At 39.2% G+C, this 64,661-nt stretch overlaps 3 protein-coding genes across 6 annotated transcripts; 1 reads left to right on the top strand and 2 right to left on the bottom strand.

The window, feature by feature from the left end:
- Window positions 1-19,346: 19,346 nt before the first annotated feature.
- Window positions 19,347-24,384, bottom strand: LOC115774776 (uncharacterized). 2 transcript variants are annotated; one of them, XM_030722183.1, is made up of 7 exons: window positions 24,262-24,384; window positions 21,233-21,571; window positions 20,837-21,118; window positions 20,615-20,698; window positions 20,154-20,249; window positions 20,046-20,074; window positions 19,347-19,514 (listed from the first exon to the last, which is right to left on the bottom strand). In XM_030722183.1, the coding sequence occupies exons 1-7, from the start codon at window positions 24,320-24,322 to the stop codon at window positions 19,434-19,436; spliced, it is 972 nt and encodes a 323-aa protein (XP_030578043.1). In that variant the 5' UTR covers window positions 24,323-24,384; the 3' UTR covers window positions 19,347-19,433. The 2 variants fall into 2 exon arrangements, with proteins under 2 accessions (XP_030578043.1, XP_030578044.1); XM_030722184.1 differs by having other exon boundaries at window positions 21,233-21,499; window positions 24,262-24,352.
- Window positions 24,385-32,297: 7,913 nt separating this feature from the next.
- Window positions 32,298-36,553, bottom strand: LOC115774713 (uncharacterized). Of its 2 annotated transcripts, none has more exons than XM_030722101.1 (9): window positions 36,352-36,553; window positions 35,815-36,147; window positions 35,392-35,676; window positions 35,142-35,240; window positions 34,425-34,511; window positions 34,315-34,343; window positions 34,123-34,179; window positions 33,513-33,575; window positions 32,298-33,054 (listed from the first exon to the last, which is right to left on the bottom strand). In XM_030722101.1, the coding sequence occupies exons 1-9, from the start codon at window positions 36,410-36,412 to the stop codon at window positions 32,932-32,934; spliced, it is 1,137 nt and encodes a 378-aa protein (XP_030577961.1). In that variant the 5' UTR covers window positions 36,413-36,553; the 3' UTR covers window positions 32,298-32,931. The 2 variants fall into 2 exon arrangements, with proteins under 2 accessions (XP_030577961.1, XP_030577962.1); XM_030722102.1 differs by having other exon boundaries at window positions 35,815-36,075.
- A 1,351-nt stretch (window positions 36,554-37,904) lies between these two features.
- dnajc5ga (DnaJ (Hsp40) homolog, subfamily C, member 5 gamma a) lies at window positions 37,905-64,322 on the top strand. Of its 2 annotated transcripts, XM_030721848.1 has the most exons (7): window positions 37,910-38,188; window positions 49,973-50,100; window positions 52,770-52,983; window positions 54,194-54,350; window positions 56,155-56,333; window positions 57,161-57,204; window positions 59,202-64,322. In XM_030721848.1, exons 2-5 carry the CDS (start codon window positions 49,982-49,984, stop codon window positions 56,328-56,330), a joined length of 666 nt encoding a protein of 221 aa, XP_030577708.1. In that variant the 5' UTR covers window positions 37,910-38,188; window positions 49,973-49,981; the 3' UTR covers window positions 56,331-56,333; window positions 57,161-57,204; window positions 59,202-64,322. The 2 variants fall into 2 exon arrangements, with proteins under 2 accessions (XP_030577709.1, XP_030577708.1); XM_030721849.1 differs by lacking the exon at window positions 56,155-56,333 and having other exon boundaries at window positions 37,905-38,188.
- Window positions 64,323-64,661: the final 339 nt, after the last annotated feature.

The raw sequence follows: 64,661 nt of genomic DNA, 5'->3' as shown, positions 1-64,661 counted from the left end.
TAGAGAGGGTGTCTGTCTCCTGAATCCAAACTCAGAGCTGGTTCCACAGAAGAGGCGCCTGAAAGCTGAAGGCTCTGCCTCCCATTCTACTCTTAAGTATCCTAGGAACCACAAGTAAGCCTGGAGTCTGAGAGAGAAGTGCTCTGTTGGGGTGATATGGTACTATGAGGTCTTTGAGATAAGATGGGGCCTGATTATTCAAGACCTTGTAGGTGAGGAGAAGGATTTTAAATTCTATTCTAGATTTAACAGGGAGCCAATGAAGAGAAGCCAGTATGGGAGAAATCTGCTCTCTCTTTCTAGTCCCTGTCAGTACTCTAGCTGCAGCATTTTGGATCAGCTGAAGGCTTTTCAGGGAGCTTTTAGGACAGCCTGATAATAATGAATTACAATAGTCCAGCCTAGAAGTACCGTATTTTCCGGAGTATAAGTCGCACTTTTTTTCATAGTTTGGCTGGGGGTGCGACCTATACTCCGGAGCGACGTATATGTGACATTTATAACACATAAACCAAAATACTCCAGCCACTTGACAGCTCCGTGAACTGCAGCTTTAAGGCAGTCTTGCGTAACCTGTGGGCGCAGTGGATGATGGATGGAGAGCACAGCTTAACGGCAACTGGGAGAATGCGCCACCCAACTTTCCTGGAAGTCATTGGATGGATCAAGAAAACATGGGCTTCAGTGACAAACCATCCTGTTGGGATTCAGAAAGGCTGGAATAATTGGAACTGCAGCTGACGACGAGTCTGACTAACGCGACACAGAAGAGGAAGCGGCGCTTCGTCTACGGAGTGTACGGAGTTGTTTAGAAGTGACACCGAGGATGAAGAATTCAATGGATTGATGGTTTGGTTAACTTGTTAGTATGTTCTTTATGCTATGGTTATCTGAATAACTTAATGTTACGTTAACATACCGAACACGTGTTTGTTGTGCGTCATGTAGCTGAATGTGCTACGTTAGCATAACGTAGGCGTAACCGTGTTCGTCCTGTTCTTTAATCCATTATTACTTTAAATTGCCGTTCAAGATGGAATTTCTGCTCTGGGTCTCGGATTCTATCAAACCCCCCCCCAAAAAAGTGCGACTTATAGTCCAGTGCGACCTATATATGTTTTTTTCTTCTTTATTATGCATTTTTTGGCTGGTGCGACCTATACTCCGGAGCGACGTATAGTCCGAAAAATACGGTAATAAATGCATGAATTAGCTTTTCAGAAAGGATGTTTCTAATTTTAGAAATATTGCACAAATGCAAAACAGCGGTCCTACATATTTGCTTAATATGTGCATTGAAGGACATATCCTGATCAAAAATGACTCCAAGGTTTCTCACAGTGTTACTGGAGGCCAAAGTAATGCCCTGTGGAACTCCATAATTAACCTCAGTGTCTGAAGAAGACGTCCCATAAAATGTTATGGTCAACAGTATCAAAAGCTGCACTGAGGTCCAACAGGACAAGAACAGAGATGAGTCCACTGTCAGAGGCTCTAAGAAGATCATTGGTAACCTTCACTAATGCTGTTTCTGTACTGTGATGAATTCTGAAACCTGACTGAAACTCTTCAAATAAACCGTTCCTCTGCAGATGATCAGTTAGCTGTTTTACAACTACTCTTTCAAGAATCTTTGAGAGAAAAGGAAGGTTGGAGATTGGCCTATAATTAGCTAAGACAGCTGGGTCAGTGATGGCTTTTTAAGTAGAGGTTTAATTACAGCCACCTTGAAGGTCTGTGGTACATAGCCAACTAATAAAGACTGATTGATCATTTTTAAGATTGAAGCATCAATAATTGGAAAGACTTCTTTGAACAGTCTAGTAGGAATGGGATCTAATAAACATGTTGCTGGTTTGGAGGAAGTAACTATTGAAGTTAACTCTGAAAGATCAACTGGAGCGAAAGAGTCTAAACAAATACCAGCAGTGCTGAAAGCAGCCGAACATGAAGATAAATCTTTGAGATGTTATGAATAATTTTTCTCTAATGGTTAAAATTTTATTTGTGAAGAAGTTAATGAAGTCATTACTAGTTAAAGTGAAAGGAATACTCGGCTCTACAGAGCTCTGACTCTTTGTCACCCTGGCTACAATGCTGAAAACAAACCTGGGGTTGTTCTTATTTTCTTCAATTAATGCTGAGTAGTAAGATGTCCTAGCTTTACGGAGGGCTTTTTTATAGAGCAACAAACTCTTTTCCCAAGTTAAATCAGCACGCCATTCCCTCTCCAGCTTACAGGTTATCTGCTTTAAGCTGTGTGTTTGTTATACCATGGAGTCAGGCACTTCTGATTTGAGGCTTTTCTTTTCAGAGGAGCCACAGTATCTGAAGTCAGTGTCGATGTAAAACTGTTGATGAGATAATCTACCTCACTGCGAGCAGAGTTTAGGTAGCTACTCTGCACTGCGTTGGCACAACTGACATGGTGTTCGTACTTGGGCAGCTTCAGGAAAAGTGTCGTGAGCAGAACAAGGGCCTATATGTGACCTTTGTGGATTTGACCAAAGCCTTTAACACTGTGAGTAGGCAGGGACTCTGGAAAATTATGGACCATCTAGGCTGCCCCCCAAAATTCCTGAGGATGATCACGCAGCTCCACGAGGGACAGAAGGGACAAGTGAGGAACAATGGTGACCTCTCCAAGCCCTTTCCCATCCCAGGCCTCTGGTAGAGGACCTGAACTTGGGTAAGCTGGGATTTTTTTTTTTTTTTTTAATACAGTACCTTGTTCCTCTCCTTCAGGGAGCAGAAGTTATAGACAAAAGACATTGTTTTTCTTGGTAAATGTGTACATCACTGTGATATGAATATGTTTATCTTTAAAATTTTATGCCTGTTTAAACTTGCAATTTAAGTTTTGAGTTTAATTTTCAATGAAATAATTTTCAGTATTTTATATCAACACAATGTTTAAAAGTTTGTATACCACATTAAACATTTTCAACTTTTTCTCCTTATGTAGCCCTTATTTATGAGTAACTGTAAGGGAGCAAAGGCAATAAAAATGTGAAAAAACAAAATAAAAGCAAAAAAACCACAAATTAAAGAAAATGTAAATAGACATTACAATGTGTTTTAAAATTTGAAAAAGGATTCTTGAGTTACCATCATTTGAGTTTCCTGAAATATCGTTGAGTGCTGTCGTGGTTGTCTGGCTTTCATTTTCCGTACTTGGCTTCTTTGTTGGATTTGTGTCACCTGTGTCAAGACATAAGCAAAGATTTTTTTCTTTTGCTCTATAAATAAATTAAAATGCCTTCTTTTATATCCAAATACACATATTTTTTTGGTGATTTCAGTACGCTGAATCAACATATTTTCATTTATTTTTGAAGGATTGTTGGTTGTTATTGTGGTTATAAGTGCTTTTGTGCTGCTTTCAGTTTTTCCGGTTGTTTTTTTTTTCTTTTGTGTTTTTGTGTCCTTGAATAAATGAAATAACACAACCAAGAAAAAAAAGTCAGGTTTTTCATTAGATGTCATTTCAAGAAAAATCATTTATGCTTAAAAATAAATTTGACCAAATAAATGTTTAGGATGCTTTTAGTCATCTTAAACTGTTGATCATCATGTCACCTGTTTCCTCACCTGAGGGCTGATGCCTGAAGATAAACTGTTGCACACTTCCTGTGTTAGTATCAGTCACTTCACATGTCATTATGTTATGTCTTGATGGATAAATATAATAAGACTCCATAAAAAACACAGTGGTAGAGCAGTCAGTCTGTGAAGTTGCTTTTTGATTATCTTTGTCCACATGTTGACCTTTAACCAGCCACTTCACTATGTGATGACACTCTCGATATGTCAACACAGAGCAGTTTAATGTCACCTCATTAGTGTCCTTGTGTTCAGTTACTGGAAAACATAATGTAATAATGTGAGACCAAGACAGCACAAATTAGTCAAGTTATCTTAATCATTTTCAGTTTGATTATTTTAAGTTTTTTGTTTTGTTTTGCTTTTTTTTTGTTTTCCTTAAAGAATTTGAGCTAAAACTATTTTAATGTAAATACTCACAGGTAATAACAGAGAGATCAACCAATGACTCGTGTTCCCAAGTGTCTTGAACTTGCAGTTCTTTTGATTTGTATTGTAGACAGTAGTAAAGCCCAACATCCTCAACTGTGAGCTTCTTTATATCCAGAGAACAGTTCCCTGTAACATTCAGTCTGTCTGATTTAGATTTGGCTTTTTCACCAATCTGTCCAAGTGTGATCAGCTCGACTGCTGGTGTGGTTCTTGAACCAAAGACCCACGTAGTACCATCACAGTTATTCTGGTCATCTATCACATTTGGACAAGGCAGAGTGACGTCATCTCCAACTTTCATAAAAATGGATGTTTCATCTTCAGATACTGTTGAGAATATTGAAGAGAAATATGAAAAATAAATTAGAATACAACACTTTTTACAATCAGAGTGAAGGTCATTTTAGACACAAGTTTATAAAACATGTCCCATGCTGCCATAAAACAACAGGTCTGATCTGAGGTTAGAGGGTTGATGAGAGAATTAAATATCCCAAATAAAACTTGAGGCCTATGGCTATTAGCAGCAATGTGATTAGATAAAAACTCAGATGTTCCCTTTTTTTTGCCTTCTCACGCTGATAAATGAACAATGTATCCCAAAAATTTTCATAAGAGACTTGGAGTTTGTCCCTTTTCCATCTTCTCTGTGCTTGTCTGCAGTTAAGTCTGAGAGCACGAATATCCTCATTCAGCCAAGGTTCAGAACAAGCTTTAGAGCGTTTTGTTTCTCAGAGGAGCAACACAATCAAGGATCTCCTGCAAAGTGCAGTCAAGCATAGTGGATAATTCCTTAACACTGTATTCACAGTGATCCAGGGCATACAAACGTGTCCTTAAAAGCAGCAGAAAACCTGGAGGCAGTTGAAGAGTGAAGTGTGCGTTGCCAGCGTGCAGGAGGAAGTAAAATCTCAGAGCAGGTGATAGTGAGGAAAAGTAAGTTTCTCTGTATTTGCATTTGTAAACATTACGTAGACGCACTGCCTCGTTATTAGAACTGTTTGTGAGGTATAATTATTTAGTATACCGATAGTGTTTAGCAATTCAATAGAATTCTGTTCATCGGTGCAAAGTAATAATGTATAAATGTTTATACAGCATAATGCAGTTAAGATAGTATTTGTGGTTACTTACTGCCCTCTACTGGAGGAATTGAGATGATCGTCTATACTGTGTGTCAAGTAACAGTTCCTTTTTGATCTGCATTCTGTATTTCTTGCAGACCGCACTCAGCTTTATTAAAGGAGAATTTGGACCTTAAATGTCTCCCTTCATCCTTGACTGGATCCTCAAAGTAAAATTGTGAAGACTTTGTATATTTCACCATCCACAGTGTCGAATATCATGAACAGATTCAAAGAATCTGGAGAAATCTCTGTGCACAAGGTTCAGTGTTGGGTGTCTGCAATCTTCAGGCCTTCAAGCAGCGCAGCATTAAAAACCTTCGTGACTCTGCATGAGCTCAAGAACACTTCCAGAAATCATTGTGTCTGAACACAGTTCCCTGTGTCATCCACAAATACAGATTAAAGCATTTGTGGAAGCCATATGTGAACATGATCCAGAAATTCTGCCATCTAGAGCAAAACACACTTAAAATGGACTGAAGTAAAGTGAAAAACTGTACTGCAGTCAGAAAAATCAAAATTTGAAATTATTATTTGAAAACATGGACACTGTATCCACTGGACTAAAGTGGACAGGGACCATCCAGCTTGTTATCAACATTCAGTTCAAAAGCCTTCATCTCTGATATATGGGGTGCATCAGTGCCTATTGAACTGGCAGCCTGCACATCTGGAAAGGGACCATCAAGCTCTCCTCTCTGCTCTCTGACAGGGACGGCTGCATTCTACCTCTCTCCTGCCTCCCTGCCTTCCCTATCTCTCCTGCTTGCTGCTTGCTATAAGAGCATCTCTTACACACTGACCGAATAAGAATAAGATTAAGAAGCAACATGGATCTGGCAAACTGGGCCCTGAACACCACTGATCAAAGTTTCTCCACCATGAGATCGGGGAAAGGGGAGCCTGCGTGTCCGAGTGGAACAGACCCCGTCGGCTATGTCATCGATTCTTGGAGCTCGTGGAGACCTGTGTGGTTCTCAGCTCTCAAGGTTGAGGATGTGGAAGACGTATACATATTTGGCTACTTGGTAATGGGATCTCTTCTGTTTCGGCTTGGAGGATACCTGATTTGCCGGAAAATTAAGAAAATCTGGGCAGCAGTTCGACATCTGCTGAGGCTGCAGACCCAGGTGGATGGGCTGTGCAGAGCCGTACAGACTCAAAGCCTGTTGGACCTGAGCCGTAAAGCGGACAGGTAGTCCATCTGAGAACGTGCTCGCAGGTGAGAGGGATTAGATCTGGAGATAAAGTTTGGTTCCTGCATGATGAGGACGGTAACTAATGAATTTTGAGTTTGAGTAGTACTGCAAAATTGGACCAGGTCCCACTTGATCCTTATCTCAGGCCAGTGGTAAATAACCTTGGTGTGAAAATAGACTGTGATCTAAAGCTGGAGAAGCATAAACTGGTGGTGAGATCAGGCTTTTACCAAATGAGGCTCCTTTCTAAGGTCAAGCCCTTCTTATCTTTCAATAATTTTGAAAGCTTTATACATGCTTTTATTTCTACTAGACTTGACTACTGTAATGTCCCGTACGTTGGTATAGACCAGTCCTCTCTTTCATGCCTTCAATTGGTCCAGAATGCAGCCGCTCATCTTCTTACTAGAGTGCCTAAAACTGAGCATATCTCTCTTGTTCTAGCCTCCCTTCACTGGCTTCCTGTGCATTTTAGGATTGATTTTAAGATTTTAATGTGTTTTAAAATCTCTTAACGGGCTCACTGAACTTCTAACACCTTACGTTCCCTCTAGGTCACTGAGATCTGCTGAGCAGCTACTTCTCAGTGTTCCTAAAAATAGCCTTAAGAGCAGGGAGGACCAAGCCCCTAAACTATGGAACGAGTTGCCCCCCTATGTTAGGTCAGCGTCCACTCTGCATGTTTTTAAAGTGCATCTTAAAACTTATTTTTATTCTTGGGCCTTCAAATTGGAGAGAGAGCCATTTTTTGGGCTGTTGTATTATTTTATAATTTTGTGATTTCTTAGATATATTTTTGATGTGTGTGTGTGTGTGTGTGTGTGTGTGTGTGTGTGTGTGTGTGTGTGTGTGTGTGTGTGTGTGTGTGTGTGTGTGTGTGTTTGGTGTTTTATTTTCCCTATGTACAGTACTTTGGTCAACCCTGTTGTTTTAAGTGTGCTTTACAAATAAATGGGATTGGATTGTAGGGAAGGCCCTGCACATTCCAGGAAGAGTGTATCTGTTACAACAGCATGACTTCATAGAAGGAGAGTCCAGGTGATTCTCTGTCTCACTTCTTTCTGAATTTCAGTTGTTACAGTCTGTCTACTGGTGACTCTTTAACACTATTTGTACTTACTGTCATTAGTGGCACTTCCTCATCACAACTTTAGCAGTATACAGTTCTTTTTCTTGTCTGTTGACATTAATATTTCATACATGGAGCATATCAGTTTTTCACATTTCTGAAATTGATGAAGGCATTTATTTTAAAGGTAAATTACTGTAATTTCCACAGTGCATTTGTGACAATGACGTGTTTGACACCCTAAAAAGAAGCTGACTGAAGAAGATGAATGTTACTTAAAATAAATGTTTCCATTAATGCAGCTCCTCTTTCTGGTAATATTAGAAAACAGACAGCAGGAGCAAAGATCAAACTGCTCATCCACCACAATTTGACTCTTGATGTCTAAAAGATGAATTGAATATGCAGCTGCAGCTATAGCAAATACAGCAGATAAGATATATTAGTGGACCCTCCTTTTCCTCATTGTTAATCTGAAGTACTTCCTTTCTGAGAAGTGGGGAGGAAGTGTTTTGGTGAGAATGTGGTCACAACAGCAGCAGCGCTCTAGAGGTGTGAGTCTATAATAACGACCAGATAACATCAAAAACACAAATGGTTAACACCTTGATTAAATTATCTCTAACAGTCTATGTCTGAGCTTCTTGATCCACTAGTGCTCTGTACTTCTGCGAATTACTAATACATTAAACCACTGCAGAACTGTCAGAGTGTTTCTGTAGTTGGCATAACCCAGACTTGTACTGAAAGTCTGAGGTGTACAGGGTGAACAGGAATGATGACACAGTCTCACATATTGCAGCCTATCTGTCAGGTCATCTGTCATTCATGAGATGGTGGATATGTTTACTGACATTTCCTGCAGCTTCTCTCTCAGTTAGCAGCAGGTGATTTGGGTTTAATGCACTCATGAAATCAAATGAAGTGATCCTCCCTGTGCTGCCATTACTATGTAAGTGGGGGTGAGGTCTCTGCAGCATGTAGATGATTGCATCATCCACTCCCAGCCTTGGGCTTTATGCAAACTACAGGCCAAAAACCTGTCTCTCCCGTACCTTCATTACATGTGGTGTGAGGGAAACTGCTTGATAATTGTTAAGGGGTCATTCACAATTATCAACATTTTCCAAAGTGTACAAAGAGCACCCCCCCCCCCCCCCCCAAAAAAAAAAAAAAAAGCAAATCTTGATCTTTTTCATGACATTTAATTTCACCTGGTTTTGGTATTTTAATTTAATAAGAAGTATTAAAAACATCCTGTGGTTGAAAAATGCTGGAAATCTTGGTATCAAATATACTCTTTCCTATCTATTAAAACACTGTATTGGTTCACTAATAAACAGATACACCTATATCTTAGAATTTATAGGGTGCAATAAACTGATGTGAATTTAAATTTGAATGTGTACTGCACTGCATGTATGCAAAATGTACATGCTGCCACACTACACAGTGGCAGTGGAGCAATTTGTCATCTCAATAGCTGGTCTTGTGCCAAAAAGTGATTTCCTGTATTTGCCAAAAAAATTATTGCTGGTATTTATATTGTTGTAAATGACTTGTTGACCCATCATCTGTCAAGCATATCTCAAACTTTATCTCTCATGAATGATATCAATTCATTTTGAGTGATTTAGCGACTTTTTCTGGTGGCGTTGGCGACCTTCGAGAGTTTTGGAGATGTGCCAGAAGCCTGAAAACTCAGCTGTCACCATGTTTTGTGTACATACAGCACTCATACTGTGTCCCTATGTACGCTGTGGCATTGCCCAGACCTCACATCAGCACCGAGAGAGACACGCCCGTCCCACTCCCCTGGACCTCAATTTGTCCTTTAGTGACTTCTAGTGACAGACAACAGCGAGTTTTCTTACACAAAAGCTGGACACAGTGCCGGCCACCAATCATCAGATTACGCACAAATATACGGGCCAGCATAGATGAAAACACGCCAGGAACATGTAGAATTAATGTACATACAGTTTCCATTTTTGATTTGGTTTTTTGGAATAATACTTCCAGTCCCTTGTTGAATTTATCTCCGGCGGCTTTAGCTGCGCTGCACTCACAGCTTGTTCCCATCTAATATCGTCAGTACAGTCTTTTTGTGAATCGATGATGGCCTATTTTAGAGAATTCAATGAGGCCTTTGAATTGATCCACCAGACCAGAGGCCACATTGCTGCAGACCATGCTATAGTGCAGTGGTGCACAAGTGAACAAGAGTGGATGCCTCGGGCATTGGCGGTCGGATGGCAGTGCTTAATTGGGGTGGCTGTAGCTCAGTAGGTAGAGCAGGTCACCTACTGATCGGAAGGTCAGTGGTTCGATTCCTGGCTACTCCGGGCTACATGCCAATGTATCCTTGGGCAAGATACTTAACCCCAAGTTGCTCTCCGACCGTCCCGTCCGAGTATGAATGTGTGTGAATGTTAGCTAATTAAAAGCACTTAGCTTAGTAAAACATGGAAGTGCTTGTATGAATGGGAGTGCATGGGTGAATGTAAAACGTGTTGTATAAGTGCTTTGAGTGCTCATACTGAGTAGAAAAGCGCTATATAAGAACTAGTCCATTTACCATTCAAATTATGTTGATCTGACCCGCATTTTCTAACTCACTGAAAAGCGTACGCTGGGTGTTAACCCCCTACCCCTGTTGTATGGTTTGTACAGTTTGTACGCTTTGGAAAATGTTGATAATTCTGAATAATCCCTAAATCAAATGCCACTAAAATTTGAGTAAAAAGGATAGCTGATACATGATGTAAGGATACATTTTTGAGTGACTACCTTGTGAAGTGTCCTTCATTGTTGTTGTGGTTGGTTTCATTGTTGATTTTACGTGACCTGAATAAAAGAAAAACACACAAAAATATAATTTTTGTTTTTCATCTCTTTAAATGAATGAAAAAGATTCTTCTTGAACACTTGAAATGCATCAAATAAACATTTTAGGGGATTTTTAGTCATCTTAAACAGTTGATGATGATATCACCTGTGTCCTCGCCTGAGGTCTGAGGGCTGAAGCTAAACAGCTGCACTCTTCCTGTGTTAGTATCAGTCACTTCACACTTCACTGTGTTATAGCTTGATGAGTATAAATAGTGAGAATCCAGGAAGGTCACAGTGGTGAAGCAGTCAGTCTGTGAGGTCACCATTTGTTTATTTTTGGACACATCTGGACCTTTAATGAGCCACTTCACTGTGTGATGACACTCTTCAAGTGCCAACACAGAGCAGCTTAAATTCACCTCATGATTGTCCTTGTGTTCAGTCACTGGTGAACATAATGTGATAATGTGAGACAAAGACAGCACAAATAAGGCAATTATTGTAAAAAGAGTTTGAGCTGAAATCATTTTGATGTAAATACTCACAGATAATAACAGAGAGAAGAACCACAGACTGATGAACCGGAGTGTAATGAGTTTGTGTTTCTCCTACTTTGTATTGTAAACAGTGATAACGACCAACATCCTCAACTGTGAGCTTCTTTATAACCAGAGAACAGTTCGCTGTAACACTCAGTCTGTCTGATTGATTTTTGGCTTCTTCACCAATCTGTCCAAGTCTGATCAGCTCTACTGTTGGTTTGTTTCTTGAACCAAAGATCCACGTAGTACCATCACAGTTATTCTGGTCATCTATCACATTTAGACAAGGCAGAGTGACGTCATCTCCAACTTTCATAAAAATGGATGTTTCAGTTATAGATACTGTTGAAGATTGGAGAGAAATATGAAAATTAAATTAGAATACAGCACTTTTTATGATTTTAGACTCAAGTTTATAAACATGTCCCATACCACCCTAAAACCTCAGAGCATGCTCAGCTGTCTTATTTACTGTAAAGGTTACTGATTAAATATTATCAATATTATTACAGTTTTCCTGCTATTAAAATGTTTCCTGTATCCTTACCTGCAATCGGAATCATCAGCATGAGACATAAAAACATTTGAATCCATCTGAATTCATCCATCGTGCTTCTCTGTCTCACTTCTTTCTTGTTCCTGATCTCGACTGTCACAGTCTCTGAACTGACTGATTGTACTTCCTGTCATTATTGACACTTCCTCACCACAATTCTTTTTCTTTTTTGTTACTCTTAGTATTTTGTAGGTGGAGTCTCTTAGATTTTCACATCTCTGAAATTCATGAAGGCATTTTTTTATAAAGGGAAATTATTGAAAAGAGAAATTATACACTGCTCAAAAAAATAAAGGGAGCACTCAAATAACACATCCTAGATCTGAATGAATGAAATATTCTCATTGAATACTTGGTTCTGTACAAAGTTGAATGTGCTGACAACAAAATCACACAAAAATCATCAATGGAAATCAAATTTATTAACCAATGGAGGCCTGGAATTGGAGTCACACACAAAATTAAAGTGGAAAAACACACTACAGGCTGATCCAACTTTGATGTAATGTCCTTAAAACAAGTCAAAATGAGGCTCAGTATTGTGTGTGGCCTCCACGTGCCTGTATGACCTCCCTACAATGCCTGGGCATGCTCCTGATGAGGTGGCGGATGGTCTCCTGAGGGATCTCCTCCCAGACCTGGACTAAAGCATCCGCCAATTCCTGGACAGTCTGTAGTGCAACGTGACGTTGGTGGATGGAGCGAGACATGATGTCCCAGATGTGCTCAATCGGATTCAGGTCTGGGGAACGGGCGGGCCAGTCCTTAGCTTCAATGCCTTCATCTTGCAGGAACTGCTGACACACTCCAGCCACATGAGGTCTAGCATTGTCCTGCATTAGGAGGAACCCAGGGCCAACCGCACCAGCATATGGTCTCACAAGCGGTCTGAGGATCTCATCTCGGTACCTAATGGCAGTCATGCTACCACTGGCGAGCACATGGAGGGCTGTGTGGCCCTCCAAAGAAATGCCACCCCACACCATTACTGACCCACTGCCAAACCGGTCATGCTGAAGAATGTTGCAGGCAGCAGATTGCTCTCCACAGCATCTCCAGACTCTGTTACGTCTGTCACATGTGCTCAGTGTTAACCTGCTTTCATCTGTGAAGAGCACAGGGCGCCAGTGGCAAATTTGCCAATCCTGGTGTTCTCTGGCAAATGCCAAGCGTCCTGCACGGTGTTGGGCTGTGAGCACAACCCCAATCTGTGGCCCTCATACCATCCTCATGGAGTTGGTTTCTAACCATTTGTGCAGACACATGCACATTTGTGGCCTGCTGGAGGTCATTTTGCAGGGCTCTGGCAGTGCTCCTCCTGTTCCTCCTTGCACAAAGGCGGAGGTAGCGGTCCTGCTGCTGGGTTGTTGCCCTCCTACGGCCTCCTCCACGTCTCCTGGTGTACTGGCCTGTCTCCTGGTAGCGCCTCCAGCCTCTGGACACTACGCTGACAGACACTGCAAACCTTCTTGCCACAGCTCACATTGATGTGCCATCCTGGATGAGCTGCACTACCTGAGCCACTTGTGTGGGTTGTACTGTAGAGTCCGTCTCATGCTACCACGAGTGTGAAAGCACCACCAACATTCAAAAGTGACCAAAACATCAGCCAGAAAGCATAGGTACTGAGAAGTGGTCTGTGGTCCCCATCTGCAGAATCACTCCTTTACTGAGAGTGTCTTGCTAATCCAATAATTTCCACCTGTTGTCTATTCCATTTGCACAACAGCATGTGAAACTGATTGTCAATCAGTGTTGCTTCCTAAGTGGACAGTTTGATTTCACAGAAGTTTGATTTACTTGGAGTTATATTGTGTTGTTTAAGTGTTCCCTTTATTTTTTTGAGCAGTGTAATAAGGCTCAGCAGGTGTCCTTCCCATGGTATATTTCTGACAATAACATGTTTGGCACTATGAAAAATGATAATCAATGAAGCTGAATGAGTGATAACAATGTGAGACTGCTGCTAATGTTGTGGAGCACAATTACTGGTGTCCACGCACGATACTTACCCAAAATATTTAAGTTGTTCTGGAAGTTTGTTGAACCATCAGCTTCTAGGATAATTTACTGGACCAGGGCGTCCTCTCTGCAAGCTACTCCTCATTGATGAATGTTTCTTGTGACTTTGCCGCATTGCTGCTGGACTCAAGGAACAAGCTTTGACATCAATGTTCAGGCCCAATTTGTCAACTGTTAGCTGCATCCTCAAAACATGGACCAGTTACTTTTACCTTACTCTGACTTAAGCAATTTGGACTTTTGCTTGAGCTTGAGTACTGAGGACTTCACTAACTGTTTTATATCTATTTGCACTGCTGTACTGGACTGTATTGCCCCTTTTACAACCAAATGCACCAGAGGGTTGGTGAGACAACCCGCGCTCTCAGATGTGCTGAGAGAAGGTGGAAAAAGGATAAGCTCCATGTCTCCTTAGAGATCCTGCGTAACTGTTTGTTGAAATGTCAGAAAGCAGTCAAATATGCAAAGTCTGCTTACTTCTCTAACATTGTTTCAAGTAACAGTCACAGGCCTCATTTTCTTTTCAGTGTTTTTAATTCACTAGCTGATCCCCACTGTGATGGAAACCAAGCAAAGGTCTCTCCTGCACTGTGCGAAAACTTTAAGAAATTTTTTGTGGAAAAAATTTCTGCCCTCAGACCTTCATCACCTCAGGCTGAAACAGACTCATCTGCACCTCCTCCCAGCAGAGGTGTCTTTGAGCAGTTTGAGCCTGTCAGACTCTCCACACTAAAGGAGGTGATACATAATATGAGACCTGTAAACTCTCCCACAGACTGTGTTCCCTCTCGTCTTTTTATAAGGCTTTTGATTCAGTGGGACCAACTATCCTCACTCTGATTAACAGTTCTCTTGCATCTGGTTGTGTTCCAGCTGCCTTTAAACATGCAGTTGTATAGCCTCTAATCAAGAAGAAGAACCTTGACCCTGATGTTCTTTCAAACTACAGCCCAATATCTAAATTACCATTTTTATCCAAGGTTCTTGAAAAAGTTGTTTTTAGTAACTTCAGGCATTTTTAAGTGAACATGGAATGTGGGAAAAGTTTCAGTCAGGTTTTACAATGCGTCACAGCACAGAGACGGCTCTTTTTAACTATCTGCGTTTAACTGTTGACTCTGGTAGCCCCGCAGTTTTAGTACTTTTAGACCTGTCAGCTGCCTTTGACACTGTGGACCACGAGATCCTTCTATCCCGCCTAGAACATGAAATCGGCATTAAAGGCACGGTTCTGACTTGGTTCAGATCTTATCTTACTGATAGAAGTTTCTCTGTCCATCTAGGAGACTGTTTTTCTACTGCAGCAAAGCTTTCTTGTGGAGTGCCTCAAGGGTCCATTCTGGGCCCAATTCAATATTTCTTTTCACTGTTTTGCTGATGACATCCAGGTGTATATGCCCATCAAACTGAACAGCAGACGTCCATGGGAACCCCTGCTGAACTGTCTAAGTGACATTAAGTCCTGGATGAGAAACAATTTCCTAAATCTTAATTAAAGCAAAACCGAGGTCATATACTTAGGTAAATTTGACCCCTCAAGCAACTCCTCTGGCATTCCGGGTCATTTGGCTCCTCACTGTCGTGATGCTGTGAAAAGTCTGGGTGTCATTTTAGATAGCAGTTTTAACACGGAGAAGCAAATAAGTGCTGTTACCAAAATCAGTTTTTACCAACTCAGAGTCATTGCCGAGGTAAAACCTTATCTCCCGCAGCAGGACCTGGAAAAAGTTATTCATGCTTTTATTACTTCCCGCCTGGACTACTGTAATTCTCAGTATTTTGGCATAGATCAATCATCTGTGCGCTGCCTGCAGGTAGTCCAGAATGCGGCAGCTCATCTTTTACTGGTATAAAAAAGCATGAACACATTACCCCGGTCCTGTCATCCCTTCACTGGCTCCTTGTCCGTTTAAGAATCGATTTTAAGATTTTATTGCTTACTTTTAAAGCCTTAAACGGACTGGAACTTTTGTATCTGTCTGAGCTGCTTCACAGTCACACCCCTGTAAGAGCTTTGAGGTCATCTAACCAGCTGCTCTTACAGAGGCCTAAAACCAGACTAAAACAGAGAGGTGATCGAACCTTTGCAGCAGCAGCACCAAAGCTATGGAATGATCTACCTCTCCATATAAGTACAGCTCAGACGATACACACATTTAAATCTTTACTAAAAACACATTTCTTTTCCTTGGCATTTGGCTGCAGTGCTACCTCCTTTTAGACGATTGCTTTTTAAGGTATTTTTATTTTGTTTTAAATGTTTTTATTTATTTTGTTATTTATTGTCTTTTAGTGTTTTTATTTATTCATTTTTATTTGTATTTATTTTATTTTTTTAATTTGAGTATAGTCCTTGGGGTTATAGATCTTGCACAGCACTTTGGTCAACGTCGTTGTTTTAAATGTGCTATATAAATAAACTTGACTTGACTTGACTTTACCTTGTTTTGGGCTCTCAACTTTCATGGATAACTCAACAGCAGGTGGAAGCTACTATGCTACTATGCCTCCTGCCCAGAGGTACATGTGCTGACTGACTGCACAGAGGTCCTCTGTAAGACAACAACATCACTCACCCTACAATCTGAAAGTTTCTCAAATTATAAAAAATCACAAAACTTTCAAAAGACTGATTGGGGTTGCTCCCTGTGATGTCATCACATTTGTTTCAAAGCGTTACACTGGATTCATCTCAGATCAGGAGATAATTCAGAGGTCTAACTCCTTTCAAGAAGTCTGCTCAATTCAGCAAGGAAGATGCCGAGAAGACACGAGCGATAACACGTCTAAAAGTGCTGGTGGAGGGCAACCCACAGAGTGAAAGAGCACCACATCTGGGATGGGGTTGTTCCGCTTTCCCTCACAGGCTCTGTCAACCGACTTTGGACTATTGCTTGATGTCAAATTGCCAGGGTTCCATGAAGAAACATCTATTGTAATTATATAGGTGTAATTAATCATTTTCAGTTTTTATAAATTATCCGTTCAGATACATGAATTTTAATCACGTCGGTGCCAAAATCTACATAAAATATTTAATCTAACCTGCCACTTTTCTTACTCCAGCTACTATAGTTTCCTTCTAGTCATATGTTTTTGTATGCTGATGTTACTTGTGTCACATGATACAGAATATGAATTGAATGCTACGTGAATGAAACTTAGTATCAATATTGTCCTTTCACTGAATTGAAATAATTCTAATCCAACTACTCTTTAGTGAATGTTTATAACTATAATGAATCTAATATGTTTTTAACCAATGCATCCTTGGTGATTATTGATTAATACCAGCCATTCCCAAAGTCCAGGAGTGGTGTGGCCCACTTAAAAACCAGAAAATCCCACGGGGCCCACCCAATTTTAAATTTGCACTCTAATCAAAATACAAGAGGAAGTGATGTATTTCCTTGAAATTTTGATTGAAAACAACATAAACAGTACAGGCTGTTGGCAATAAATTGCTCATGCTAATGTAAAGTGCTAATGCCAATATGTGACCCACCTGCCACTGGGACACAAACTTCAATACAACTGAATACAAGAGCATCAAATTTACCAGCTTTAATTCCCTTTCTTTATAAATAAATACATTTATATAAATATGTAACTGCACATACTTGTGTAATTCTAAACTGAATTTCTGTTATTACTGCAGCCCACCTGCACTATCTTTGCAGCCCACCAGGGGGCCCCAGCCCACACCTTGGGAATCACTGCTGTAAACAAATGCCCAAAAAGCTGAAAAATACTTTCCCAGTGTTTGCTCATGTGCTTCTTTAAAAAGAAAAGAAAAGAAAGAAAGAAAAAAATGGCAAAATTTAAGCTAAGAATAAAAATTTAATCAGACAGGTCAATTGCCAACAAACAAAACAACATAATAAAGCAACAGCAAACAAAACCAATGATTTTCAATCAAATCTTAATTTACTGTCTATAAATTGTAGGTCTAGAATTTTTTCTTTTAGGGTTAGGGTTCAGGGAGACATCCATGTAGACATGATAATAAAATGTGTCAACCTTGTCTCTTGTGGATTTTATAAGTCTTTGAGCCGTCCATATCCTCTCAGTGGTGACATCAGACTGAGTATCCGAGACATCATTCAAGACCAGTAATGGCAAGCTGCCAGTAGTACTTGTGAGTGGTTTTCACCATAGCCTCATCTCCAACTACTTTAAGGTGTTTTATAGGGATTATTTTTTAACTCAATGAATAAAAGGACAAATGTTTAAAAGTAAACTCCAGTAAGTTCAATAATAAACAATGGATCAACCAAATAATAAACAATTAAATAATTAGACAGAGAGCAACAGATAGAAAGTGCCTGACTAAACTTCTCAGTCTCAGTGCATCTTATCTTGGAGATTCGGCCACAGTACGCACAATTAAAACATCACCAATGTCACCATGTTCTGTTATTAATCTGGACAAGATTGCACTGTATGACAAATTAAAACATCAGGAAGTGTCGTGGTCCTGGGCCAGTGGCCCAATGCGCCTTGTTTCTTTGAGTTATGTTTGCAGTTCTGGGTTAGGATTTTAGGTTACTATGATTGTCTGTTATAGTGTGTCTGTTTTGTTCTCATGTCTTAGTCCTTTGTATCTTGTCGTGTGTAGATTCCCTGTGTCAGGTTTTCTGTGTTAGGTTTGCGTGTGTGTTAGGTTGGGTCGCTTCCTGTTTTATTTTGGCAATCTTGTGTTCCTTGTGTTTTGTATCTAGGTTTACTTCCCCTTGAGTTGTCAGTGTATTGTGTTCAGCTGTGCTCTCACCTGTTCCCCATTCCCTCATTATCCCTTTGTGTATATATTGTCTGTGTTTTCACTCATTTGCTGTTGTGTTCTTGTCTCTGTATGGTCAGTGTTGTTGTCACTGCCCTGCTGTGATGCTTCATGATTCATGCCATGTTATGTTCTTAGCTATGTTGAAGTTTAGTTGAAGTGTACTGCTGGCACCTGACCAGCACCGCTTTGGTTCATCGTTATGAATAAAGTTTAAGCTTAAGTATAAGCTCTGCCTCCGAGTCCTGCTTTGGGGTCCTCTGCTTTGCCTGCACCAGCAGAACGTGACAGGAAGAAGCTGTGCTTTATGTCTTTATCGTTGATGAGAGGAATCTGGGTCATGAAAAACCAGCTTGGACAAGACCCAATGACCAAGGCTGACTCACAGCACCCAGAATCTATCTCGATCAGAGAACAGGTACGCAGAGGAAAGCTGATCAGAAAACTGGAAACCTTTCTCATTTCTTCCATCTTAGTCCCTCCAAAGATGTGAGTGGGGGAGGTGAGCAAGAAACATAAGGAGAGAGGAATCAAGGCAACAGGTGTTTGACAAAATGAGACATCCTTCCTTTGGAGCCTCATTTTAAAATAATTAAAAAGTACATTTGACACAACTGCATCATAAATTGTTTTGTTATACACCTACTGGTGCATTTTATGCTCACTGATTTAACAGTGATCAATTTTTACTGCAACTTTTTGATGACATTCAAAACATGGTGTCACTTGACAGAATATATAATTATATATTCCAGCCTTGTGTGTCACTGGAAGTAAAAACTTCTGCAAAAAGGACGCTTGTCCAACCACTGATTGGAGCTCCTGCAGCAAACCTCCTCTCTCCTCTGTCCTAAAGACTGTTTTTTCAGAATTATGATATCCCTCATCATGGTGTACTGAGATTAATTTCTGTGTCACAGACAGGAGGATTGAGGAGATGAGGAGGCACAAATTAGAGAAATCAGAGAAGAACAGGTGACTGAGGCCCTCTGGTGGATAGATGGGGTAACACTGAATAGGAAAGTTTTATTTTTAGGTTAACAGAGAGATACTGATACAGATTCTGTTTAAAGATCCCTAAAGATATGTTATAAATCTCATATTGTGCTTTCTTAATACAGTTCAGACTAAACAGAAAATAACTTGAAATAAAACCAGTTATATTAAAATGACCATATAATCTTTTTGTCTAAAAGATTTAACACATAAAACTAAATGAGATTATACAAATGACATAACAGCAGTTTTCTCTGCTGAGTGGATGTGGCTAATCAGTGGAGTCTGACAGAAGCTGCAGAGTATCCAATGTTTTCATAGTTTATTGAAACATCATCATCTTCATCATATTGTACCTGTGGGAAACACAAACCAAAACGTCACCTTACAATCATTTATTTTGTTCGTTTTCTCTTCTCTTTGTTTCTTCCTTTTCCTTTTCTCAGTCTGTTCCCCAAATCTTACTCTTTGTGCTTTACTGGATTTTGTTGATCTTTGTTTTGTGTCTGTGTTTCTGACTTTTCTGCTTCCACTGTGCAGCCATTTTTCTTTCTTTGTAATTTCTAGTTCAAATTCTTTTGCTCTGCCACCTGCAGGTCTGCTTCAACTGTGTCACTGTTGGGCCCAGCTTAACAACTCTACCGCAAGTGTGACATCAATATAACTTCAGTGATAATTTAAAGAAGAGCATCAGTCGTCCACTTTCCCAAAGCAAACTCTCACATGTGGGTTTTCAGGGGTTCAAACTAACAACCTTCCAGTTACAAACTTCTGACTCTGTCCTCTGCTCAACCACATTTAGCTCAAGAAATCCAAAATAATCTCATGAACATCAGAAACCTGACTTTCAGATTTTTGAATGTTGGATTACTGAGTTTTGTACTTACTGTGGTTTTATCCATCTGTGCTTTGTTCCCTAAAATGAGAGAAGAAAGTCAATTTCAGTTTGAAATGAAAATTCAAAAATCATTCAACCTTGTCATGATTAAATTTACCTTTAGCTCTTGTCCATATGTTGACTGTCACAGCAGTTATTAGAAGTGCTGCTAAACCCACAGAGACAATAATGAACCTCAAAGACACAAAAAAATCTGTGAAAAGAATAAAAACTTCTAATTAATAAAATTCTTTGGTTACAGTTTTCTTAACTTTTGAATCTTCAGATGCTGTTGTCTGTCAGACAGTTTTTATTGATAAATGTGTGCATTACTGTGATATGAATATGTTTGTCCTTAAATGTAAAGCTCTTGATAAATTTAATCACCTGAACTTTGAGGTTGTGTAATATTTAATAATTTATGAAATGAAACATTTTTCACTTTTTCTCCTTATGGAGTCATTATTTAGGTTCTCCATTTCTCCAGTCTGACACATTTAAATCCAAAGTGCCAGTTTTAGTTATAAGTAAAAAAGGATTACTGGTACATGATTCAAGAATACATTTTTGAGTGAATACCTTGCAAAGCATATTTTATTGTTGTTTCTGATTTTGTGCTGCTTTCTGTTTTTCTGGTTGGTTTCTTTGATGATTTTGTGTCACCTGGATGATGAAGACACACAACCAGAAACTTGTTCATGCTTTTCATCTGTTGTATATGATAGAAACACTTCTTAAAAATGTGAAATCTATTTTTCCAGGAATTTTATTTTTCTCTTAAACAGTTGATGGTGATCTCACCTGTTTCTTGGAATGAAGGCTGAGGGCTGAAGGTAAACAGCTGGACATTTTCTGTGTCAGTATCAGTCACTTCACACTTCAGTATGTTATATCTTGATGGGTATAAATAGTGAGACTCTGGGAAAGACATGCTGATGGAGCAGGGAGTCTGTGAAGTCACTATTTGATTGTTATCTTGCTCAATCTGGCTTTTTAGCCCCCATCTCAATGTGTGATGACACACGTCATAGGTCAACACAGAGCAGTTTAAAACCACCTTATCGTTGTCCTTATGTTCAGTCACTGGAAAACACGATGTAATAATGTGAGACATAGTGCAGTTTAGTCAAGTTGTCTTGATTACTGTAACTATAATTGTTTAAAGTTCTTGTTCTAAAAAGAGTTTGAAATACTCACAGGTAATAACAGAGAGATGAACCACAGACTGATGAACCCGAGTGCGCTGAGCTTGTGCATCTAATAATTTGTATTGTTGACAGTAATAAAGACCAGCATCCTCAGCTGTGAGCTGCTTTATATCCAGAGAACAGTTCGCTGTGACACTCAGTCTGTCTGATTCAGTTTTGTCTTCTTCACCAATCCGTCCAAATCTGATCAGCTCGACTGTCGGTTTGCTTCTTGAACCAAAGATCCACGTAGTACCATCACAGTTATTCTGGTCATCTGTCACATTTAGACAAGGCAGAGTGACGTCATCTCCAACCTTCATAAAAATGGACGTTTCATTTACTGATGCTGTTGAGAAGATTGGAGAGAAATATGAAAAATAAATTAGAATACAGCACTTTTTACAGAGTGAAGATAAACATGTCCCATGCTGTCCTAAAACCACAGAGCATGCTCAGATGTCTTATTTACTGTAAAGGTTACTGATTGTAATAATATTGATAACATTTAGTTTTCCTGCTATTAGACTGTTTCCAGCCCATAATAATGACCAAATAACACCAGAAACACCCTGAGATGACTAAATTATCTCTAACAGTCTTAAAACTGAGCAGCAAGTATCACCAATAACTGTGAACATGTTTTATTCTTGTTAAATGTTTTTAGGAACAACTTTTCAAATGAATTGTTATGTTTTTAGCCATGAAGCTGGACCAAAAAGCAACAAACATGCATGTGTGGGACCACAGTGGGTAGATGTGGGTGAACTGTGGGGTTGTGTGGGCAGGAGGAACCCACACTCATGCCACAAGAGGCCTAAGTGGGTGTGCCCAAACAGGTCCCACAACATTTTTTAACTTTAGGAATTCTCCAGGAACCTCCCAGTGGGCTTCCCCACAGAATACCCATGGGGCCCACAGACGTTTTGGCCTTTTGTGCCTGTAAGGTGAAATTCTGTGGGTAGCCCACTGTGGGCTCCCCATAGAAAATGCCATTGGCCCAGTGTGAGTTAGGCCATGCAGCCCCCACAGTAGTTTTACCCCTTGTGGTCCCTGTGGCGATATTTTTTTTTTTTCAACTGCACCAAAAAATAAAACAATTAAATGTGGATTATTAAACATTAGGTCTCTCTCTTCCAAGTCCCTATTAGTAAATGATTTAATAATTGATCAACATATTGATTTATTCTACCTTACAGAAACCTGGTTACAGCAGGATGAATATGTTAGTTTAAATGAATCAACACCCCCGAGTCACAGTAACTGTCAGAATGCTCGAAGCACAGGTCGAGGAGGAGGATTAGCTGCAATCTTCAATTCCAGCTTATTAATTAATCAAAGACCCAGACAAAGTTTTCATTCTTTTGAAAGCCTGACTCTTAGTCTTGTCCATCCTAATTGGGAAAATCAAAACCTGTTTTATTTGTTATTATCTATCGTCCACCTGGTCCTTACTCAGAGTTTCTGTCTGATTTCTCAGACTTTTTATCTGATTTAGTGCTCAGTTCAGATAAAATAATTATAGTGGGTGATTTTAACATCCATGTAGACGCTGAGAATGACAGCCTCAACACTGCATTTAATCTATTGTTAGATTCAATTGGCTTCTCTCAAAATGTAAAGGAGCCCACCCACCACTGTCGTGTATTTTTATCTTGATGACATCAGTATTTTCTATCAATATTTTTATATCATGTATTGTTATATATATTAATCACACACTCTAATTAATGGTCACATTATATATTATTTGTCACCTATATTGTCACTCACACACTGAAGCTCTGCATGCTGTAGACAGGTAAAAATGCTGAGGCCTACTCTGCGACCTGGGATTTTTCCATTAAGTAATGCTAGCCCCCACCTTTGTGAGGAGCTTCACCTTTTACACAGTGCACTTTTGACCCAGTTTCTCCCGAGGGGAGGGCGAGTAGCCGGAGTGTGTCCTGGAAGGGAGGGGTAGAGGCGCAGCTGGACTCCTTCCGTGGGAAAGTTGGGTGTCTTGCTAGCCCCCGAGAACAATTCATAGAACTGTTGCCTAAAGAGCATCTTAATATGTCCCCTCCGCCTGATAACAGCTGGAGGAGGTGTGAGGTTGGTCTATAAAAGGCAGAGGCGAAGTTGGGAGGGAGCGCTCTTTCTTGCCCTTCCTCGCTTCTGTGTTTGCAGCGTCTGCAGGCTCTCACTCCCGAGAGGGCTTCTGTTTTTTTATACTGTGTTAAACTCTGGACGTTTATTTCTTTGCTTTTCTACCACCTTGTAACAGCACCAAGGCACTCACTCTCGGGAGGCTTTTTGCTTTCTTGCATTTTGTTTAACTTTTTGCTATCTTGTACTTTGTTTAACTTTGTGCTTCAATAAATCCTGGAAACGAAACCTGCTCATCTCCAGTGAGTTTCTGTGAAGTGTGGAGCTTTTCTCAAGGTGCATTTGCTCCCATTGGTCTCCCCTCCGCCTGGTAAGAGCAACAGGGGGAGAGAGCCGCAAAAAAACCCGACACCACTTTAATCATACTCTGGATCTTGTCCTGACATATGGCATAGAAACTGAAGACTTAACAGTATTCCCTGAAAGCCCCCTCCTGTCTGATCATTTCTTAGTAACATTTACATTTACTTTAATGGATTACACAGCAGTGGGGAATAAGTTTTATTACAGTAGAAGTCTTTCTGAAAGTGCTGTAACTAAGTTTAAGGATCTAATTCCTTCATTATTATGCTCTTCAGTGCCATGTGCCAACACCAGTTGGTTGAATTGTGTTTTGTTGTTCAGAGGAGGTTATGGAATTGTATTGGTGTGCTGAACTGTAGCCTAAAGTTTATATTGTTATCTGGTAATTATGTGACACTGCATTTCAGGATATTTTATGGAGCAACGAGAATGGTAAGTAATGAGTTACTCTCTCCAGCAAGTAGTTAAATAATGCACTGCAATGAGTAATGTGTAATAGACTACTTTTTTGGGTAACAACCCCAACACTGGTAATAATATTGATAACGTTTAGTTTTCCTGCTATTAAAATGTTTCCTGTATCCTTACCTGCAGTCGGAATGATGAGCATCAGACATAAAAACATTTGAATCCATCTGAATTCATCCATCGTGTTTCTCCGTCTCACTTCTTTCTTTGTTCTCGATCCGAGCTGTCACAGTCTCTGAGCTGATGACTCTTTAAACGTGTGTTTCCTGGTAACGCTGAGATGTCACTTCCTCACGATAACTTGGGCAATTTTCAGTTCCTGTTTTTTCCTGATGTTAACATGTCATAGATGCAGTATGTCGCCTTTTCTTCAAAATTAATGGATACATTTTGTACAAAGGGAAATTATTGTAAGGAGAAATTGTATTAAGATTCAGATGCACACTGTGCCCATTCCCACAGTGCATTTGTGACAATGACGTCTTTGACACTGAAATAAAAAAGATGACTGAGGAAGTGGAATGTGCCAAGATTGGTTGTTAAGATAAATATTTCCACTGATACGTTCCTCTTTGTTTTGGATGTTTGGAGAAAACAGACGGCACTTCTGAGCAGACAGTTGAAGGATCGAACTCCTCACCCACCACAGTTTGACTCTTGATGTCTAACAGATACAGCTGGAAATACAGCAGATATTTTAGTGGTTTTAATAATGTTCCTCATTATTAATTTGAAATCATTTCTTTTTTGGAAACTGACCTTTTGGGAACTAAATCATTGATGGGATGAATCATGTCTAACAGAAGTATCACCAATAACTCTGTGTTTATTCTAATGTTTTTAGGAGCAGCAACTTTTCAGAAGAATATAAATTTATGCCATAAAACTAGAAGAGTATTATTCTGGTGAGTGATTCCTGTCACTGCTTCTGCAGGTTTGTTCTGCTATATTCACACTGCAGACATGATCAGGTGGTTGTTGAATGCTGTCTGAGATACATCTGTATTTAGATTAGAGTCATATTCACAACATATATAACAATAACATTATTTTGTCACCTACAGTAGGTGCTTATTTCTGCTTGGGTGCTGTGGGTGTGACTTTCTCCTCATGATGTTTTACAGCATCTACAGTAGTGGTCCAAAGAGTGCTGTGGCCCACTTAAAAACAGAAAATCTCATCCCAACACAGGCTGTTGGCTATAAATTGCTAACATTACCCAGTCATATGTAATATGCTAATGCCAATATGTGATCCACTTGCCATTGGGACACAAACTTCAATACAAGAACATTAAATTTAACTCAGAGTAAGGAGTAATATCACAAACTAACCACCGCCTATTACCAGTTTTAATTCAATTTTTTATATAAATAAATACATTTATATAAATATGTGACTAAGCATACTTGTGAGCAGGGGCGTAGGAATGAGTTTCCTATTGGGGGGACACATATCGGAAACCTGACAGATCCATAAATACTCTGAGAAAAGCATTTAAAAAATGCTATTTGATCTTTCTTATTTTTCAAATGTTTCTTGGAAAAATAGTGTTGTGTACACTTATATGATTGCATGTATAATTTACATATGTATATGTTTTATAATTGTAGGACGTGGGCAAACTGGCTTGATCACAGATAAATGTTACCAGTGCACTGATAATTGTTACCAGTGCATAGATAAATAATGGTACCAGTGCACAGATAAATGTTAAAATATAAAAAAGATGAATCGTCCCCTTAGAATTATACGGTTCTGACATTTTTGACGAAACTGAGTTATTGTCATATACTTATTTGCTGACCACTTATGAACAATATGTAAGAGATTTTTTTCAAATATATATATATTTTTGGGCGTTTTATTCACAAAATAATAAGGTTCTATCCGCAAAATCAAGCTTTAACTTGGTACTATAAGGTTCTATCTGTGAACCAATAGGCACTTGAAATGTTCACAAGAGAGCCAATCAGGCTGCTTCTTTTTTGTAATGTTGGTGCCCAATATCAAGCAAAGGAGCAGAGGTGATGCTAGAGAAAATGTTTCATGGTAAGCTGGGGCTGTTTACAAGACATCTAAAGCTTGAGGACTTCAAAGATGAGTTGACAACAGACAGAAGTACTAATGACAGGAAAATTCTTAACTTTTGATTTCTTTTTTTTTAGATTGCACTGAGCTGTTTCTTTGCACTGTTAGCTACAAAGCTAGCGAGCTAACACTAGTTTTGTATTGTTTGTCTGTGGTCAGTGCTAACATAAAAAACAAACAATGTAGTTGGTAATATTGAGAATAGTCAAAGGTCATAATATAAGTTACCTCACGTATAAAATATTATTGATTGAAGAATGACATCAGATTTTAATATATTCTATGACCTAGCAGTGGTACCATGCTAATGAGCTCTGTCTATTTTTTATTTCTGTCATCAAACTCCAGAAGAGCAAGTAAAAGAAAAAAACACCAGAAAAGGGACAGCAAAGAAATTGTTACATTTTTCCTGAATAAATACAACCGAAAGAAAACAGTTCATTGTCAGTGACATTTTCATAGCAGAATGATTTTAATTAAAGATCCAAGTTTTAAAAATCTACCTTTTAAGTGGGATGAGTTTTTATTTGGATTTTTGTACTCAGTGGACATGGACTCAGAATCTAAATGTTTATTCAGAATTTTAAAGAATGCTTTTTCAGGTAGATTGCAGCTTGTAAAATTTAAAAAGATCTAGGCTAAATGGGAAAAAAAAAACAAAAAAAACATTGTGGTAAATTATCCAGAATTTGTTTGACTCTCTGTACAAATTTCATTGAAATTTGAGTTTGTTTATATGTCAAAGTATACGCCTCCTAAATTTATATCAAATGTTTATTTTGTTCTATTTATTTATTATAAATGTTATTTTTACTTGTTGGTTTTCATATAATTATATGTTGAGTTATCTTAAGAACACTTTGAAAAATAAAGGATGGGAAAAAAGAGGGCTCAGTCTGCCAACATGAGTTTAATGAAAAGTTTGATTTTTTTTTTTTTTTTTTTAATTGTACAATTTTAAAATTGTGTAATAGATGTTGTGCAGCAAGGCGGCATGGTGGTTACACTACTGCCTCACAGCTAGATTGCCATCTAGGTCTGGGTTCAATTCCACCTTGGCCCGGGTCTCTCTGTGTGGAGTTTGCATGTTTTCCCCGTGTCTGTGTGGGTTACCTTCCACAGTCCAAAGCCACGCAGTTACTGGGGTTAGGTTATTTGGTCACTCTAAATTGCCCATAGGTGTGAATGGTTGTCTGTCTCTCTGTGTTAGCCCTGTGACAGGCTGGTGACCTATACAGGGTGTACAGTGCTTCTCACCCTATGTGAGCTGTGATAGGCTCCAGACCCCCCCCCCCCCCCCCCCCCCCCCGCCCCCCCCTCACGACCCTGAACAGAATAAGTGGAAGAGAATAGATGGATGGAGATGTTGTAGCATTGAAACAAATTTTTAAAAATTCATTTAATTTGATTTAACCATACTTGTGGACACTCTATTATATCTATAATTTTATGGTTTAAAACTTACTATAAGTTAACTATTTTTCATTCCTTGAAAATCAGTAGTAGTTATCACATTTTGCAGATAGAACCTTATAATTCTAAACAAAAAAGGAGTTTTCAGAATTAGAAGGTTCTATCTGCATTATACTTGTTCAAAAAAACAACAAAAAACAAAATAAAAAAAAACCCCATTTGCACATTTAATAGGATTTTGATATTTCTGATTTAGAATACATATAGGGTGTGTTTCATAATCATGTGTGAACAAGACTTATTCCATGTGTAATTTTTGCTATACAGAGTGCAAAAACTTTAAAGCTCAATATCTCAAAACTGGTCAGAACGTAGATAGAACCTTATAATTCTAAGGGGACAAAATGTTACCAGTGCACAAATAAATGTTACCAATGCACAGATAAATGTTACCAGTGCATAGACAAATGTTACCAGTGCACTAGCATAAAGTTTCATTACAAATGTATGTGAGCTTGGGGACCCCCTGGTGGTGGTAGCCGCATATGTCGCCTATGCCTCAGTCCGGCTCTGTTCATGGCAACGATCCCGACAGACTCTTTTACCTCATTCAAGAGTTTCTGACTCCTTCGCTGTCTCCCACCTCCCAAACACTCAGAGCCATTCAGAGGAAGGGGGGGGGAGCGCATGTTGTGCCTTCAAAATAAAAGCACGCGAGTTAAAGATTTCAAAATCAAGAATTTTTCTCCTCTGCTGTGTCATTGTTGGTTGGGACAAATGCGCCTGTCTCCAATATTGGGGGGGACACATCCCCTCCATCCCCCGAGTTCCTACGCCTATGCTTGTGAGTAATTTCAAACTGAATTTCTATAATCACTGTGGTCCACCTGCAAGACCTTCACAGCCCACTAGGGGGCCCGCAGGCCTCACTTTGGGAACCACTGGTCTACAGCATACAGACAGCATAGCACAGTTCTGCTCTGTGGTCTGATGCCACTGTGTGTGTTATTTTCAACCACAACTGAGATAACGGCTTTATCTTCACAAAGTAACTATCACCTGCTACATTGCATATTTTAATTTGTTGCGGAGTTTCCCTCAGTCCACCTTTATGAGTTTTATTTTTGTGATGACAACATCCTGTCTTCCTAATCTTACAATCTGGCCCTCCAACATCCTCTGAGATCCTTCTGCCTTTTCAGTGCTGAATATTCTGCTTTTGTCTTTCTATGGCCAACGTCCAGTGCAAGTGGATTGGTAGCTCCCATTAAGGGCACTAGCATTTCATAGTCCTCATTGGCTGGGAGACTGAATCTTACTCTGGTCCATCATAAGGCACCTCTATTCCATGTGTAGCAGATAAATCCAGTACAGCATCATCAAGGAGCTCCTGCACTTTTTTGTCCTACTAGTTTAGCTGTCTTCTCCTGCTTCCTTGAGAGTGGGGCTTCACTCATTAGTGTTGTAACCTCCATCTTACAAGTGCTGGTTTTAGCATCTTTTCTTTTCCACTAGCCCAGTGAGAGATTTTGAAGGGCTTCTATTGGGTTGAGCTTTTGGGTGTGCTTTTTGTTTTTCTTTGACCCAGTAACCTGCTCAGTTTCACTGAACCATGGCCACTTTCTCTCACTTTTGCGCACTTTAGGCTGCACTAATGTTCTTGAGCAGAACTTCAGCTGACACAGCTGGATTCTTCAGGTAAGGCTTGATATCCGCACACACAGCATCATCTTGTAATCCTGTTAATGACTGCTGCAACTGAGTCTGTATGAGTTCAGGGTTATATTTCAGTCCATATTTTGCTCTCTCAGATGCAAACACAGTGTGTTTGTTGCTCTTGAACAGCACAGGTAAGTGAATGGTACAGTTCTGCAGCATCTTTCTCAGTGAAATGTGTCTTAACAACTTGTCCTAAAGAGGTAAGTGTGAGATTCTGTCTGCCTTCCAAATGGCTTTTTGGGTTGACTTCAGGTGCGATGGACTGGATGACTGCCTCTATAATTTCACCTTCATCATAGCCTTTCAGGTGAAATTTACTTTATCCTTTTGTCCTACTTTCTCCAGTTTGTCCAAATATTCTGAATTCTTTTCTGTACCTGGGGATGCCTCTCTCTCTCTCTCTCTCTCTCTCTCTCCTCTCTCTCTCTCTCTCTCTCTCTCTCTCTCTCTCTCTCTCTCTCTCTCTCTCTCTCTCTCTCTCTGAGGAGGTTACTGTGACTGTTCAGTCTCCATTGTGAAGAAGTTGGTTTGGATGTAATACTGTTTTCCGTCAACAGGGGAACTCCGCGACTGTGCCTGTCCTCATTTGCCATGCCCACTATCATTATCCATCTCTTTATTTAAATTATAAATTAAGTCACAGGTAATCTTAAATATGATCAATCTATATTTATTTGTTGGCTATGTACCACAGGCTTTTAAGGCGGCAGTAATTAAACCATTACTTAAAAAGCCATCACTTGACCCAGCTGTCTTAGTTTATTATAGGCCAATCTCTATCCTTCCTTTTCTCTCAAAAATTCTTGAAAGAGCAGTTGTAAACAGCTAATTTAAAATCCTTCTCCTCTTGAATAATCAGGCCCCATCTTATCTCAAAGACCTCATAGTACCATATCACCCCAACAGAGCACTTAACTCTCAGACTGCTGGCTTACTTGTGGTTCCTAGGATACTTAAGAGTAGAATGGGAGGCAGAGCCTTCAGCTTTCAGGCCCCTCTTCTGTGGAACCAGCTCCCAGCTTGGATTCAGGAGACAGACACCCTCTCTATTTTTAAGCTTAGGCTTATAGTTAGGGCTGGATCAGGTGACCCTTAACCCTCCCTTATGTTATGCTGCTATAGGCCTAGGCTGCTGGGGGGGTGCACTGATGCACTGAGTGTTTCTTTTCATTCACTTCTTTTTACTCTATTTACCACTCTGTATTTAATCAATAGTTACTGTTAATCTCTGACTCTCTTCCAGAGCATGTCTTTTGTCCTGTCTCTTTCCCCTCAGCCCCAATTTGTGCTGGAGGTTTCTTTGTGTTAAAAGGGAGTTTTTCTTTCCCATTGTCACCAAGTGCTTGCTCATAGGGGGTTGATTTGACTGTCGGGTTGTAATGATCCTGAGTCTGTTGACCCAGCATTTTGGTTTTGAGCCTTGGCTCCTATTTCTGTTAAGTTGTTATTTATGGTGGTTTCACAAATTTGGGTTTGTTTTCCTGTAAGAGATTATTTTACTGTAATTCTCATTCTGTGCACCTGCCTTCCCCAGTTGTTCCCACTTGTCTTTTTACCCATGTGTATTTATTGTCTGCATTTTGCCTTTGTCCCTTGTTGCATTGTCCTTTGTCTCATCCCGCTGCTTGTGTTCAATTGTGTTTGGTGTTGTTGTGCTGGCTCCCCTCCAGCTTTGTTAATGTATTGTCCTCAAGCTAATAAAGCTGAAGACCAATTTTAGTCCCTGCCTCTGGAGTCCTGCTTCACGGTCCTCTGCTTGCCTGCCACAGCAGTTACATGACCTGGGTTTTCTCTGTAATTATTTTAGAGTCTTTACCTTACAATATAAAGCTCCTTGAGGCAACTGTTTTTTTGTGATTTGGCGCTATTTAAATTAAATATAATTGTTCCAGCTTCCTTCACAAAAAAATGTTCCCAACTGAAAAGTTGCTTGAACCAAGCAGAAATGCCAAAAATTATGTTGCACCCCCCAAAAATAATGACTGTCAGTAGACTAATTATTTTTAAGTGAACATTTAGTTAAAAAAAAAAAAAAGTGCCCGTCTTTTTTCTGCTCATGCAGCTTCTGTAAGTCTCTTAAAGTGACCACACCCTCTTAAAGAAAATTGTTCATCTGCACGGAAAGCAGGACCATTGAGTATATTATAATTTGGCACAGACATAAAATGAACACAAAAAGAACACAGTTTCAGTCTGTTACACCTGTATCCTTACCTGCAATCTGAATAATCATAAAAACATCTGAATTCATTCTCTCTGCTTCTGTCTCACTTCTTTCTTGTTCTCCATCTCAAGACCACTTAACCCGAGACCAAGGCAAGACCAAATCCAGAGTGTATCAAGACTGGGACAAGACCAAGAATTTTAGGGTCCAAGACCGAGTCAAGAGGAAGAACAGTGCCCCACTCTATATGACACAATAAAATGTGAAACATGATCAAAATCATTTCTCAAATTGATCTGAAAGATCCACATTCCCATAAAAACACCTAGATATTAAACACTCAGCGCTGAAATAAATTTAACCATCTTTATTTAATACTCCTGGGTGATTTCCATCATTTATCACAGAATGTAAAACAGTTCATCACAATAGTTGTTACTTTTCTCTGCTTTTCATAAACAATGCATAAAGTTATATACAAGTGAATGCTGCGCCCGCTTGTTGATTGAGTCACGGGGCCTACCTATGTAACCAGAAAGCACCACTGAAGCCTAATCACAGTCTTTGTGGACCTAGAAGTAATAAATGCCTGAACTGACATTTCAGCATCACTCTGAGACAGGATGTTTCTAATTTTAGAAATGTTGCACAAGTTCAAAAAAGCGGTCCTACATATTTGTTTAATATGTGCATTGAAGGACATATTCTGGTCAAAAATGACTCCAAGATTTCTCACAGTGTTACTGGAGGCCAAAGTAATGCCATCCAGAGTAAGTATCTGGTTTGACACCATGTTTCTAAGATTTGTGGGGCCATCAGAGCCTCTGAACTGATCACTCTGTCTGTTCCTGCCGTTACTGTGATGTCACTTCCTTGCTGTTGACCTAAGATAGATGCCGTGCATCACATTTTATCTCTCTGCAATCAAGAAAATAATTTTTAACAGGTCAAGAGAAATTATATTAAGAGGTGGCAGGTGCACACTGTGTCCATTCACGCAGTGTGTTTGTGACACTGACGTGTTTCACACCATGAAAAGAAAAACATGATTAAGGAAGTTAAAAAAGATTGTTACTTGAGATAAATGTTGCGTTAATGCTCTTTCTTTTAATATTAGAAAACAGACATCACAACAGAATTATCAGTCTTCTTACTAGGCACAGAAGAGGATGTTTTGATGAGAATGTGGCCTTTTATATATAAAATTTGATTAAATCTCTTGGACCCATTAAGCTTAACATCAACACCTCAGAACCACATTAACACGACCCTGCAAGGCAATCTAACCGAGAACAGCAATTATATAAATTTATTAGCATGTTGCTATCAGTCTGCTCCATGTAAGGGCAAAACAAAAATTGTCTGTCCAATAAATTCAAGCCCTGTTTGCCCTTTTGCTTGAACTATGTGACTGGAAAACTAACAGCAGAGTAGAGGTTGTTGGGATCAGTGGTGGCTGCAGCAGAAGTGGCAGGAGCCTTTACAGTGCTGTAAGTCACTGTATCACCGTCATCATCATCCCGAACCTGGAAAAAAAAAAAGGAAGCTGTCTGACACGTGAATTAACCGCGCACACACACACACACGCACACACACACACACACACACACACACACACACACACACACACACACACACACACACACACACACACACACACACACAAAAAACATAAAATAGTTTTTTGTTTTAAAGAACACAACCTGAATCCACACCAAAATATAACAGGTTCTTTATTTGCCCATGCTCCACCCACCCAGCAAGTTTCATTTAACTTTGCTGACAAACAAACACACAAACCAAGAAGTCTGCCAACGATGCTGTTAATCCTATCATCCAAACTGATGCACATAAACAGTCCCAAATGTATTTGGTTAGCATTAGACACAACAACAGCTTAGTTATTAGGGAAAAGGATAAAATATAACTTTTTAAAATGCTGAACACGCGTTAGAAAGCTACATTTTCCATATAGACATCTTACCCGGATTTTACTGTTTGTGTTCTTGGTGTAGCTGATGGTGGCGTAGGAAACTTCAGGATCCACCTACACAGTGAAGACAAACACATAGTGACTCCTCAGTAACATGTGACATTGTCATGTAACAAAAATAACTCTTCACACATTCAACACTTGAAATTCTTTAACTAGTATCAGAGTCACAGTATGTCTCATAAATTATGTGATTGATGTTTTTGTTTTAAGTGTTGTTTTTGTGTTTTGACCTTTGGTGATTGGAGTTGTTCTCATATAGCACTTTTCTACTCACCGTGCTTGTATTCACCGATTCATACAAACACCTTTTTCTACATCTAAGTGCTTCCTGTCTACCATTCACACACATTCACACTCCGATGAATACATCAGGAGCAACTCAGGGTTCAGTATCTTGTAATTAGTTAGTAATTAGTAGATGACCTGCTACAGTCACCCTAAATTTTACAACTCATGGTCAGTTCTGGTGTTGTTCAGTTGCATAATTGAACTTCCTTCCTTTTGAACGTTTTTTGTGAGTAACATCCGTTTACATTTAGAGAGCACAGAAAAGAGGAAGTGGTTTTAACTGAGCTCCGGGTGGACTGTGTAATCTCACCAAGTCCTGACTGGCTTGAGGAGCAGACTGAGTCTCTGCAGGGTTTAAAGTCAGTCCCTGAAAAACAGACACAGTTCAGTTACATCTGGTGGAAAACTGTCTCCAATAGGAGCTGATTTATTGTTATTGAATGCCATGTTTAATGCCAGTACAGACATTATACAAATATTTAATTATTTTATTAAAACTCACAGCATTTTTATCCCTCTGTGTTTTGTTTCCTGAAAAGACAAAAACAGTGAACTTTAACACTCACTGTAAAACTCTCTGACCTTCTAGATTTTATCTGTAAATGTTCTCACCTTTGGTTTTCTTCCACCTGATGACAATAACAACTGTTATCAACAGTAAGACTAAAACAGCAGCTCCAGTGACGTACCCCAAAATAACTGAAACAAGTGGGAAAACCAAAAACATTTTTGGATGAACATTTGTCCAAATGTTTGAAACATATAAAAACATTTTCATGTAAATTGAAATGTGCTTATATGACACAAAATATGGTTAAAATGGCAAACACTTTATGCACAATAACTTCATATGATGTAGTAGTTACAGGAGCGCTATAAACACACAACATGAGAACCGACTCAGTGTTTTCCAACTCTAAAGAAAAAGAAAATCCTGTGAACAGCAAGAAGGTTGGAGTTCAGGCGAGTGATTTTACTGACTCAAACTGACTGAATGTATAAATATATCCCCACCTACAGCCATGATATTCAGACAGAGATAAGTTAATTACACATAAATGTATTTTCCTACCAGAAAAACATCTACATATTAAAACATTCCATTTTATATTTGCTGGAAGTGACTGATTTTGTCAAAGAATGGAAAACATAAAATAAAATAAATAAAGGCCTCCTTAAGACTCCAAATAAACATGTTTTTTTATTAATTTAATCAGTTTAATCATCATAATCTCACCTGTTTCTGAAAGGATTGCTGATTGTTGCATTATCAATATAAAAACATCACAGATACATAACTACAAGATACATTATTAGGTAACTGTGTACCTCGCCAGTCTGAAGGATCATTGGCTGTCATTAGGGTTGGAACCGATGTTGTGCTGCTTTCAGTTTTTCTGCTTTGTTTCTTTGTTGTTTTTGTATTGCCTGAATAAATTAAATAAAACAAACAAAAATGTTTTCATCTTTTTCATCTGTTGTAAATTAAAGAAAAAATATTCTGCATCAAAGCTTGAAATCCATCAAATAAACATTTTTGGAGATTTTAGTCATTATAAACAGTTGATGATGATCTCACCTGTTTCCTCGCCTGAGGGCTGAGGGCTGAAGGTAAACAGCTGCACTCTTCCTGTGTTAGTATCAGTCACTTCATACTTCACTGTGTTATCTCTTGATGAGTATAAATAGTGAGAATCCGGGAAAGTCACAGTGGTGGAGCAGTCAGTCTGTGAGATCTTCATTTGATTGTTATCTTTGTCCACATCTTGACCTTTAATCATCCACTTCACTGTGTGATGACACGTTTCATATGCCAGCACAGAGCAGTTTAATATCACCTTATTATTATCCTTATGTTCAGTCACTGGTGAACATAATGTAATAATGTGAGACAAAGACAGCACAAATTATTCAGGTTATCTTAATCATTTTATGTATGATTATTGTCATTTTTTGTTCTAAAAACAATTTGAACTAAAAACATTTTGATATAAATACTCACAGGCAATAACAGAAAGATGAACCAGAGACTGATGAACCTGAGTGTGTGGAGTTTGTCCTACTTTGTATTGTTGACAGTAATAACGACCAACATCCTCAACTCTGAGCTTCTTTATATCCAGAGAACAGTTCGCTGTAACACTCAGTCTGTCTGATTGATTTTTGGCTCCTTCACCAATCTGTCCAAGTGTGATCAGCTCTACTGTTGGTTTGTTTCTTGAACCAAAGATCCACGTAGTACCATCACAGTTATTCTGGTCATCTATCACATTTAGACAAGGCAGAGTGACGTCATCTCCAAGTTTCATAAAAATGGACGTTTCATTTACAGATACTGTTGAAGATTGAAGAGAAATATGAAAAATAAATTAGAATACAGCACTTTTTATGATTTTAGACACAAGTTTATAAACATGTCCATACTGCCCTAAAACCACAGAGCATGCTCAGCTGTCTTATTTACTGTAAAGGTTACTGATTGTAACAATATTGATAACCTTTAGTTTTCCTGCTATTAAAATGTTTCCTGTATCCTTACCTGCAATCTGAATCATCAGCATCAGACATAAAAACATTTGAATCCATCTGAATTCATCCATCGTGCTTCTCTGTCTCACTTCTTCCTTGTTCCTGATCTCGACTGTCACAGTCTCTGAACTGACGACTCTTTAAGATGATCGTACTTCCTGTCATTATTGACACTTCCTCACCATAACTTTAGCAATTTTTAGTTCCCTTTTAATTCATGTTTACATTACATAGATGCAGTATCTCACAATGTCTTTTTATAAAGGGAAATTAATGTAAAGATAAATTATATTAAGTTTCATTCAGTGTACACTCTGTGATTCCCACAGTGTATTTGTGACAGTGACGGGAGTGACACCTTAAAAATCGATGACTGATGAAGCAGAATGAGTGATGGTTGTTTGGTGAAGGTAAAAACATGTCTGCATTAATTCAGCTCTTTTTTCTTTAATATTTGAAAACAGAAAGCACATAAAGGTTGAAGGGTCAAACTCCTCACCAACAATAATATGCCATTTAATATCTGAGAGATGATATGCAGCTTAATTATGCAGCTGTAGATACAGGAAATACAGCAGATATTTTAGAAACCCTCCTGTTCCTGAACTAAAGCAGAAGTGTTTTGGTAACAGCCGCAGAGCTCTCGAAGTTTGACTTTATAATAGTGACCAGACAACATCAGACTTAAGGCAGAACAGTACTGTATTGCTAATAATAATAATAATAATAACAATATTAATCATCATCATTATTATAATTAAAGCAAAGAAAGCCCTGTTTAAGGACCAGCAATGAGTGAATAATTAACCTAAAACAGCAGTTATCAGTTTTTATGGGGTTATTTTCTCTCAGTGGGATTGAGCTGCCATAATATCTAAAGTAGATTTAATAGATAATTAATTAGATTTTTATTTTATTTTGTCTTCTGCAAAACCAGGGATCTCATTCACTCTCTGGACTTCTAAGGGCTTTTATGGGGGCTGCTAAATTTAAAATGTAAATGTCCTGCAGTAAACTATAATTTCATTTTCATAGAAGGAATTAAGATAATATATAGTTCGCTTTTTAGATATTTGTATGCGTTTTAATTGCAATACAATAGCTTTCTGTAAGTATTGGGGTGTTACAGCAGTATGAGCCACTTTACGGTATCCGCCATTTTACTTTCAGGCATGAAGCCAGCACGAGCAGAAAATTTAAAGCAGCAGCAGCTTAATGACTGCAGCCACCTTCGGCCATCACATCCGGCTGCGTTTTATTACATAAAAGTAAGTTTCTGTTGTAGTTTAAGTGCGCTTTTTACGTCTTTTCGTTTAGAAACGGGTGTCAGCAGTAGAGTGCGTCTTGTCGTAAATTCCTAAGCAGGCATTAGCAGAATGCTAGTGTTTTATGGGCTGTAAGACAACTAAAGGACACACCGTTTTATTTCATTTTGGACGTATTATCCCTAATGTACTTCTGATAGTTAAACTAAACTAAAATTCGGTCCTTTTGTCGAGAAGTACTTAAATATTTTAGCGCTTCAGTCCTATTCATTGAAATCTATTTCACGATCGCCCCCTGCTTTCCCGGAGGCTGAATTGCACCCATTCCTTACGGGATTAATGGGATGTGGCGCGGCGTCTCTCTCACATCGGCTGTGGTGAAACCATGAGAGCAATATCTTCCTTCATTTCCTGAAAGGAGGAGCCACACAAGAAGCAGCAACTCACCGGCGACAGAGGGCTGCTAGCGGGCTAAAAGCACCGTGTTTCCGAACCGTTAACTGGGAGTTAAGAGCCTAACTCGGATGCCTCTATGATCCAGCTAATCGTACAGCGAGATAAACAGAGCTCAGTTTGCACAAGGTAAGGCGTTTGGGGCCACTAAATTAGCTAGCATGAGGTTAGCTAACCGCGGGTAGCTGTCACGGTCACGTACGCCAAACCCCATTCAAAGAATCTGTCAATTTAAGGTTCGCCTTAGCTAGTTCATCTCACCTCGAAGCTGCTGTATAAAGCGTTAATTTAGCCCTTTTCTTTAACCGTGAGGTTATAAATTTCGATGCCGACTGACTGAGAATTTGCTCTTCAGAAGAAATAAATGCTGTTTTATATTAAAAGATTGTTTAATCAAAGCCAAATTGATGTTTTTGCTCGGACCGATGTCTTATAGTACAGATTTTCCTGTTCTTCAATTTAAGCGTAATATCTTAAATTTCCAATATATAGTCAGGGCCATTTGGTCCCCAATCCACAGTGGCCGTTCGCGTGTCGATGGATGCGTAATGAAAATACACATTCTTGGTCTATTTATTAATTCAGTTTTGCCTTAAAAAAATACATTTCGTGGTAAAATGTGTGAAGAGAGCCATCTGTCATCGCCACGGTGAGGATGGCAGGTTTTTTTCCTTATAGTGCATTAACAAAATGAATTGCAGAATATGGTGAAATAAAACAAACTAACACGTATTTATGAATGGCGGGGTGTAAAATAGAAAGTAGTTCTCCATGTGCTGGGAGATTAGCAAAAAGGATTAGAGCTGCACAAGGACAAACAGACGTCAATCACGCGCCTCTCCTTCCTTCATTACACCCTCATCTTCATCCCAAAACACCAGCAGCCCCCTTCCTCCCAGAGGAGTGTCTGCCGTGGGCTCAGAGTGGAGTGGAGGTGTGGTACTATTCAGGTTCAAAGATCATAATCTGGCAAAATCAAGCACTTGGTCTGGGTTCAGTTTGTTTTGATTCAGGCCTAATCTAAGGACCCATTTACAGGGAACATCTTTCTCCTGCACTTAACCTCTCAGGCCCTTCTTCCATGCCTGCCTGTCAATTTGATAATTTCAGGTTTGACCTTCTCAAATGTGAGGATTTTCTCCAACATTGTAAACTGTATATTTCAGGAGTTTTTCCACTGTTGGTCAGAATAAGTCATTTAAAGATGCAGGTTAAATCCCTGCTCGTGTATGTCTGTACATGAAGAATATCTGATAATATCACCTACCAGTATTTTTTTTTTTTTTAGCAGAATTCCCAAGCAGCATGTTATCAGATTAACCACATATTTGCATCTGTAAATAATGGAAAACATACAGATTATCCATGAGTTTAACCTCCCAGGAATCCCTTTCTCCCCAGGGTCTCCCTGTCAGGCAATAATTTTAGGTTTCAGCTTCTTATATATAAGGATTTGATTTTTATTTATTTTTAATCTCCATCATTGTAAACTAGATATTTTTGGATTTTTTTTTTTTGGGCTGTGGTTATGGTCAAACAAGTTATTCAAGGACCTGGATTAGATCCCTGCTTATTTAAGATCTAAATTATGGACAGGAAGGTCTTTTCTCCCATAGTCTCCCTGAGGGAATAATCAGGTTCTAGCTCCTGAAATGTTGGGATTTTCTGGGTTTCTCCATTGTTGCAATCTAGACATTGGACCTGGATTAGATCTTATTACTTATTCATTTTGGACTGGGAGTGATTGAGTTTGTCTTGAACAGCAAGATGACTGCAAGCTCTGACAGATAAATCAGAAGCAAAATGCCTAACAGTACTTTTATTTATTTATTTATTTTTGTCATTTTTAGCAGCGTCAACAAGCAATAAATTTATAAATTAACAGCTCAATCACTGAGATCATTGTTAACTTAAACAGCATGTCATACATTGATGTTGAATGCTTTGAAGGGCACTGTAAAGCTCCTGGTGGTGATGGCTGTTATGCTGCTTCTGTGAGCTATACAGCTGTTCTTTTTCCCACTGTGGAAGCTTGAGTGCATTGGGCCATACATAAAGGCAGCTTTACATTTGTGGTAATAGCTGATGTTCAGGGCTGGATTGGGCAAATGCCCAGAGGTCTTAATTTGACTTATTTTATCCATTTTAATGGATACCTTATGAGACTAATCTGAAAGAGGAAGTCTCTGTCTGAATCTTAATTTATTTTCAGCTCAGTTGTTCTAATCAATTTTGTTTTCTGTAGGTGACAGTAAAAACACAGAAAACCTGAGGAAATGTTTAATATCCAGGACAAACAACAGTTAATTTAACAATCAGCAGCCCTGGCAGATGTTTTCTTCCATAATCAGTTAAAGGTTCAGTATCATAATGCCCGTCTCTTCTTCTCCCTGTCCTGCTGTCAAAAACCAAAGATGTTAATTGTTTTTCCAAGTTAGTAATGCTTTCCTGATGATATAATGCTTCAGTAGTTTCAGGGCATATTATTAAAATAAAATTAAGTTAATTCTGTAAATTATGGCCATCAGAAAGAAAGCAGATTTAAAGTACTTCATTTTCAGACCCAAAAGCTAAAAGCAGCTCTTATGCTGTCTATGTTCATGGAGCTGACATGTATATTATAGGCCAGTATAGACCCAGAAACACATTTTTGGACCCCGTGGGAGGTCAACCCAACATATCAGCGTTGCTCTGCCGGTCCTTTTGGTGAAAGCTGGATGTCCACACAGTCTGAGAGTGAAGTCTTACTGTGAGACTCAGTTCATGGTTAATTTATTGTAATTTGGCTCGTAAGAATGGGGGGAAAATTGAAAACAAACATTTTTAATGCACTTTATGGATAATGTTTTCCTGACCAACCAACCAGTCCTGGGTCACAGCAGGCTGGAGACTGTCCCAGCTATAACATGGTGAGAAGTTATGTACACAATGGAGCCCCCACCCCCCCAAGATACATGTACAGTGATTATGTTTAACAAAATATGATGTTCTGCAAGGAGTCCACCTTTTTTAATCATACATGATATTTTTTTATTTGTAGTCAGCAGATTAACAGACAGGTGAGCACATACAGGTTTGTTTGGGTTTTTTTACTGAAAAAAACAGTCCCCAAAAGAAGTTTAATCAAAAAATTTATTAATAATTTTTTTAAATGGAGTTTTATTTAGTCATTTATAGTAATTTATTTTCTTTTATCAATAGTTCAGAAATTACAGCAAAATATCTACATTTCTATAAGGACCACAGACTCATCGCTTTGACTGTATGTGGCTCAGTCATGATGATGTGCCCATTTTGGGTCAGAAAAAATCGTATCCTCGTAAAAATTTAATGGTGCTGGTGAATCAGTGTCCTTTTGGGGCCCTGTTTCCTTGATTGTTCGACCCCTGTGAGCTTTGTGTAGTGACCAAAACAACTAGATCACAGATCCAAGAGGCGGCAATGAGCTTCCACCGAAGGGTGGCTGGGCTCTCTCTTAGAGATGAGGTAAGGAGGGGTTCAGAGTCCATTGTGTACTCCTCCACATCAAAAGGACCCTGTTGAGGTGGTTTGGGCATCTGACAGGAATGCCTCCTGGGTGAAGTGTTCTGGGCATGTCCTACCAGGAGGAGACCCTGGGGCAGACCCAGGACACACTGGATTATATCTCTCAGCTGGCCTCAGCTTCTCAGTTTAGGCTGCTGCCTGCACGACCTGGCCGCGGATAAATGAAAGAAAATGGATGGGTGGATCTTTTGTACAGTGAGTTGACCATTCTGCTGAAGACTCACCTTGTTTATTGCACACGTGTCTTTGGTGGGTGTACCGGTGATGTCAGTGTGACACATACAACACTTTGTGCGTATTAGTTATCCTCATTTGCTATAAATCCAAAGTATTTCCAAGCAGCGGATGATGATCCGTCTTTGTCTCATCCAAACTAGTCCAGGAAACTTCCGCGTGTGGGGTGCAGGGAACAGCTGTACATGTGCAGGCAGATGGTGAGGCACTGATTTAGGGAGCGCTTGATTAGCTTTTGGTTTGAGTTCTAGTAGCGGAGCATGTTCATCATGTTCATTTGAAGCCAAAATCGTGATCAAGATTAAAATATGATTAATTATGCACCCCTAATGTTTGTTTTAGAGGTTTTACACGCTTTGCAGTTGGATCACAGTAGCCACTGCATTAATAAGTTCTTAGATCACACCTGTCTTTAAACGTTCTTTGTGTGTCACCTTAACTTGTAAAGTTTTGTGAATGTTTCATTGGACCGACAAATTGTGTTGTTTGTGGACGGATTTGTCACAACAGCAAAGACTTCACAGGAGTGCAGTTTAGATCAGGTTTCCAGATGGGTGTAAAGAAGGCTGGAGCTGGCCTTTGCTTTGCAGCCTGTCCTGTATCCTTTTTCCTTTTTAATATGTTTGTAACTTTCCGTATGAAGTAACCACAGTGGTATTGTCTGTCAGTTGGTCAGCTGTTTGGCTGAAAGATTTTGAAGTGGCCCAGAAACAGACATAACATTTGGAGCCTCCGAGTCTTTTACACTGACCTTAAATAAACTCGGGGACACCTGCTCTTTTGAATTTGGCTTATTTTTTTTTTCTTTAAGGTGAGACGATGTGAATACCCTTTTCCTCCAACTTCAGCGCATGCTTTAGAAACAAGCATTTAGCATGCTTTTTTTTTGGGCTTCTGATCCACAATCCACCAGCTTCCCACAACAACAGGGTCAAAGTTCAAGTCACAGTGTTAGGAAATGCAGTTGCCCCCAGTGGTAGTCATACTGCATAGAAAAGTGTGCACTTTTTAAGTGTAGCTGCAGTGCTGCATACCAGGAGTGTAGATGTTTATATTCAGTATTGTGTAATACTGAACACACTGATACACTGAATTTCCATCAGAGAGTGAGTGTCAAAGATCTGTTAAACTGTGTGGCAGGGCAGCAGCTTTTACACAGGTAATCATGTCGCACACCTTTAAAAGCCACAGTTATTTTCAACAACAAAGACATCTATTTTAAGACCAGCAGTGTTGCAGGCTATCTTAAGATTTGCTGTCCTTGCTGATCGAGGAGTTTTGAGGGAGTTTTTTTGCCTGCAGTCCTCACAAGATTCTCTTCATTTGTGGTTTTTGACAAGCACCCCTTTCTTAAGCAATAGAAAAGCTTTGTTCAGCTGGTATAAAGGCCTTTATGTTCTTTACTAATAATAACTTTAGAAAAATAATCATTTAACTACTCCCAAAATATGGATCTGAGTCTTTTCTCTGCTTCCAAATATCACTTTATGTCGGTAGAAATCTGCTTGTAAATTGTTAGTTATTAGTTACATCAGTGGAGATAAATATTTTTAAATACTGATATTTCATAGTCTGCCTCTGTCTCTCCTGTCAGTGTGACTATAAATAAATATATTGTGAAATCTCTTTCAGCCAGTCTGGGTCAGCGTGGATTTTTAAAGTGGAAGCAGACTTTAAAAAAAAAAAAAAAAAAATGATGTTACTTTGAGAGACAAACATCACCATCAAAGGACGGGAAATGATTAAAAGCAATTTAAAATGAGAGACAGATTTTACATGTCATAAATCGAGCCTTTGTTTTGTTGTGGTAGTTTGTACCTGGTGGCCAACAGAACTGCTTTTTAATCTGCATTTTAATCCAGAAATGTAAAACTCAGTTTAGCTGGTGAGCCACATGCAGCCCAGTTTGACCTTTAGAGTCAGAGCAAAACACCCCTTAATTTTTAATCTAAAATATACTCAAAGTTATCACATTTAATAAACCTAAAACAGCCAAAAAAAATAATTTCTATGCTTATCACACTACAAAGAAAAGCTGTTGCAGCGCGGCTCCTTGGGCTTACAGTCTAAGAAATGAATGTAAAATTACAGGAAAAAGAACTGGAAGCTCATTATCCGCACTTTGTCCCATAACAAGCAGGATATTAAAAAAACAGGATATTCATAGAAAATGTCCTGTTTTATTTAAACTGTGGAGCCACTGTAGAGAATGAAAATTCTGATATTTGATGGCTAATCTACAGTTAAAAAAACCTTTGTCTGTTTAGTTGTTGTTCTGTGACTGACTTTGGTTATGATGCCAGACTGTGGTTGATGTGTCTGCTAGTAAAAAGGCTGGAAAATGTACGGTGATGCAGAACGACTCTCGTGTTGTGAGCCATCCTTAAGGATTAGTTATAGTGAAATGTCTAAAATCGATTCCCTTCTTCACTGCAGTTTTCACTTTTCTAAAGCCATCCGATGGGCTGGTTTGGACCGTTTGGCGGACCGGTTCTGTCCCACGGGCTGCATGTTTGACATCCCTGTTTTAATCAAATAAGTATATGATCCATAAACACGACTGTGCTGGAGTTCTAGTCGATTCTTTTTTTCTTCTATATAAAAAGAAGAATGGGCAGCACTGTGCTCTGGTGGTTAGCACTGTTACCTCACAGCTAGAAGGTCTGGGTTTGATTCCATTTTGGCTCGGGCCTTTCTGTGTGGAGTTTGCATGCTCTCCCCGTGTCTGCGTGGTTTCCTCCCACAGTCCAAAGACATGCAGTTAGTGGGGTTAGGTTAACTGGTGATTTTAAATTGCCTATAGGTGTGAATGGTTGTCTGTCTCTGTGTTAGCCCTGCGACAGGCCAGTGACCTGTACAGGTGTACCCTGCCATTTGTCCTATGACACTCTGGGATAGTCTCCAGCCACTGAACAGGATAAACGGAAGCGAATGGTTGGATAAATAATGGATAAAATGACATTGCTCTTTCATAGGACTGCCATCTGTTTTATTTCCACCTTGCTTGTTTAGATGTTCTCATCACAGATAGTGAGAGGCTCTGTAGCCCTGATCAGTGGCGAGTGATGTTATAGCATCAGCTACCAACAGGTAACAGGTGTTGTACATAAAGTAAAATAATAGCTTATTGAACTAGTATTTCTGGTAACAACAAACAAAGGTGGCAACGTTTAAACAACTAGTGCTGATTCCTACTACAAACCTCTTTGTCTCCGTTTTTCAGTTTGACCTGTGAAACAATCATTCCCTGCTGCCTCCCTCAGTTTCTGCCTTTTCTCTTATTTGACACTGTCACATGAGGCTAAATGGGATAAATATCTTCACTTTTAAAGGCTCGGTGTCCGTCTGGCAGTGACTCTTTCCCTTTCCTCTGTCTCCAGCGTTAGTACTCAGGCTGGAAGGTCCATTTACATATCATTGTTTCATGTCACTGAGCTCCATTTGCATACATCCAGGGCAGGTTTGGAAAGTCTGCACCACAAAGACCGCAGTTTGCTAATTAACTTAATAGACCTGGCTGAGTGGACCTCGATCGATTGCTTCACCGTTGAGCTGCAGTTTGATCAAAGTGTGGTACCTTTCCTCAGAGCAGCTCGGTGATCACAAAAGGTTTATTTTAGGAGAAATAGCGAAGGCTTGTCCTGTTTTAAATGCTGCCCCTCCTGCCTGCATGCCCGCCCCTTGTTTTGTGCACCGTGTTTGGAGATGCATTTACATCAGCTCTCTTGGCTCCGGCAGAAACACCATCTGGGCCTGCTGCGTTTCCATCATAGGGGAAAAATTGTCCTTTTTGAACTCTTTGCAGGATTTATTTCAGTCAGAAGTGGATCTGTAGCACAACCCATGTAGAATCTTATTTCTGCTACAAATACTTGTTATCTATCAATCTACATGTTTTCTCTATTATGTAATTTTCCTTTGGGGCGAGGCCAAAATGTGAATGCCAGAATTTTTACGTGCAGGAAAATCCCTCTAATATAACACAAGTGAAAGCAAAAAAGAAGAAAAAAAAATGAAATGATTAAAATAGATTTTTAGATTAGATTCACCTTTATTATCATTGTGCTGAGTACAGGTCCAAAGCCACTGAACGTCATTCTGACATAGTCAGGACAAAGTGGAGCACTGTGGAGGTGGTGTCCTCTGTTGACCTGGTGGACAAACTGATGGGGGTCCAAAGTGGGAAAGAACCCATGGACACCTGCTTGTAAAAGGAAAATCAGACTGTAAGAAGAATTAGCCTAGGCTCTGTAATGAAGGAGTGATGAAAGTAATTTGTATGCTTTGTGTAAGTCCTCCAGCAGCGCAATCTGGCGGACATTATTTTCATGTGTGCTCATTAGAACACTTTTGCTTGTTGACTGAGTTCATTCTAAAATTAATCTTTGTGTACCAGGTAATTATTTTGCATCAAAATGGAGATTACTTCAACGCCATTTATTTTATTTTTAATAACTGATTTACTGTTTTATTTTAATTTGCTTGAATGTTTTATCAATGTTATGCTGCAAAGACGCCTCTACCAGAGCAAGATAATTCCCTAAATCAGCCAGCTGTGAACTGAACTGAGAGAACTTGAGTTTAAGAATAGAAAGACACAAATTTTAGAGTTTATATGAGCTGCCATTTTTCCAAAAATATTTATCACAAACAATGTTTCAGAGCTTTTTTATTTTTTTTAAGTGTTCTCTGTTGATATAAACTCTGAAGGGACCCAAATCTTTAGATCTGACTGAAATGGGAGGTAAAAGAATAAAATATGCTTCCTTTGAGTTCCATCTGTTAGGATTGTAAATCCACATAAGCACTATGAAGCCTGTTATTTTGTTTTCACAACAGGAGACACTTAACTAACTGGATGAGAGCGCAATGTAAACAAAGTGGCTAGTTTTCTCTCACTGGTGCAGCGTCTGAGGTTGAATTTTTTTTTTTTTTTAATTATTATTATTATTATTTTTTTTTTTTTTTTTGGGGGGGGGGGGTCTTCTTTAAATGCAAAATTGACCTTTAAGTAGAGATTTGATCAAAGAAGGGCATTCATCTGGTTTCTGACCAGAATCCACTGCAGACTTTCTTTGAAGGACACCCTGGGGGTGGGGCTCTAATTTTAGCAATGCAGGATAATAAGAGGAGATTCTTTGCTTGTGTGAAACGGTTGTTTATCACTAACTGAAACAAAAGCCATAGAAAGATTGAGGATTAATATCCAAACTGTGGAGAGATTCCAGCCTTTCTATATATGCTAAAGACAGAGAGTCAGTGCTGACCTGTCTGACGTGCATTTGCCTTTAATTTGGGACCATTTTGTGAGCAAAACAGCTTTTTGTTTTTCAGGCAGTAGATAAATGGAGCTGCACCAAGGCCCAGTATAAGATCTTTGATTCAAGCAAAGCTGTTGAAGTCCAATTATTAAAGATATGGAGCTAGTAATAATCTCAATAGGTCCCTTTAATTATAATAATCACAAAAACATGTTTCAGTTTGTGCTGTTAAATGAGAGGAACAGGTTAATGCATATAAGCATTACTCAGAATGACACATCATTCATAAAATTAATCTGAGTTCGTATATTAACAACTAATTAACTAATTAACAAATGCCCAGGGTTAGGGTTAACCCCAACTCCTAACCCCCTAACCCAAATGACTTTGTAATGGTTAGATGATATAACAAAAATCCCCATTCACAAATCTGCAGTGTTAACTGTGGTCTCTCTAATTAGTAAGAGTTACATATTCATCTAAATTTTAATCCTCTTGCAAATCTGCCCCGTCTGTAATGAGTCAAATAAAAATCCCAAAAGTAAAGTGTGCCAGATGGAAATATTAATCCTTAGTAGTCTTTTATTTTTATGTTTATATATTTACAGTCAAGGGTTCCTTTTTTGGAAACTCTTCAGACGTAGAATTACGAGGGCTGCAGTTAAACGCTTATGAGTGTGTTTTGGCTTCAGTTAAAGCTGCTGGATGTGTAGGACAGAGTAATCCAACTGTCTGCTCCTTTTTCAGCCCACAGTGCAACTACTGCTTTAGAACCTGTGTAGATATTTGGACGGTTGATTTGTCTGTTGCAGGTATCTGTAGAGTTGTCTTGTCAGCCTCTGACCAGTACGTTGGCCCTGTCTGACATGGACTTGGACGGGTAATCTGTGAGATCAGCAAAATGTAATCTTCTTTAGTCAATGACCTGGGTGGCATTATTTGTGTGGCTCAGTATGAGTCAGTGTGAGTGTATTTGTGTGTGCGTACATTTGTGGTAGTTGATCAGAAATCTCTTTTTGTATTGTGTAGTTGTCAGCCACTAACTCTCTGCTTCTGAATATTTGCGATTCATACTTGCATACTGGGGTTTGCTAGGATGATGCTAGACCCTTTTTTCTAAACATTTCTCTAAGTATTTACACTGAAGGGGGTGGAGAGGTTAAAAATAACTGCATTTGCCTTGGAGATGTGCACAACAAAAGCTACTGTTAAAAAGGCAGTCTGCCCAGAAGGTGCAATAGAACTAATTGCTGTCAAGTTTTAAGCTGCTTTATGAAGCCTGTTAGTTATCTTCAAATTTAGCTGTGTTGCAGCAACATCATCGTTCATGTTTAATAAAGATAATTTAGCCTCTCTTAATTTTCTTAGTCTTGATTAGCTTCTGAGGTAAATAGACTGTATACAAAAGATGGAGACAACGTGATGATATGTATGTTAGTTTGTAAAGTCCAGTTTTGAAGCATTTCAGCTCAAAGTTTTTGCTATTTTGATCTTAGCTTATGGGAACCAGATGTCCTGAGGACAGGCTAAGATACTGAGCAACTTGCAAATGAGACAATTTAATGTCACAAAAAATATATTTTCTTTTTGCAAGAAAATGGCAGATTTATGCCCCTCTATTGTGTGTGTGTGTGTGTGTGTGTGTGTGTGTGTGTGTGTGTGTGTGTGTGTGTGTGTGTGTGTGTGTAAAAGTAAAAAACAGTGACTAAATCCAAACAGACTACCGTATTTTTCGGACTATACGTCGCTCCGGAGTATAGGTCGCACCAGCCAAAAAATGCATAATAAAGAAGAAAAAAACATATATAGGTCGCACCGGACTATAAGTCGCACTTTTTTTGGGGGGGGGGGGTTGATAGAATCCGAGACTCAGAGCACAAATTCCATCTTGAACGGCAATTTAAAATAATAATGGATTAAAGAACAGGACGAACACGGTTACACCTACGGTATGCTAACGTAACACATTCAGCTACATGACGCACAACGAACACGTGTTCGGTATTGTTACGTTGTAAACACACTTCCAAAGTCGGCGATATTCACAACAAAGGTCGTCTTTATTAACAGAAAAACGGCTGCTGTAGGCCACAGCCACGCCAACCACAACTACAACAGCGGAACAGCAACACACACACAGGCAAGCTCTCGGTCTTTTTCTCTCTCTCCATGCTGCCTTCACGAACCTCCCGAACAGTCCGAAATCCCACAACATCAACACGCTCTCTAACTAAGAGAATCGCTACAGTATGTTAACGTAACATTAAGTTATTCAGATAGCCATAGCATAAAGAACATACTAACAAGTTAACCAAACCATCAATCCATTGAATTCTTCATCCTCGGTGTCACTTCTAAACAATTCCGTACACTCCGTAGACGAAGCGCCGCTTCCTCTTCTGTGTCGCGTTAGTCAGACTCGTCGTCAGCTGCAGTTCCAATTATTCCAGCCTTTCTGAATCCCAACAGGATGGTTTGTCACTGAAGCCCATGTTTTCTTGATCCATCCAATGACTTCCAGGAAAGTTGGGTGGCGCATTCTCCCAGTTGCCGTTAAGCTGTGCTCTCCATCCACTGCGCCCACAGGTTACGCAAGACTGCCTTAAAGCTGCAGTTCACGGAGATGTCAAGTGGCTGGAGTATTTTGGTTCATGTGTTATAAATGTCACATATACGTCGCTCCGGAGTATAGGTCGCACCCCCAGCCAAACTATGAAAAAAAGTGCGACTTATACTCCGGAAAATACGGTAATGATAATCAAAACTGGCCTGACTGTTGTCTCAATCTGGGTTTCTACATTCTTGAAATGTGGCTACAGGCTGAGCTGTTTGTGCCATCATTTTCTCATCGTTTTGACCTTTTTAATGACAGAGGTGAGCCATGGCTGAACCAAACTCCTCCCGTCCCCAAAGGAAGATGTCCACCTCTGGGGAGAGTGTGTACAAGGTGCTAGGCCTGGAGAAAGGCGCGTCAGCAGAGGAAATCAAGAAAGCATACAGGTAAGCTCAACTTTTATTACTTCACTTTATTAAAGTGGGCCTAATCTGCTAATTATCAGATTATCATATTTTTAATGTAGGACTCTGGTAGGGTAGCTTTGCATGATTCACAGTTCAAAATGATCCTTATTTATCTTATACTGGGCCTTTAAGCCTGCTTTCTTCTGATTGGCTGCGAACAGACACAGAAGGTATATGAAGTGCTTTGAGTGCTCAGTTAAGAGTAGAAAAGCGCTATATAAGAACCAGGGTTATAATAGTTTGGGATTTTACATTATAGTTTAGTTTTAGTTAGTTTTTATTTTTTTTCTCTAATTCAGTTAGTTTTAATTAGTTTTCAGAGAGGCTTTGCTCGTTTTTATTAGTTTTTATTTTTGGTTTCATGCTTAGTTTTAGTTAGTTTCAGTTAGTTTCAGTATTAGTTTTAGTATTTTCATACCTGATCAGGTGCAAGATTCAAGGCGCAAAAGTGACTATTGTGTAATGAAAACTTGACAAAAGATACAGTTTAAAGAAATATAGTCAACACCCAACTGTTCACAAGACATGCTAAATGTGTGAACATCAACAGGGAGAAACAAAGAAAAACATGAACTCCCAAACTCAATAAATTCTACAATAAACTCCACAATAAACTTCAGCATCAGTGCAGCAGATTAATAACGCCTACATGTGGTGTTTGACAAAAACAAACTCTTTGAAGGAGTCAAAGCTCAAATCCAGCTGCATCCTGATGTTCTCACCGCCTGAAGCTGCTTCTGTTTTGGAGCTAGCTTGGTTAGATGCTGCTAATTAAACCTGCAGGGTCTTTGCGGCCTCTGTACACAACCTACAGAAGTTGTCGACCTCATGTCCGCATTTATGCTTGTGTAGCTGGATTGTGTGTGTTAATTACCTTGTGGTCGTGTGCAGGTGTTTGTACTCAAAGAACCTCCATACGGGACTCTGCCGCTTTCTCGGCAGACCGCAGCCATTACTTTGCGGACCAGCGCGGTGAGCGCACGCACATGCGCACTCACTCACACAGTTGTCCTGTGGCGCTCCCAGCTTAAACTCCGAGAGCGGAAACAATGATTTCATATCAATCCACAAGGCTTAAAAAAAACCCAAAAAAACAAGTAAATGAAAGTCAGTTTATCGATAATTTCAGTTAGTTTTAGTTAGTTTTGTAAACTCACAATTCAGTTTTAATTAGTTATCGTTTTTTCCTTTTAATTATAGTTTTTATTTATTTCAGTTAACGACAATGTTTTTTCAATTTCAGTTTTCGTTATTTCGTTCGTTTTCGTTAACTATAATAACCCTGATAAGAACTAGTCCGTTTACCAAAAGCAGGAAGATCAGGCTTCTATGCTTGCTGTTGTTGACATTGTGAGTGGTGGCCATCCCTCGAGTTGCCACACCACACCTATTCCTTAGCTTAGAGCAAGTTCAGTACACCTCAAGCACCAGCTGGCATGTGCAGGAACCAATGTTAAAAACAGAGGTTTAGAATATTTGCCCTTATTGACATCATGCAGATCCAAGAGTAGGAAAAAAAATAGTTGAACTCTGAGTCTTAGACCAGTCTGAATCCTGAGCTTTTGGTTTGCAGGGATTATTTGTAGAAATGCTTGGTTATGTTTAATATGAACTGCAAGAAAAAGCACAGTGGCTCCACTTTAATCTGTCTGTGGCTTCATAGATCAACAAACTAGTCAGTTCAAATTTGTGTCCCTGATGGTGTTTACTGTCGTATGCTGCCAGATGACTCAAGTGCAGAAACATTTCTCCACCAGCTGACTATTTCTGCCTATAAAAGTGCAGACGAATGACACGAGAGCATGTTCTAATAATGATTAGCTAAACTAGATTATGTTTGCGATGGGTATGTGATACATTATGTGGGGATACTTGTACCTTTTTAAATAATCTAAATGACGTGTAACATGTAAGTCATCTTACATAAACTACTAGTATTGACCTCAGACTTGAAATGGTGCAGCACAGTTGTTGAGATCCCAGATATGAGCTACTCGCAAGATCTTTAAAGGATTTTCTTGATTGTTCATCTATGAAAACCTTTCTCAGAGTTTTGAGATGGTAAAATTCAGGGAAAACAGGGCAAGGTTGTTTTTTTTCTCAGATGAGTGCTTGTGCTTCTGTACATCATGGATTTAAATTTACAAACTGCTTGAATTTTTAAAATTTTTTTTCCAGTTTCAAAGCTTCCAGACCCAAAACTGACATGTTAACGTTGTACTTTATTTGCAGTTCATAATATTCTTGTAAAACACACAAAAATTGTTTATACCTTTTTATATATTATTTATAAGGAACCAGCTGATTTTACATTTTTACTAAGATATTAAACCTTTTAATTTGGGCTACAGCCAGCAGTTATTCTGATGATTATTTCCAGTCAGTTGATCACTAGTTTGCTCTAGTGGCATTTTTAGATAGAGTACAAAAAAATCTGTAGTGATGGAGGATGATATGCTTACCCATGTCATTTATTTATTTATTTTACAACCATGACATTCAGGGTTTGAGTCTCTGAAGGAACCATGTGACATGACATGTGATGCGTTATTTATTTATTTTTTTGACTCAAACTTGCAGCAAATTCCTTCCGGCACAGTTAAACAAAAGTATTGATCATCTGCCAATTTTCCTTTCTCGCCTGTCAGAAAACTAGCACTGAAGTACCACCCAGACAAGAACCCGGACAATCCGGAGGCTGCAGAGAAGTTTAAGGAGATCAACAACGCTAACTCTATTTTAAACGATGAGAACAAGAGGAAGATTTACGACGAGTACGGCTCCATGGGTCTTTATGTGTCCGAGCAGTTTGGAGAGGAGAGCGTCAAATACTACTTTCTCATGTCCAAATGGTGGTTTAAGGTTGGTTTGTTTTTTGCTTCTGTGTGTGACTGCCTCTGGCTTCTAAGCTGTTTTCACACATTTACATTACCTACAGAGCTGCGTGAAAAAATGCAGAGATCTTTAGACTGCCAGCCCCCCGGTACAAATGTGATGTCCGATTACGCCCATGTGAGAGTAAAGAAAAAAATGCGCTTTTCAGGCAGCATCCTTGTTTAAGAACATATCTGAAGTGGGCTATTTCCTTTTGTGAAATGTAGAGGCCCGATTCTTCCAGCATTGTCCCGACAACTCAGCCGTGTGTGAAAATGGCTCGGCTGGGTGTACTAAATATATTTCTGCCTTTATTTGGTAATGTTCAGTGTGCTTCAATGAATGACTGAATCTATACTTAAAGTAAAAATTTGATTGGAGCTAACGTGGCAGCTGCAACACCTGCACATTCGGGGTCAGTTACAAGCCTGGTGGTGCGCCTGGTCTTAGCGGACACTGCTGATCTTAGGCAAAATAATTTTTGTTTTTGTAACAGAAAATCTGTAACCGTTAAGTAAGCTAATAGGGATGGGCCTTTCAGGGCAAAGTACCGTTCAAGTATCACTGGGAACTACTCGAGTTCCACACATGACTTTTCAACATGTGTAGTAATTTTTGATATTGGCTGTTTGTCTTTCACAGCACCACATGTTTTACCTGGCTGACTAGCACATTTTCTTCTATTTTTGTTTAATCGTGGCTAAGGATTATGGTAGGCAGCGCTAACCGTGGTCTGGTGTTCTCTCACAGGTGTCGCCGATCACCCACTGTGGGTGCAGATATGCACCTCTTCCATCTGTGCATCACAGTCAGTGTTACTGCAGATTGAAAGCACTGTAGTGAGTGCTGAACATGACTGCAATCAATGTTGGCTTTGTGACGCTTATAATGTGGATTTTACAGTCCCTGCACTCAAAAGGGGTTGTTCTGGTTCTCTAATATCCAATTAGCTAAATTACAAAGTAAAAAGTTTTGTGATCATGTTTCTTAGATGCATTCTAACTGGTCACACATTCATAGGCAGTGCTAAACATGGCAGTGCCACTGACTCTGCAAAATGACATCTGTAATCTGTTTATAAAGGATTGGATAAAATCCTCACTGTTTGCTGTCAATAATTTGTTGGAGATTAAGATTAAAGTTCTTCTCGATCCTCGGTCATATGGCTAAAAATCTGTTTGCCTGTTAATCCCTGTAGGGTCTGGTGCTGTGCTGTACATTGTTCACTTGCTGCTGCTGTTGCTGCTGCTGCTGTTTCTGCTGTGGGAAGTGTAAACCTCCTGACGACGATGAAAACTACCAGTACGTCGACCCTGAAGACCTGGAGGCCCAAATCAAAGCAGAGCAGGATGGAGGTAAGAAAAAGCATAATCCATAATTTATTTTTTTTTTTGGTCAATATTGAAATTATTTAGCACTGTTACTTAAGTGAGTAGATTAAAAAATGGTGGATTTGGTTGAGATTGCAGGGTCGCTGGATTAGGAGTTTGGGGGGTGTTTTTGGCTGTGAAGCCTTTCTCACAGGGGCAGCTGCTCACAGCTACACCCCTGCAGGCCACAGCCTCCACCGTGTGAAGTCTGCGGGCGTAGATGGGGGCAGGAATTAGAAGACTAGCATGCCTCGAGAGACAGACACAAAGGGAATGGGGAAAATGATTGAGGGCTGATGGGTGACAACCAACTGACGCCCCTGTCACCCGCTGCCAAAAGCAGACCAAGCAAGACAAATGAGAGTGCACTGCAGGCCTTTAAGTTCCTCTGGTGAGATCATTTGTTGGCCACAGTCTCTCTTTCTGTTATGTTAGCTCAAGCTGAACTAAATAATGTGAGTTTGGGATTTTAGGGAGCGCTGAAGGCACAATGCTGAAAGACAGCCATTTATAACATAAGAGAAACTGAGAGCGTCATTGCAAAAAATGAATGAAATATATAAAATCAACAGCTTGCACAGTGAGGGGCTTCAGTTTTAGTGGTCCTGATTTGTTGCACCATGAAAACTCAAGCAAACCTGCTCTTCTGTGAGTTTGAGTGTGTGTTGTTTTCCCCCAGTTTAGTTATGACCACTCTTGAAGAAACTCTGTGACATTTGCTTTTCAGAAACTCTTCACGAGTGTTAATAAATGGAGTCAAACACAAACTGAAGGTTGCCATCTGGGGCACCTACAGTTAGTGCATATTCATGTAAAGTCCCACAGGGTCACAAAAAATTGGCAGTCATGTGAACATCTGCCTGGATCCTAGTGGGCTCACAGATGCAGAAATCAAGAATCAAGGCACTGTGACATTTTTAGTTAAATTAAATGATAGGATGATGATTTCTTTTGAAAATAATACTGCAGACTCTACAAACATTTCTGTTGGATGCGGCTAGAGTGCACAAAGAAGCTACAGACTTCATCCTCATCTCTGCCTCTGGTCCTTTTCATTTAACCTACTTGTTAAACTGTTTCTCTGTCATGATGAAGTCTCCTTCTTCCTTCAGGCCTACTGGAGTCTACAGTTGAGTTATGGGGACTATTCTGTTTGCACACTTTTTTTCTTTTTTTTACAGAAACTTATGACCCGTATTTTTGCTCAACTGTGTTAAAATCTCTGAGCATGTGTCAGAGCTTAAAAGCATAATAGATGCATAAACTTGTGTGTTTTTTTTTTTTGTCCCAGTACGTTAATAAGCAGAGGAGCTTCTCTAAGCCTTCACCTTTTAGAGCTTATGGAGATTTGTGAGTGTAATATTTTTCAAAGCCTGCCGTTCAGAGATACTTTAACTTGATTTCAGAGGGAGAATATTTTTTGGCAATTGCTTTATTGATTCATTATAGACATACAGGAGAGAAGTAAAGGGAAGGAGGAGACTAAGCAGTCCAACAATTTTATTGTGAATAACCAGCAGCACAGGAAATGTTAAAGCAATATTTATATGCTCTGAGGCTGAACCAGCAAAACCCTGGTGTGCATTAAATCAAAAGGGTGCATTTTATTGCTTTTTTCTGTAAGAGTATTGTGCTGGATTTATTTATTTCTTGTATTTAAACATTATCTTTAGAATAACTGGTGTTAAAAAAAAAATCAAACCAACTGTAAGGTGTGCTCTTGCATCATCAATGGATTAAATATGCTCTTACGCTTCAGGATTCATGTTTTCGTGCTCCAATCCAACAGGTAACACAGTAATCATAGGCCAACCTACATCTAATCTGGGTCCACAAACCCCAGAAGGACAGAGCATGCCCATCCCCCTGCCTATGCCCATGCCTCCACCTGAGCCCCAGTCGCCAACTTCAGTCAACCCAGTAGTGGAAGATAAACCTGGGGAAAGCGTACCAGATTTAAAATGACTTGTAAGAGCCACCTCGACTGTTTTTTACATTGTCACATTGTCATCCATCCATATTGTCGTGTATAAGAAGCCATCTTGGCCCAGACTCGCCCGTCTTCACGCTTGTTGTTGCATGTCCGCTGTCTGGCTGACTGCACTTGGCTTCTGCTCCTTCACTCATCCATAACAAACTGCTCCTGCTGTCCAGTTATCATTGTCACGTTCATTTACTGCAACCGTCACTGGGTTGTTCAAGTTGTTTCTCACCTGCATGTCTCTTATTAATGTCCATATGCTCCTTCCCAATCTCACAATTGGTGCTATCAGACTATGAGCATGACTATGTCGCATTAATGTCAAATGATACAATATTGTGGTGTTCTCATTATTTCTGCTTGTTTTCAGATGATATAATAGGATATTTTCAGTGTTTGTCCTGTGAAAAGGGAGGTCCAAATGAAGATATTCAGATGGGATATGTAGGAGTGTTACATTACATTCATTTAAATGTAAAGCGTGAACAGTTTGCACAGCATTGCACATCGTCAGATTGTGGTAAAAAACCTGATAAGCTTTTTCTCATATATTAATGCCCTTCTTTTCTTTGGCTAATTTATAGCTTGCTGCTTAAAGCTGTTTTATGAGTAGTTTAGATATTCTTGAATTAATTTCCAGCGCTGTTGTAAGATGAGGCAGTTTCCATACAACCTGCAGGTAACTAAGAAGTCGCCTTTTACCTAAACCAGAAAGAAAAGCGCACAAGAGGTTTTGTTTAATACTTTCATGCTCTTTCCTTTTGTATTTGGTATGTTGAAAATAAAGTGTGTGTGTTTTTGTCTTGTCCCACAGGAAAGTGATGGTGTGGACGAGCCTCAGCTAGCAAAAGCAGGAAGGTAAGACACAAAGTCTCATGTACATTGTATATAGTGTTATTATTATTATTATTATTAGTAGTAGTATTAAGGTTAATATTGTTTGTTGATTTTATATATATTCTTTTCTTAATAGTGTGAATTATTATATCTTTATTTATATTTATAATAACTGCGGCTGCTGTTACACCCAAATTTCCCCTCTGTGGGACAATAAAGGCTGTTTCTTCTTCTTCTTCTTAAAGGACAGTTTTCATTTGGTGATTTGAAAATTAAAATGCAGAATACAAGCAACTGGTTTGAAAGTACTGAGAAGATGGTGTGTGTGTGTGTGTGTGTGTGTGTGTGTGTGTGTGTGTGTGTGTGTGTGTGTGTGTGTGTGTGTGTGTGTGTGTATACATACTTAATTAGTGTTGGACTTTCTAATTTATGGTTGCACAGAACATACCAAAATATCTCATTTATCCTTTTTTTTTTTTTTTTTCTTTAGGGGAATTTTGCCTTTAGGTAGTCACAATTTTTTTAAATCTTTAACTTTTAATTCCTTATATGATCCCATTAACCTCCACAAAGTTAAGGGTAGTCTTCCTGGGTGAAATAAGAATAAAAATCAGTTTTGAACGAAAAACATCCTGAAATGAAAAAAAAAACCTTTCACATATACTTGCACCTTGGTGGCTTCATGTGTCACACTGAAAGGTGATTTCCAGTATGCAATCCCAGTCAAAAGTTTGGACACAGTGTGTCCAAACTTTTGACTGGAATGTATGTTTTGTGCACGTTCTGCAACTAAGAGGAGGGTTACAGGGAAATATATGATGGAAATATTTTTTGGGCTTTTTCTCAGGACAAAATTATGGTTAGGAGGTAGTTTATGAGCTGTTGTTTCCACCAGTGTTTCTTCTTCAATTACTGCTGCAGGGTCCATTTGCTGAGTTTTTGTAGTTCTAGTTTACCGCTGAACGTGTCACAGGGAGGAAATCCTAACATTACTGTTTTGATTAAAGGGCAAACTTTCCTGAGACCCATCATTTGTTACAACAAACCAAATACAAAACATACATAAAAATAATAATAAAAAAAAAAAAAACATTGACAGTTATCTTTGAAGACATTTTTGATGTGTCTCAGTCAGATGGTGTCACACAAAGGCCTGCTTCAGGTTTAAGACGAGGTTTTAGGATGAAAGTTAGAATTAGGTTTTGGAACCCGGGTCAACAGGTTACTCAGGGTTTCCCTGACTGTGCATTGCACACTGTAAAAGATGTTAGAGAGAGGACAGATTTGTTGTTTACAGTTCTGATCAATACATTAATAGCAGTGTTTAGGGTTAAGCTTGATTTGCAATACAGCATTAAATCCACGGTGCAGGCTGTAGCTCTTAGTGATTATTCTGCTAATGTAGGTAGATGCTGCTTTACTACATTATAGATTCATATATAAACTCTGTTGGATCTTAAGTTGTTTTTTTTTCTCCTTCAGTAAAAGATTTATTGGCTCAGAGTTCAACATAAACAGCTCAGTTTCACTTGTGATGGCAGAGCAATGCAGACACACAAACACACTCAAGTATTAATGCAAATGCTCACTACAGCAGGTATACTAATACTATAAATTATACTTTAGGCATTTAAATTAAATGTTTAGAGTTAGGATAACTTTATGGATTAGGTGTAAGGCAGCCCAGCAGTGCGTTATATGCATAAACAAAGGCTGGCTCGGGTTAAGGCATTTTAGGTTTAGGCTGTCAGATAAGAAGTTTGTATGTGTGCCGTGCTCTCTTCACGCAGAGTGCAGCAGTTACAGCTTGGGGTAAAAATATGAGGAATGTTCATTCTAATCAACCTCATAGTTGGAATCGCGCTTACTCGGCTCTGCAGCATCTGCCAAGTTTGGATATACAGTTGCCAAGACTGGCAAAGAAAAGACAGGCACTGCTTGAAATATAAGTAAAAGTGTAATTAACTTGATATAGCTGCTCTTAATCTCAGGTTGACTTCTACTTTCCCCCCCTTTAGCCTTCTGCGCCCCTCTTATGACCCAGCCACATCTGACTGCTGCCAGCGACCCAGAGAGAAACCAGCCCGCAGTCACCAGCCAATCCAGGTTTCAATCCTGATCCACCCAGACCTTCCTGAGCCACCCAACAGTCCCTGCAAGGTGGGCACTTAAACGCTCCTGGCTTCCTTCATGGAACTCAAAATATGGAGGAGCATTCACGCAGATTAACCTACTCTCTGGTAATGCTACGAGCGTCACGGAGGATAATTTCAGGCCAGCTATTAAGACCACAAGCCATCCTCCAACAAGTCTACTCTCTTCTTCCAGCTTCACACATGCCCTGCCTGGGCTGGATGTGACCTTGATAGCAGTCCAGTTATCCAGGGATAGACTTAAACTCCTCACTAATCTCTTCTGGTCATCCCATTCCAACCAGTAAGGGTGTGACACTGGGCAGGAAGATTAGAAAAACGGGGAGATATGAGGGCAAAAAAATAAATTCTAGGAGAGGTGTCTTTCATCATTTATCTGTGATCCAAACGGGACTGGAGCTTATTACCTTTTTTTTTTTCTCCCTGTCACAATCTTAACCGCCTCCCTCCATTTTTGGACTCCATCAGTCACCAGCAGGAGCACTTATTTTCTGTTTTCCCCCTTTAACTTGCCTTGGAGCTGCCCTCAAAAGAAACCCATGCAGGCTGGTGGTAAATTCAGTGCCACGTTTGGTGTGTTCAGATCAGCAGAAAAAGAGGAACTGCGCATATTTTTTTCTCCTGTGAACACCTTCATTCAATTAATTTGCGTTGCATTGTCATCCTCTGGCATCTCAGACCAATTCCATCGATGGTGGTTTAAAAAGAAAGAAGAAGAGAAAAAAAAAAAGAAATCATTTTCAGAGGAGGCAGGATGTCTAACTGATGCTTCACCTTGTACAAAGTTTTCAATCAGAACAGATTCTTTTGGTTTAATGATAAATGTCTGAGCCAAATCTTGGAGCTGAAGATTGAGGAGCTTCAGTCTGGAGTGGATTTGACGCTTCCATCCCCGGCGTGCATGCTTTTTTTGTACGGCTGCATGCCCCTTCTTGTACAGCACTGGAACTCACCTTAAAAACCACAAAACATGGGACAGCTGCTAAGCCAAACCTTACAGACATGCAGACTCAACCTGTAAACAGACACACACTCATAACAGCCCTTAAGTCGTTGTGTGCCGCCCCCGCCCCCAATCATAATCTGCTGACTGAAATGGACAATGACAGATGCCATAGATGTTTTAACTAGAAAGGACTTCATGATTAATTGTGGGGTTTTTTTGGTCAGATTTGCTCTTTATTTTTATTGCGCTTTTTCTTGTTTTGCAGTCAGATTATTTGGTAGACCAAAGCTGACAGCTTCATGTAGCCCAGGCTGATAGTTTCTGGAAATGCCATTTGCTCTGTAAGCCACGGTTCAGATGTCAAAGCTGCGTGTATATTATGCATTTCAGTCTATGCACCGTCTCAGACGGGTCTGTTGCCATTTTTCTTTTATTGTATCTCTTACATTCAGAACTACAGAAACCCTGAAAGTTACTTGATAATTTATGAACTCGGGTCCAGATTCACTAAGGCTACATTGCAGGGGCAATCTCCTGATTTAACTGCACCACTGTTACTTACTGTATTTGGGGATAATTTGAAAATGTATCTGCAGGCCTTAAAAAGAGCAAACAATCAACCATCTTTATTGTAAATTTCAGGCACTCGCCCTTTAAACTGCAGGACTGATCCATTAATTCCCGCAACCTTCCTGATCTGATCCGACTTTCTGGGAAGGAAATTCCTCTTTTATGTACAAACCTGACCCTGACAGTGCTGTGCCTTCAAGAATAATTGACTAAATATAGAAGCTCTGGATGCATTTCGCTGTCTATTTTGCAGCATCACACATGAATGTTGTCTGAAATAATCCAATGCATGAGCACAGTTGATTAAATCTAACCTGAAGCATTCAGGTCTGCTCTTCTTCCCTCAGTGTGCACACTTGCATCACTCTTCCTTCATGCTTTAGTGAATCTGGATCAGTGTTGGGTGCTTAGACACCTTGAATTGCACAATAAATACAGGCACTACAAAGATTTCAGTTTTTATACACCTGCTCTCAAACGCACATTTTCCTGTGTTTTGTTTTTGGTTTCGTGGGGTTTTTTTTCCCCCCTTTTGGATTTTGCTCACATTTTCATCCATCCATCCAGTAATCACAGGGGATCATTCAAAGTGTCTTCTGAAGGGTCAGCTTTACTCGTAGAGCTGCAGCTAGCAATTATTTATTGCTTTGTCTTTATGTTTAATGTGAGAAAATGATAAGAAATATCCAACGGTAGTTTCCATCATGTATCATTCCCATCTCCAATCTGGAGTCTAAGACAAAGAACAGCAGAAAATGAACATTTTTAGCTCGGCTGTTTCTAAGAAAAAGTCCAGGTATTGTTGTAGCCATGGTGGCAGCGGCGTCTGTTACACAAAAACTGTGACTTTGGCCGTAACTCGAGAATAATGCGACTTAGAATGGTCAAGTTCACACCATCAATGCATCTACCAAAAATCTTGGATGAGTTCAAATCTCGGTGACCTTGGCCTGAAGTTAAAGGCCAGAGGTCAAGTTTTCTCAAAGTCTTGTGAACACAATAACTCGAATAATCTCACCTAGGATTCAGCTCTGTCACGTTTTTTAAACTGTGACACTAAAGGCTTCTTGTTGAGTTTCTGCTAGTGTTGGCATGTTGCTGTACATTAATGTCGGTGTTAGTCGGTGTAAAGTCAGTGGATCTGCTCACGACAAAGCTAACTGCTTTAAATGGCGAATTATTTAATAGCCTTCCACACGGGTGATTTGGTAGATTTAGTGCCATTTACTGTTGAGACATGAGAATTATTATTGATGTAATATGATTCTGGGGAGTGTTTGAGCTGCCAGCATTTTGCCTGAAGTTTCCACTTTTCACTAATTTATTGACTTGTCTGAAACAGATTTTTCTTCCTTGGCTCGAGAGCCATGATGGAACAATAATGAGTAACTAATTAATTTTAACAAGAAGAGAGCGTGCAGAGCATTATGCTGCTCCATCTCCATGGATGGATGGATGTTTTGGGGTATCTTCTGGAATGGCACAGAAACTTTGCACAAAGTGAAGTTTAAAATTATTAACACAGACTTTTAAAGGAATAGTTCAACATTTTGGGAAATCTGTTTTGTAACTTTCTTTGCTTCACTGCTTTTGGTAACAGACTGTAAATAAAAGATGGACAGCCACCTCAGCGTCACCCATTGGTCAGTGAAGTTTTGTTATGAGGTCTTGAGCTGAAGGTTTTTCTTGGAGGTTTGAGGCTGTATGTGACGAGTGAGGGGTGGAGCTGACTGAGAAACCAGGGGCTTTGCGTGCTCATAGGCCGGCTTCACGTCACACTTCGAAGCTGCTTCCATCTCTGATGCTCCCGCAAATACCGTTCAGTGTGTTGCCCCCGATAAAGTCCAAAGTTTTGAAAAAGGTCAAGTTGTTTGTTAAACAAACAAGAAGTAACATTGTTGATTTGTGAGTCGGTGCATTTTTGTTAAATTTGGACACTTCTAGGCTGGATTCGACCTAACTGTCGTTTTTTTCCCTGTTTCCAAAATAAAACTTAAAAATGATATTGATGAAACAAAAAGAAATACTAATTTCCCAAAATGGTAAACTATTCACATTTTAAATTAGGGGATGTAACAATTGAAATAGCATACCAATATTATTTTTATGTAAGTTTGTTTTATTTCCTACTTTTTACAAGGGAAAGAAAAAGAGCAACCTCTTTTTAAGGTCAAGTTTTTATAACCATTACACAACAGCCACTGACACACGTAAATGTCCTCTTATTTTCTGATGTTACTGACACCTGGCTGTTTGTTTCATTTCTAATTTAAATTAAAAAAAAAAAACTTTTGCTGCCATGTTGTTACAAAATCTGTTTAAATTTTTTTCAACCTCAAGCATTGTTTACTGACGTCATGTGGAAGCTGTTATGTTTTTGTGATGTGGAGCCTTATAGACTAGTGTAGAGTAGTAATGCTAGTAGTTAATATTTTTTTTCTTTTTGCTGAAATTTTGCTGAAATTTGGTGAAAATGTTTTTCCACTGTTTGCTGCCCAAAACTATTGTGATCTAAATTCAGCTGATAAAACTCGTCTATATTATCCGCTGCACTGAAATAAACTAACACGGAGCTACATGTAGGACCGTTTTGTGAAAACCAAACCAGACAAATATCATCTGTCACTTCATATCTTCTCTCTTTTATTTACATATCAGTTTGTGTTTCTGAGTGAAACAGTCTACAAACTTGAAGTTCATTTTGTGTCATATTTGTTCTTAATTCATATTAATGTCCCAAACTGAAACAAAGCAGTTAACTTGTTTATCATGACATCATTTAAGTTCAAACGTGATGATGGAGCACTGAAAGTGCAAATGACAAAAAAAAAAAATCCTTACTGTTGACATGTTTTATGAAAGGATTTAAGTGTATATACACTTATTTTTTTATTTATGTTGCAAAGAAAATGAGTAACATAAAGTTAAAATGACAGATGTGGACATAAGTCAAGACTTTAAAGCGGTTTCTGTGTTTTCTCCTGAACTGCTGGCTCAGATGTTTGATGCTAACATGTTAGCATGCACTGTGTTTACTAATGAAACTGCGGACGTGTGCTAAAACGGTTAGCATGGAGCTAATGCTCTTCCAGAGGCAGGCGGGTGTCTTCCTGTGGATCAGCCGACTGATTGAAAGATCCACCAGAATTGGTGCATTTGTGTTTGATAATGACGAGCAGAAAAAATTGGATGAAAACTTTTTGAAGCTGAAATTTTTATTTTGTTGGGAGTTTTTTTTTTTTCTGGGCTGATGAGGAGGAGAGGTCACTGTTGTGGTTCCCTGTGGACGATCTGTAAATGATTTATTATGGAAATCAACCCAATTAAAAAGAAACAAACGGGATTTTATAACTTCCTGTGTGTAACTTTGTCTTGTATCTGTGCTTGTGTAGGAAATTATGTGAAAGGTTAGATTTTTTTTTTTTAACACTAAACAAGATATCAAGATAAATAAAAAAATATTAAAAATACCTGAAACAAAATGGTGATGATTGTAAACATAGAAGCAGTTAAATAATAGTGTATGGATAATAATGATAATGGCAACAATTGTATTAATCAAAGTCAGTGATATATATATTTTTTTTAGCAGTGTTTATAAAGGTGCAGGATGGCTTGTGCGCAGCTCTTTTATTTTTTAAATAGTTTGTAAACAGCACATTGTTGACAGTAAGGTAATCACATAATGGAAACATCTTCAGCTTGAATAGCTCTCTGTGTTTGTGTAGCTCACTCCACAGCAGCCTTCCACTCCTGACTATAAATAGTCCTGTTATCCCATTAGCAGCTTAGTCCTGCCGACTCCCTTC

The sequence above is a fragment of the Archocentrus centrarchus genome, chromosome 24 (assembly GCF_007364275.1).
Source record: "Archocentrus centrarchus isolate MPI-CPG fArcCen1 chromosome 24, fArcCen1, whole genome shotgun sequence".
Taxonomy (NCBI): Eukaryota; Metazoa; Chordata; class Actinopteri; order Cichliformes; family Cichlidae; genus Archocentrus; species Archocentrus centrarchus.
Note: the sequence above shows the minus strand (reverse complement) of the source record. Positions and strands in the feature narration are given on the sequence as shown.

Excerpts from the sequence above, each read along its gene's own strand:
- dnajc5ga (XM_030721848.1), top strand. The coding sequence starts at position 49,982 with ATGGCTGAACCAAACTCCTCCCGTCCCCAAAGGAAGATGTCCACCTCT. Across the intron at positions 50,101-52,769 it reads GAAATCAAGAAAGCATACAG|AAAACTAGCACTGAAGTACC; the intron begins GTAAGCTCAACT and ends CTCGCCTGTCAG. Across the intron at positions 54,351-56,154 it reads CAAAGCAGAGCAGGATGGAG|GTAACACAGTAATCATAGGC; the intron begins GTAAGAAAAAGC and ends CCAATCCAACAG.
- LOC115774713 (XM_030722101.1), bottom strand. The coding sequence starts at position 36,412 with ATGGATGAATTCAGATGGATTCAAATGTTTTTATGTCTGATGCTGATG. Across the intron at positions 36,148-36,351 it reads GCTGATGATTCAGATTGCAG|TATCTGTAAATGAAACGTCC; the intron begins GTAAGGATACAG and ends AATCTTCAACAG. Across the intron at positions 34,512-35,141 it reads TGATCCTTCAGACTGGCGAG|TTATTTTGGGGTACGTCACT; the intron begins GTACACAGTTAC and ends CACTTGTTTCAG.
- LOC115774776 (XM_030722183.1), bottom strand. The coding sequence starts at position 24,322 with ATGGATGAATTCAGATGGATTCAAATGTTTTTATGTCTGATGCTCATC. Across the intron at positions 21,119-21,232 it reads TCATCTCTCTGTTATTACCT|TGACTGAACATAAGGACAAC; the intron begins GTGAGTATTTCA and ends CGTGTTTTCCAG. Across the intron at positions 20,075-20,153 it reads CATATGGACAAGAGCTAAAG|GGAACAAAGCACAGATGGAT; the intron begins GTAAATTTAATC and ends CTCTCATTTTAG.